This window comes from Puma concolor, chromosome A2 (genome assembly GCF_028749965.1).
Source record: "Puma concolor isolate L17-30 chromosome A2, mPumCon1.1.hap2, whole genome shotgun sequence".
In the NCBI taxonomy this organism is placed as follows: domain Eukaryota; kingdom Metazoa; phylum Chordata; class Mammalia; order Carnivora; family Felidae; genus Puma; species Puma concolor.
This window is the reverse complement of record NC_141668.1, coordinates 52,516,048-52,588,136: the sequence shown is the minus strand read 5'-3', so window position 1 is coordinate 52,588,136 and position 72,089 is coordinate 52,516,048. Positions and strand designations below refer to the sequence as shown.

The window sequence follows — 72,089 nt, the reverse complement described above, 5'->3', positions numbered from 1 at the left end:
GGTGGGATTGCTTTTCTCTTGCTGAGACAGGATGGAGATGGCTCGTAAAACAACTTTACCACACACAGAGCCCTCACTGTAGCCTTGCCCCGAGTTCTTCTTCTAGCTCTTCCAGACGTGGAGGGCTGGGGTGGGCCAGGGATCATTGGGATCAGACATTTGGCATCAGATTTTAAGGCTGGCACCCCAGGTTGAAATCTGACACATGGGCAATAGACTAACTTTGTATGGATTCACTATTTCTAAATGTTAGAGAACAAATAATAACAATAATCATTTAATTTTGGCTTTCATCTTCCTGTTCATATCTTTCTTGTTTACTTAAGCACGTAGCCCGCTGACAGCTGGCAAGCTCACAGATAGAAAATGAAGACAGACTAGCTCTGATTGCCCTAGGGTTACCCCCTTAATGAAGGCCCATAAGGAATTCTTAGCTGTCCCGAGCTGGCCTTTGTTGGAAAGCAGTTAGAAAGCCTTCACATTAGTGAATGCTCAGTATTTACTTTGCTTTCCCCCACCAAATCCTAATTTGCCCCTTTCTCCCCACAACCATTTGAAGTACAGATAAGAGATGACAAACCTAAGCAGTCATCAAACTTTTCTCCATCTGTAGAATGGGTATACTAATTATTCCTATCTCACAGTAATTTTTTGAAGGATTAAATGAGAAGATATCTCTTATGGGCACTTAGTAGAGGGATGGAATGTTTTAAGGACTCAGTAAAGATTAGCTCAGTGGTTCTCAGCTGAGATTGATGTTACTCCTAGGGACATCTGGAAATGTTTAAAGACATTTTAAGTTGTCATACCTTGGGGAGGTGGTGCTGCTGGCATCTAATGGCTAGAGTTCAGGTATGCTACTTAACATTCTAAAATGCACAGGGTAGCACTCTCTCCAAAATAATAATAATAAAAAAAAACTATCCTGCACAAATATCAATAGTGTGAAGATTGAGAAACCGTAGGCTAACTTTGAGTATATTATTCCTGTGGACATAATACTTCTTTAATCTGGATTACCCACACGGAGACATAGAACACTAGAAATGAAAGTAATGTGAGAAGTTATCAAATCCTATCATCAGGTGTGTATGTTACCCAAACAAGTGGATGCTTATGAAAGTGGGGTCAACTGGTATATCTGTTGATCATAATTTCCTTGTTACTCTATAATAGGTACTCAGCTTACCACCTACAAAAGAAGAGTCTAGAACACCATGCATACATTAGCTCCCTTTATTCCTTTCATCTTAGAATATAAACTGCTGAGTCCTGAGGTTTCACCTTTTTTTAACGAATAGTGTTTATTAATTTCTCACTTAGAAAAGCAATGCTATACAAACTTCTTTCTTTTTTTTTTTTTTTTTTAAATTTTTTTTTTCAACGTTTATTTATTTTTGGGACAGAGAGAGACAGAGCATGAACGGGGGAGGAGCAGAGAGAGAGGGAGACACAGAATCGGAAACAGGCTCCAGGCTCTGAGCCATCAGCCCAGAGCCTGACGCGGGGCTCAAACTCACAGACCCGCGAGATCGTGACCTGGCTGAAGTCGGACGCTCAACTGACTGCGCCACCCAGGCGCCCCTACAAACTTCTTTCTTAAAGAATTGCACCTTACCAATTTTCTGTACTCTGCTGAGTCTAATTTCATTCAAAGTTAGATCAGATTCTATATAAGCTCACCTTGGTGAGGCGGCCAACCCCTTGAAAGCTTTTAACCAAGTCAATTTATATTTACTGAACACCATCTATTGACCCAAACCATGCTGGGTGTTGAAGAGATAGTAATGGATATAGTGAATGCATGGCCCCAGGCTAGTGGGGAAGATGGACTGCACAACTAATTATCAGTGTGGTAAGTGCTATGAGAAAGGACAGATAACATGGAGATGTAATGGAGTCCTAGAGGTGCAGGTATACTTGCTGAGGAAATGACATTTAAGCTTGTCACATGAAGGACGTGCCAGGTAAGAGCCTATGGAGACTGAAGTTGAGGAAAGGCAATTTGAAAGACATATTATTAGGGGCTGCACTTGTTCTAAAGGTTCTTGATTTGGAGTTTGCTCCATAGTTGTATAGTTTACAGCACGTAAGAGGAAACTCAGTCATACCCGTGTCAGACTCTGCCCAAGTTGAGATAACATTTTCCATTATATTATTAGCTCCTCCTTGAAAAGCAGAATTTTATAACCTAGCAAAATAAGAACTAATTATGCACCATTCTTCTGCCTTTCAAAGTCCTCAAATGTTAAATGTCTTATATCTTCCTTCTAATGGGTTTCTTGTTTTGCTTATTTTGTTCAGCATAAATCAGTGCTAACACAATCTTATTTTTAATAGCTCTCTTTTGGAGTCTGTTGATATGCCAGTTGTTAGGAATTGTCCTCACTGCCCTCCCTCATGGGCAAGACCCATCTGTCAAGATATACAAAATGATATTTCTTGCTTCTGGGAGACATCTATGTGGAACTGCCAAGGAGAACTCTGCTAAAGCTGCATGCTAATACACCAATGCCCTACAATCTCATATTTCAGAATTTTCAGAAAAACACAGATCCTATAGATCCACAATTAGTAATGAAAAGCAGTTCCTCCAAGTTTGATCTAGAGGTGAGCTTTGCCATGAGTGCAGGGTTGCCAAATTTAACAAATAAAAATATACGACAAATTATTTTTTGGTATAAATATGGTCTATATGTGGGACATATATACACTAAAAACACTATTATTTATCTGACAATCTTTATTTGCAAACCATTATGAAGTGTTAGAAAAGCCTCCATTCATATTCACCTTTGGGTCATTTTCTCAGTGATGCCTGTCCTGAAACCACTCTATGTCAAATTAGGCCACTCTCAATCTCTTTCTTGTCTTTGTTCCATCCATAATACATCAGATTATTTATGTATTTTGTTTACCATCTTCTCATCTAGAACATAAGCTCCTTGAAGGCATGAATTTTGTTCTGTGTACTTTACTACAGTATCAGCACCTACAACAGATCTTGACATATGGTGGTACTTAGTAAATAGATGTTGAATTCATTCATTCATTCATTCAATGATCCATTAATTCATGTGTAAATTATTGTGGTTAGTAGCATAGATTCTAGAAACCCATTGACTTGAGCTTGAATTCTGGCTATACACTCTATCTGTTGTGATGTCAAATAAGTCATAACATTTTCTGTACCTCAGTTCCTCTTCTGTATAGTGGATATTAGAATAGTAACCCTTGGATGGATGTGCTAAAAAAAATAATAATAATGTCCATAAAGTCCCTAGCACAGTGCCTGGAACATTGTAAGCATTTAATAAATGGAACTCATTGTCCAGTTAACAAATACTTGTTGAGCGTCCTTTCTATCTCACAGAATCATCTGTGTGTTGAGAGGACCATAGTAAGCAACGCATGATCCTTGCTCATGAAGAGGTGAGAACCTAGTGAGAAAATAAATAGACAGTTATGATTATAAAATGCTGCAGCAGTGGTAGCCAAATGATCTATGAGAGCATTAGGAGGGCACCTGACCCAGAGTTGGGTGGATGGGGAGAGTCAGGAAAGGTTTCATGGAAGAATTGACATCTCTCTTAAAATAGTATTTGTAGTTAACCAGAAGAAGATGAGACAGAGATGGGCAGGGTAGAGAAAACATTCCAAAAAGACGTATCAGTAGGTATCAGAGACCAGAGGCAAGAACAAGCACATGACTTTTGTTTTGGGGAAAAGCAAGCAGGTCAGAGTGGCTGGATCATGGAGAGAAACATGAAGAAAGGGAGAGACAAGAAATGAACCTAGGGACCAACAGATCAGATCATGAAGAGTCATACAAAAATTTGTCAATGAGTTAAGGCTCTAACCTGGGGAAAAGAGGGCAATTGAGGTCAAGATTTACAATTTCAGAAGATCCATCCATTTATAGTATGGAGATTTGGGGGATTAAAGGTAAAAAGGAAAACAGTAAGGTTTGGGTAGTCATCCAAAACAGGTTGGGGGCCTGAAAGTTCATAAAAGTGGGAAGAAGGGACTTACATGATAATTAGAATGTAGAATAGAGAGAATTTGAGGATTGATTTTCTCATTGGATCTCACAATAACTTTGTAAGGACCTTTGTTTTCTGTGAATGTTTTTTTCTTATAATATCATTGCCCAATTTTGGTATCAGTGTAATGCTGAAATCATAGAATAAGTGGAGAAATATTCCATCATCTTGAATCTATTGGGGAAGTTTCCATAGAATTGGTATTATTTCTCCCTTAAAAGTTTTGTAGAATTTACCAATGACATCATCTGGGCCTGGAGTTCTCTTTGTGAAAACAATTTTAACTACAAACTTAATTTCTTTAATAGATATGGCTCATTCAATTTACCTATTTTTTTTTTCTTGAGTAAGGCTTGATATTTTGTGTCTCTCAAAGAATTTCCCCATTTTAGCTAAGTTCTCAAGTTTATATATGTTTGTTGGTGTTAATTATATTTACTTGTTATCATTTTAATATCTGTAGAGCCTGTAATACTGTCACCTTTCTCATTCCTGATATTGGTAATTTATCAGTCTGGCTAGACTTTTAACAGCTTTATTGATCTTCCCAAAGAACCAGGTTTTTTTTTTTAATTGATTTTCTTTATTATTCTTTATTGATTTCCACTTTGACCTTAATTATTTCCTTTGTTCTGATTACTTTGATTTAATTTGTTCTTCCTTTTTTCGTTTTTTAAAGTAGAAGCTAAGGTAATTGATGGGAGACTTCTCATCTTTGCTACTTTGGCATGTATGTTACACATTTTCCTGTAAGTGCTGCTTCAGCTGCTTCCCACAAATTCTGATATGTTGTATTTTTATTTGCATTCAGTTGAAAAAACTTTGTAAATTCTGTTTTGATTTATTTTATGACTCATGGGTTACTTAGAAGTGTGTTATTTGATTTGCAAATATTTGAGGATGTCTCTGATAGATTTCTCTTATGATTTCTAATGTAATTTTATTGTGCTCAGAGAAAAAAATTTATATAACTAAAAATCTTTAAAATTTATTAAAACCTGTTTTATTGCTTACATTATGGACTATCTTGGTAAATGTTACATGTGCATTTAAAATGAATGCATATTTTGCTGTTGTTGGATGGATTGTTCTATATAATATGTTGGGTCATGTTGGTTACTAGTGTTGTTCTAATCTTTTATTTACTTGCTAATTTTGTCTAGTTGTTTTAGCCATTATTGATTGGGGTATTGACATCTCCTACTATTATTATTGAATTGTTTATTTCTATCTTCAATTCTGCCAGTTTTTGCTTCTCATATTTTCAGGCTTTGGTATTAGGTGAATATATGTATAAATTGTTTCATATTCTGGATAATTGACCCTTTTATCATTATAGAATGCCGCTCTTTGTTTCTAGCAAGTTTTTGTCTTATACTCTATTTATATAGAAGTGGCTAGAAGTATATCCCTTCTAGCCACTGCATTGGAACATCTGAAATACAGTTATTATAACTTTTAATGTCCTTATCTGCTATTTCTAAAATCTTTGCTAGTTCTCTGTCAGTTTCCATTGATTGATTATCCTCTTCATTATGGATAGAGTTTTTCTGCTTTTTGCATACCTGGTAGTTTTTTATTGGATGCCAGACATTATAAATTTTACCTTGTTGGGCAGAGGACATTTTTTATTCTCACAAGTTCTTGAACAGTTCTGGGAATGCAATTAAGTTACTTGGAAAAACTTGATCCTTTTGAGTCTTGCTTTTATGATTTATTGAGTAAATCCAGAGCAATGCTCAATCTAGGTCTAATTATCCGCATTACTGAGGCCAGATCCTCCTGAATGCTCAACCACATGACCCTTGACTTGTAGGTTCTTGTGGCTAGTTGGTGAGAGCAGACCCTTGTGTGAGACCTGGGCACTGTTCCTCTGATCCTTTTGGTAGTTCTTTCTCTGGCCTCAGATACTTTCTTCACATGCATGCACTGACGCACACTCTGTTGAATGTTCATGGGTGACTCTCCACATATCTCTGAGATTTTTTTCTGTGCAGCTCTCTCATTTCCAGTATTCTGCCCCGCCAATAATTCCCTCCTTGGAGTCTCCACTCTATCTCTTCAACTCAGGGAGACCTTTGGATTCTTTTGGGGTTACATCTTTCTTGTGCCATCATCTAGAGACTTTTTCAATTCAGGAAGCCATTGCAATGATAGGACTCACCTATTTTTCCCCTTTCTCTCAGAAAAGACTGTCCTTTGTCCACTGCCTTAAAAACCATTATTTCATGTATTTTGTCTTTTTTGGAGGAGAGGGAGTTTCAGGAAAGGGATAAATCTGGCCCCTATTCCTCCATCTTAGCTAGAAGCAAAACTCCCTTCTGTATTATTTTGAATCTGAAAAATTACAATATTTTACTCAGAAATACTTTAGTGTACACCTGTAAAAGATAAGAACACCTTAAAAAGTATACAACCATAATATCATTATCCCACCTTTTAAAAATTGATAATAACTTGTTAATATACATGGTTCAATTTATCTCACAAATGTCACTTTATTTAACCATTATTTTGCCTGAATCAAGATCCAAACAAGGCTCACACCTTGGGTTGACTTGATGTGCTTCTTATCAATAGATTACCCTTACATCCCCACACCTCATGCTCTCTCTCTTAACTTTTTGAAGGAACTAGTCTTTGCCTTATAGAATTTCCAGCGGTTGTGATTTTGTTGCCTACACCCCCCTCCACATTTCTCTGTCCTCTCTATTTTTCTACAAATCACTAATGGGTGTAGAAGCTTGATCAGGTCCAGGATTCATGTCTCTTTTTAATGTGCTTTATTATATTTGAGCTATTTATGATTAAATTCCTAAGAAAGCCACAGATAGAGACTATTTTAAGTTCTACCACCTGAGGCTCCTTAGTGTGTGTCTTTGTGAATCTACTCTTTTACTTACTACCTCTAACCTTAGATCAACCAGTGATGTCTAAAGGGAAGAATTGATTTGGCAAAAAGGTTAATACAGGGAAAAAGATAACCCAGGAAATTTTAAAATATACTAAACTAAAATTCTGAGCTGAGTGTCCTGGAAAGGACATAGCAAGGAAAACTAGAGATGGCAGAGTTGAAGCTGGTCTGTGAATTTAATTTCAGATTTTATTGTCCTAATTTACACATTCATAAAAATGAAATGGGCCATTACCACATGCTTAATTTTCAATGTAAGTCATAAAAATATGTATACATATAATACAGCCTGTTAGAGGTAGGGCTTTCATTCCAGTCTCAGGTGATCTGGTACCCATAGGATAAGGCTGTGGGGAAAATATGTATTTGTCTTAGTCCTTCCTTCCTTCCTCCCTTTCTTCCTCCCTTCCTTCACTTACCCACTCAACCCTTCATATAATTAGTCAGTAACTTAGTCATACATCCATTTATGAGTGAAGGTGGTGGACAGGCCATCCACTGAGGCATGGAAGGAGGGCCTTCTCCTTGTCTTGGGGAAAATGGGTGAAAAACACATACCATCAAATATTATAAAAGAGAGGCATAAAAAAATGCTATGGGAGTGCAAAGAATGAAACGACTTACTACCAAGGAAACTCAGGAAAGATTATCTTTTCTCTGCTTTCCAAATTTTACTGCCAAGGTCATGTATAACTTTTCATTATCTTCATAAAGGAGAGGAAATTTAAATTTGTTTGCAGTAGATGCTATTTACTTTCTAGTTCTATTCCCTGAGATTCTGAGTGCAGAGATCTCAGAGATGGATTCTGTTGATCAGGATGACAATGTCAGCCTGGAGATATAAATATTTACAGGAATGATTATGATATAGGGTAATTAAGAGACAGGAAAACAAGGGAAAGGTCAAAAAGGGCAGGGACAAGGTGTGAAGACTACATGAGCCACATCTCAAAACCTCACCCAGGAGACACCAAATCCAAAATCATAAATACAAGATTCATCATCTTTGTGTATCCCTGAGATCAAAGGTGACATTTATTGAACACTTACTATATGCCATGCACTCTTTTAAATGTTTTCGTTTATTAAATCCTTAGAAAAACCATATGAGGTGGGTTTTATTATTATCTCCATTTTACAAGTGAGGAAACTGAGGCACATGGAAGTTAAAAATGTCATGACTAATATGTGGCAAATATGTGAACCAGGAATATCTGATACAGGTGCCACTCCCTTATGTATATATGGAGGATGACAAGTCCCAGGAATTTCAGTTGGTAGGCTGGAAAGCTGCTAGTGTAGTCGTGGTCTGAGTTTGAAGGCCTAAGAACCAGAAGATCTAATGATGTAAGTTCCCATCTGAAGGCTGGTAGGCTTGAGACCCAGGAAGAACTGATGTTTCAGTTTGAGTCTGAAAGCAGGAAAAAAAAATTATGTCTCAGCTGTAGGCAGTCAGGCAGGAGGCGTTCCCTCTTACTCAATCTTGTTGTTCTTTTCAGGCCTTCTACTGATTGGATGAGGCCCACCCACATTAGGGAGAGCAATTTGTTCTACCCAGGCTACCAATTCAAATCGCATCCAGAAACACCCTCACAAACACACCCAGAATAATGTTTGACCAAACATAAGGGCGTCTCGTGGCCATAAAGTTAACACATAAAGTTAACCATCACAGTTGGACACAGAATCTTCCACCATCACTGATATCCAACCACATGCCTCTGTAGTCATTAACCCAAAGTCATACCCTCTACAGAATATATAACTCTGGATTTATTGTAGCAGCAAAGGGGGTACAATTTGTGGACCCATGAACCCCACCAGCCACTTCTCAGCTCTCAATGGACCCACATCCTCCAGGTGAGCTGATTATGGTCCTTACCAAAGGAGTCACCATATAAATTACAGCATCACATTATAGATTTTATAATTAACTTTACTAGTGTGGCTTCAGAAATTACGGGAGTCACGATTCCATAATCAGTAATGTGGTAGTGGCAACATATTTCCTCCCAAATTTAATCACATGAAAGACATAAAAGTTTTAACCTGTGTATGAGTTTTTTTTTGTGAGCATGATTAGGCTTTTGGCTAGCATTTTAGTTTCAAAGCATAATTGACCTATGCTGTTCCATAATCTGAAAGGGTAAGGATGGGGAGAAAGAACCTCTATGCACTTGAAATAAACACACTAAGTGACATCAGGTTGCCCCCTGAATAATCTAAGTCCAAATGATGCGACTACAATGCAAATAAATGACAAAACTGCAACTCAAGCAAAGACAGAGGATTTTACCAAGTGGTGACACAGAACTGCATCTTTGGGAGGCCTTTGGCAAAAAAAGGTCTGTAAAGTATTTCTTTTAAGTTAACAATTGTTGAAGAGAACGGGATAGTAGCTCCAACAGAGAATCGTTTTGATATCCAAGAATTAAGAGAGACCTCTGAGAGAACAGACAGTCCCAAATGTTTCTGCAAAAATGACCTGTTAATGATCACACTGGGAAAGCAGAATATAACTCAAGGAGCCATATGGAAAAAGTATACCTCTCTCTCTCTCTCTCTCTCTAAAAAAAAAAAAAAAAAGAAGTTACAATTGACTAATTCATCATCTGTTCTCAAAACTAGTAGTTACAATTGTAAGATAAAATTTGATGCATACAATAAACTTACATTTCACAGTATTTAGTTTTATTTTGAAGACAGGGTCCCAATCAAACCTTGAAGTTTAGATCCGATTTAACTGGAATTTCTTTTCCCTTCACCACCTAATCTTTGCATAACAAAATTCTATCTGCTGTGCCAAAATGGATGCTACATTTGAATGTGTGTTCCTATGCTATGGTGACTGCAGTGGTAAGTTACTAGAAGCTAAGTGTCTGCTCACACCTTCTAGGCCTAAGAGGTAGTGGGTGTGGGTGTCTCTTTTCTCTAAATCCTCTGGTATCCTGTTTTCTTCTTGGTTTATCTTATATATTCTCTGATGTATTATGGACTTTCCTCAAAAGCTTGTATCCTTTGGTTGTGCATTCTTAATTAAGAATAAGTCGAAAGGAAGGCTGCCAAGAGCTATATGTGTAGGGTGACTGACCACTTTAGGGTAAGGTGGTTGGGTTCCTTGTCCTGTGAGTCCTCTCTTCTAGTCTGGAGCCCCTTGGACCCACCCTTAACTCTAATTCCTTCCTACCAGTGCATATCCAGCTGGTAGTTCTACTCTCCTGAGAAAACAAGCCCAACTCTGCAGTAAACACACTGTATGGTTTTATTTGTCTTCTATTCTTGCCTTCCCAGACTATTACCTCCTTCTTACTGACCTCTGTGGCTTCCGAACAATACAAAAAAGCTGACTCCAAAGAGTTCTGGTCTAGGCTCTGCTTCTAAGTGGCTATGTGATCCCAGACAGGTTAGGTTAACCTGTCTGGACCTCAGGTTCCTTATCTGTAAGGAGTGTGGACTGGCCTAGATTTCTAACATCCCTTTCAACTCTAGAAGTCTGTGATCCTGAATGGAATTCATAGGGCATTGGTAAGAGAGATTCTCCATTACAAGGTCCCCTCTTCAGACACTTCAGAGTGGCATTCATTGCATTACCATCCCCAGCCTGCTTCTCCAACCCTCCGAAGCTTTCTGTGAAACTGGAAGTTCCCCTCCCCTTGATGACTGTGCCCTCTTCTTCCTACTTTCCTACTCCTTGCTTTCCATTAGCTCACCCTCTGCTTCTTGGAAATGATTTCATCTTGCCAAGCAAATTCCAAGGTTAAGTCCTCTTAAAGTCTTTTTTAAGCTTCTTACCAAGGATAGATTTTTAGCTTCTCAGAATTTCCATAAAATTTTGTTCATAAACTTTCACTGAACCCAACATCCTTTACATTTCATTTATGGTTATTTTGAACAATAACCATTTCCACTTCTAAATTCTAATGTCTTAGAAGGCAAGAATGTTGCTAATTCACTTTGCTGTGCCTCCATTTTCCCCAAAACCCTAGCGTAGTGTCTAGTTTGGATCTGATTAATGGCCTATTGAAAGAATAAATGAAATAAATGAATGTGCAAATCAATGAAGAAAAATGTGAGGAAGTGCCTTTGAATTTCATCTAGAAGGACTTGGTTAAAAAAATTTTTTTAGGGGCGCCTGTGTGGCTCAGTTGGTTAAGTGTCCAACTTCAGCTCAGGTCATGATCTCATGGTCTGTGAGTCCAAGCCTGGCATTGGGCTCTGTGCTGACAGCTCTGAGTCTGGAGCCTCCTTTGGATTCTCTGCCTCCCTCTCTGTCTTCCCCTCCCCAACTCATGCTCTGCCTGTCTCTCTCTCAAAAATAAATAAACATTTGAAAAATTGTGTTTTAAATCACTACGTACATACAGGATGTGGGGAGCAAGTTTGAAAAAAGCCAGGCAGGAAAAATAAATTTGGATTCCCAAAACTTCTCTTCATCTATTTCTCAGAGATAAAAAAGAAAATGTTAAGACCCACACTAGTGGCCAGATTGAGGCCAGGTGCCAGTTCTAGGGCAGCGTGCAGTGGGTTAAAGCGACATTCAGTTTTGTCAGGAAGTCAACGAAACTGGGGAACAGGTCAGGCTGCACTCTTGTTAAGTCACTAATTCCCTCTTTGCTCTCTCCCTTTCATCTTCATGGGTTTAGTTGTAAATTATTCCTCATTCCTGTGGGCTCTGTTTTCTTTTCTCGAGTTTGTTCCAGTGATTAGAGCCCCAAACAAAAAGTACGAATGCTGAATTTCCCCTTGTGAAGTTAAAAATAAAAAAGGCCAAGATGTCTCACGTAAAATAAACAAGCATTCCCGAGAGCCACCTGGTTATTGCTGTGGTTACTGCTGCTAGATAGCAATTTTATAAATTGCATCTTTGGGCAAACAGGGCAGTACATTAAAAATGCCAATAAATTACTTTCCAAGAGTTTTAATTAAGAGGAGGAATAAAAAGAGTCAGATAAGTACCTGGATCTTGTGTATGCCTGGTGATTCAAAATAGATGCGACCCATGTTTGGGATGGTTTGATTTCCCCTGGAAGTCTTAGAACATATAACTGGTGACAAGGCAGCCTGAGGCTGAGGTCAAAATGATTTTTTTTAGTGCTTGGATGCATATGAGGCAGAGATAGCAAACAATTTCCAGAAGAGAAATCACACAGCATTTGGCTTGGCCATCAGTGGCTCTATATAATAGCAACATCGCTCACTCATAACTTTGTTCCAGTGGCTGATATTAAGAAAAATTGTTGCTTTGCAATATGCTGCACAAGGCTGTCAAAATCACACAAACACGGCCTTGGGTGTGAAAATTATTTTGTTTTGATAGCATCAGTTCAGCAGTGCAAAGTTCAAAAGTTTGCATTAGGAATACGAGGGCCACATTACATCACAAGAAGAAAGCAAAACCCTGTTACTGAGAAAGTGTAGGTCCATCTTCTGAAATTGATGTCTAGGTCCAGCTCATGAGTCCATGGAAATTTTGTAGAAATCAATGTCAGATATAACTCATGTTTTGAAAAGGTGAGATCTTCAGAGAGGATTGATTCAATGTTTCTGATAAAGGTGATTGCTCAAGCCTCTGAAGTGACAGGGAGCCCTAACTGCATCCGTGTAGAAAAGTTTAATGCTCTTAGGAGAAAATCATCATGGGTGGCAGTGGATGAACTCTGAGGTTCAAGATGGAGGGAAAAGCAAGGAATGGAGGGACAAGTTTCTCTCAGGGAAAGAGCAAGGTTATTGCTTAGAAAAGGAAAAGAATGATGGTAGCTTCATCAACCTAATATAATAAGTACTGCTTTAAGGAGAAGTTTGAAAATAAACCAATAAAGGCAAAACTAAAACCAATCATTTCTTGTGGGAGAAAAACAAATAGAACTAAATATCAACACCAATATTGGGAAGGCCCCTGGGGAGAAGGTTTCTGTGTGGATGTAGTTTTGGGGTTCAGCAAGAAATCAGGAGCAGCAAGCAGATGAGCGGTGACAACTTGACACTTTGCTTCTCAATCACGTGCTGGAAAATAGCTATTTCTTTAAAAGGATCCAGCAAGAGAAAAGACACATCCAACTCTCCATGCTCTGCCTCTAAAAGTAGAGATTGGGGAACTTTTTTCCTAGGTGTCCTAGGTTTCTCTTCATTTTCTTCATTGTTGAGTTGAAAAGGCCAATGGATAGGAATAGCTAGTCTTTTTCATGATACTGCTGCAATTAATAAGAGCTGAATTTTGAAACATAAGATGAAAAATGAGTGGAATCTGCAAAGCAATTGCCCTGGAAAAAACAGCAACCACCACCCTCCAGTGCATTGGCATTCTGGTCCCCAAAGCAAGATGAATCCAAAGTTGTTATGACATTTTCTGTCACTCACTTCAGAGCTAAAGGACCAAGTGGGAGCCAGACATCTCACCCTCCACCATAATCACTCCTAGTCCTTCTCTTAAAGGACATAATCCACAGCATCTGCAGATCTGACAGGGTGTGCATTTTTTTGGCCATCCCTGTTGAGTCCTCCTGGGGCACATTCCTAAGCCTAGCCTCCCTTCTCCCCAAAAAAGGAAAGATGAAGGGAACACTGCAGACAGACTTGAAGACTTTGTCAACCTGGGGTCTTCCCTACTGCTCGGCGGGGATCCAGCCCACTTATACTTGGAATCTGTCTTCAACCTGCTAAGCGACGACGTGTCTCATAAAGACAAGGTTCAGCTCTGAAGGCAAAAGCTGAAGTTGCATAGCTGCCTTGCAGCACGCACACAGAGTACCTGAGAGACACGGATATTAGCTGCGATGAGTAGGGGCTATTTTGATTAGGGGACCCTGAAAGCAACATAAGAATCAGGGATCCTTCTAATGCTCTCAAGATGAGTTACACATGTATCAGCAACATGGCCCCAAGTTCTCTTTGTAGGAATCAAAGTGTTCCAAAGTTTTACTCCAACTTGAAAGTGATTGAAAGATATTTATCTGAGCCAGAAAACCTAAAGGCCGTGCTACTTTTATGGTAGAAACCATGAAATTTATCCCCCACGGACGTAAAGCACATAAGAAAGGAATTTGAGAGCCCTCTATTAACCCACTTTCCTTTTTCCTAACAAAAGACCACTGTGCATAAACAAGATATCATGACTGTGGCAGAAAATGCAACTGAAAGAGCAAAAGCCCTCACTGGAAGAAAACAGACGTCTCTGGTTTAATGACGGGGCAAGTGTGTTCAAAGCAGCCTCTTTTGGAGAAAGACCAGACACTTGTTTCTTACGTCCAATATGCAGCATCCCTGAAAACCACAGGCACTTTTGTTTCTTGGCAGATGGGAAAACACACCGACCAGCTTTTATTGTTTTCATTTATGCTACATTCCATTAATGCAACCGGCTTTTTTTCTGGAAATATTAGCAACCCAAAAGTTGAGGAGCTGGAAGGAAGCTGTAACCAGAGAAAACGGGAACATTCCGACTTACACTTGTAATAGTTTCAACAGGAAACAATTCAAGAGGAAATGGTTGCAAGAGGAAGATAAGCAAGGGCGAGAAAGATTCTTTGGTTCCAAAGAGGGTATTGGGTATGACAGAGCCACTCTCCATGTAATGGTCATCCATTACACCTCCACTTTTTCCTACATTTGCACCTTTACCTACACCTTCACCGATGCTCACATGCTTATCTCTCAGACTGAAAGAATGGTGATTACTAAACTGAGAAGCATCTCGGAAATGAATGCAGCTTTGGAGCGGAGGCTGAGGCTGAGAACAAGCCACTGGCTAGGAGAAATGCGCACCGTCGATTCATCATCCCTGATCTTCCTCTGTGTGTCAGATGTACTTGGTCCTCTCGTCTGGGGTGTTTCTCCAAAGTGGTGCCAAATTCACAGTGCCACTTCCACAGAGATTCTAACTCATCTGTGGTTCAGGCTCAGAAGGGAATGCTCACCGTCCTGGGCCACCAAGGGAAGACTGAAAGGAAGGGGTTGGTGATATGCATGGGGAGGGAACAGGAGAACTGGCTGGCCTGTTTGCGTCCTCTGTCTGCTTTCCTGTGCCGCGTGCAATCTCTGAAACCTGATTTTCATTTGATTGAGGCCCTTGTTTTGAAAAAGTCATTCACCCAGAAATCAGTTTCAACCCACACTGCCCTCTCATTTGTGAGTGGGTATGTCTGATCCTTAGAAGGCTTTATGATATAGCAGTTCTTGCTGGCCTCACCTGTTCTTAAAGAGGCATGTCTGTTGTGCTTTCGTTGCAGGGGCGGCATGGTGAATATTAAACAGCGAAAGTGATCAGAAGGTAAAAGTCATTGCCCGGTGGTCTTCAAAAATGGCCGGGTTCCACGGAAATAGGCATCCTCATCGTCACACCTCAGCAGCCACGGCAATTCTGGAACATGCCTGGAGACCATGCGAACTGCATTTCCTCAAAAGGTAAAGATCCTCTGGGATGCGGGAGCAGGAGTCCCCAGGTAAGAATGTAATTCAGGATGCCTGGTAGCAGGGCCCATGCTGGGAATTCTAATGAGACAGACACAGCATTGGTTCACAATCCACTGCCCGTGTCCAGTTCACATTCCAGAAGTAAGGTATTTCCCTTTCTCTCTGTATGTGTCACTTTCTAAGCCAGGATGAAGTATTTCATCTTGATTTCCAAAGTGCACGTTCTCTCCATGGCAGTAAGAGAGGTCCGGAAGGGAGCTCACCTCTCACCCTGACACTGGGCTAACCTTCATATCGTGGGACACACCTCTCTGTTGGCACCTGTTCACCAAGACGGGTTTGGCATCCAGGCCAGTCAGTCCACAAGGGTGAAAGGTCCTTCAACCTCATACAAATTACAAGTTATAATAACCAATAATAAAAACAGCCACAAAGATGCCAAATGTACAAATTGATATCCAGAGACAGCTGTCAAGGTCTAAGAACAGGTGTCAGGGGATTGCCTGGAGAACTTGGAGTCCTGGAGCCAGGTCAGATCAGCCTTGCTGGAAGATAAAGGAAAGCTTTGCTTGCAGGGTGAATGGTGTACATTAGTACGTGAGATTGTTGGTGAGGTTACTGAATGCAGTGAATGGGAATCGAGATTCACTTGAAAGTTAGTATGAGCTAGTCATCCAAGGGGTTAAGAGTACAAGCTGTGGAACCAAAACATGTTCTGTTTGCCACTTAGTGGAGCAATACTTTGATCTTGGGCCAGTTACTTAACTTCTCTAAGATCTGTCTTCTTCATCTGTAAAATATAACTACTAGATATACTACGTGGGGTCTGAGAGCACATACGTATGAATGTGAAATTTTTGGATAATGCCTCTCACAGGGAGGTTCTAAGTGAACACTAGCTGTTAGTGTCAGGACTTAGTATTTTCCAGTGTTTGCCTGGCCTAAGGGTATTTTTCAGGGGACAGAAGCCAACCCACAAAGCCTATGACTTTAGGAGTTCCTTGAGAACCTGGCAAGATAGAAAGAAACTAGAATACCTACATGAGGCTACAAGGGGGCTTCTTAATAACAGTCCTACCCAATGTGCAAAAAGAGAGTCATTTTCTTTCTAAACAATTTTTTAATGTTTTTATGCATTTTTGAGAGAAAGAGACAGAGACAGAGAGAGAAACAGAGTGCGTGTGGGGGAGGAGGAAAGAGAGAGGGAGACACAGAATCTGAAGAAGACTCCAGGCTCTGAGCTGTCAGCACAGAGCCAGATGCTGGGCTCGAATTGGTGAACTGCGAGGTTATGACCTAAGCTGAAGTTGGGTGCTTAACTAACTGACTGAGCCACCCAGGTGCCCCAAGAGAGTCATTTTCTAAGTAAAGATTCAACAACAAAGTTACAAGAAGCCACTAAGTTCTCAGAAATTAAATGATGTGTAAAGTTTTTTTTTTTAAGTTATTTATTTATTTGGAGAGACACAGAGACAGTGTGAGTTGGGGAGGGGCAGAGGGAGAGAAGAGAGAGAGAGAATCCCAAGCAGACTCTGCCAGCACAGAGCCCATCACAGGGCTCAAACCCACAAAGCCGTAAGATCATGACCTAAGTCAAAACCAAGAGTTGGACACTCAACTGACTCAGCCACCCAGGCGTCCCTGTAAAGTTTTAAAAGTTGGTTGATTCCATATAAGATCTTTCTTGGAAGGAAGGAATTACACTGATAAAGCAAGATTATTCACTTTGGCTATTAGGCTTAACACACACAAAAAAATGCATAATCTATATTGAATTTATAATTTGAAAAGCTTTAATATGTGAGTGTCTTAGAGCTAATGAAGAATTTACAGCTTGAGCTGTATCAATATAAAACCAGACAAGAGAACGTGTGAGATAATTCAGCATCATTCAGAAGCCATCCATGGGCTTTAACAACTTCTAGTTTATAGATACACATATATATACAAAATGTGTGTGTGTGTGTGTGTATCATTTTGTTTTGTTTTGTTTTTTTGTATGTGTATAGAATAGTCCTGGAAGGATACACAAGGAGCCAGTAACAGTTGTAACTTCTGGCAAGAGACATGAGGAGCTTGGGGTGGAAGGGAGGTGTACTTTTTTTCTTTGTATACAACTTTGTACTCTTTTTTTTCTTCCATGTATGAGATTCAGTTTTCCATAAAAAAGAATTTACAGAAAGAACTGCACAAGAGACCAGATCACAGGAAAGCAGGAAGGACTTCTAGAACTATCATGCCCAGATCCTGCTACTCCTTGTTGCTTATGGGTTACAGATGTTGAAACCTATACCTAGAAATGGAGAGACTTCAGCCCCTTTTTCCAGGCTCAGGTAGCCTGTAGGTCAGCAGATGTCAACTGCCTTTGGAAACATGAGCCAACAGGTGTGGAAAACACAGAAGCCATGGTGGAGAGGCACATGTGGCTTGTTCCTTTGGCCTTTAGGATTTTCCCGGCTCCTACCATTTGTCAATCAAGCAGTCAGGTCAGAGAAACCTGGATGAGAGATATGTCACTGCCCCCAGTGGCTGCCAAGGAAATTCCAAGTTGCACAAGGTTTGTTGGGAATGTGCACTTGCTTAACCTTAGGCAAGATGGCTCAAGCTGAATGAATATGCATGCTAAGAACACAGAGTCATCTTTCTCTCGAGCACACTGCAGAGGTGGGGCCAAGGACGTGGAAGCAGTTTGTAAGCGCAGAGCACCACACAAATGGAAGGGCTTGCACTTATTATAAAGGTGGGGGTGGGGGGGAGAAATGCGAAGGGAGAGGATCTGGCCCCTACAAAGGATTTTCCCCATGAACATCAAAGAATCAACAAGGGGGGCGGTGGGAGGAGGACAAAGGTAGAGCTTGGAATGTTGGCTCTTCCTCAAAGGCCCTTCCTATGCCTTCTCTTTGCGGAGAATCAAATCCAGAGACTCCGATGATAATGATTCTCATTTTTATTACCATTTTATTATTCGGGGTTGGCTCAGTGTTTCTCCCCCTGCCCCCAGAGGCGTTTGAATGAAGATGAAAAGTGCCAAGTTAATATCTTGATAGAGCCAAGCCCTCTTTCTATAATCAAAGTCTTGGTGGACAGATGTGATGCCAGCCTGCCGTCGTAGCTCTGCCTCCATGTGTCTCTGTAGCGAGGATGAAGGCGTCCCTAACTGGTGGGGCCCGGCATTTCTTAGCGGAAGGACAGTGGAAAGGGGTCTTCTTTCAGCGTTTCCGTCAGCTTCGTTGTGGCTGAGCTCAGAATACATGAGGAGAAAACTCCCGGAGCAGACCTGTGGAGATTTTTACCAAACACACTGGAATGAACAACACTGTGCATGATAAGGTTCATTCCAGGGACACTGGCTGAGTGTTGGTGAGGAGGGTCCACTATGGTTGTGACATAAGATGTCACCACTTGCTGACTGTAAACCCAAACCTGATTCAGCTTGAATAGAGAGAGGGACCATGAAAAATGGGAAAAGCAAATTAAACAGATAACATTAAAAAGAAACCCATAATGTTAAAAAAAAATATCAGCACTTAATGATCAAGAGCTCTCTGTTTGGTGGCTCATAGTAATAATAATAATAATAATAATAATAATAATAATAGCAACGATAAATAGCTGCTACAAAATTTCTCAGAACAAAGGGGAGAAGCCACCATTTACTGAGTGAATAGAGGCATCATTCTGTGATCTGTGAGTCAAACGCTGCTCAAGTGCCTGAGAACTTTAGGAAAAATCTCAACTGTACTTGTAAGGCCTGTAGAACATCTGAGAAGTTTGGTCTGAATGTGGAAAAAAGTAAATTCACTTGCAACATATGGGGTATTTTCTAGTACAAAGGGGAAGAACAGGTTTCAACAGACTTAGTGAAGTCCAAGGAGCAGTTTGTGTACCATCTTTCACTTCTTCACTCAGTAGGAGAATCTCTGCGGTGAACTTTGCAAGCCAGGATAATTCTGTGTTAAGATAGAGAATGTGGTAAAGATTGGTAATCTTCTTCCATTTGGCCCTTCATCATGGCTGATTTATGGGATATTTGTCAGAAATAGAAGCCAAGAGAGTATCACACATACAAAAAATTGTTTTTAAACCTTTATGTAGTAAGGTGGTAGAAATTTGTTGAAAAGTTTTATTTGATACTTTGGATCATGGGAGTTATGAGAATTAAAGAGCTCTGAGACAATTTACTTATTTACCTCCAACGTCGTAAAATTACTTTTCTTGCTGGTGTCGCACAACGTTTGAACTGGGAATTAAAAATATCTTTCCTTCCTCACATCTATCAGCCAAGACCAGTGAATGTGTGGATAAATCAATTAACAACTGACACCTGAATTCATTTCCCTACACCCTCAGCTAAGAATGTCAAAAAACTAGAGAGCTATTTTGTTGTTGCTGTTTATTTGCTTTTGTTCAACAAGTTACAATTTCAGAAGTGATTGACGCATTTATGTGGCTTTGGGATTGGATTTAAATCTCTATAGCTCCTCCTGGAGAACCACCTCAGATTTGTCTGAATCATGGAACAACTGAGAGTGGCAAAGTTTCAGAAAGTACTGATTTAGCCAGAAATTCCCGCAAAGAAGACACAGCCTCCCAGAAATTCCAAGTATCAATCTATGAATCCCAGTACTACTACCAAATGTTTGGCCACACGGTCCATGTGTGGGCAAGAATATTCTCTCCTGAGCCGTTGATAGTCATGTAAATCTAGAGTCAAAATTGAAGTGCTTTCTGCCTGGATCTACAACCGAGATTGGAGACCGGCTCCGTCTGTTAAATACTAAGTTGCATGTTGCCTATTATTGGGAAAGAAAGAGAGAGAGAAGAGAGAAGAAATTGAGAGGGAGGAAAGAAGGCAGGAAGGAAGGGAGGGAAGGACGCATTTGGTTTTATATTCTTGTCCCTATATTGTTTTATTTCACTTATTTATTTATTACATTTATTTGTATTTATATATTAAGCCAATATTTGCTGAGGGTCTTCCAGATGAAGGTTTACCTGGGGTATGGTTGGGGAGTGGAATAGGAGGGTACAAAAATGAATCAAACATCTTGCCCTCAAAATGCTTATGGTCTGAAAGAGGAGTTTGTCAGTCAGTTTTCTATATGTTATGCTATTGTAACAAACAATCCCCAGATCAATGGCTTACAAAGAAGTTTTATTATTCATGCTCACATCACCTGAAGATTGGCTGGTGTATTTACTTCATTCCGGGACTCAGGCTAAAGGAGCAGCCTCTCTCCAGAGCATGACATTTACATGTCAGAGGGAAAAGAAGAACAAAAGCAGGGAAAGAAAAAGGCATGCAATGGCAATTAAAGGTTATGTTTCTGCCTTATTGACCAAAACAAGTCATGTGGCAAAGTCTGATGGGAAATGTGAATGTTCTCCCACAGAGAAAACGCCATCTACCACAGGGAGATACGTATACACACATACACACACACACGTGCACACATACACACACACACAGGGCATATATAGGATACATATGCTATATACAAAATGTCGTGTAAGGGAGTGATAGAATTCCAAGTGCAGGGACATTGCTCTGCCCTGCCATTTAGAAACTATTTGACTTTGCAGAAGACATTTAACCTCTCTGAGCCTTGGTTTCCTCATCTGAGACATTAGGATAATAGTACTTAACTCATAGCTTTGTGGGAAGGATTAAGATAGTCCATCCAATTTAAATACTAAGCAGAAAGTTTGGCAATGATTACCATTAATTTTTTTTTCTCCTCCTGCTCCTTCGTACCCTCTTTCACCCCATTATTCTCGTTATTCCATTTCAGGACAATAGGGAAGGCTTTGTGGATAACGGCGTTTAATCTGAGGCTTAAAATGTGGGTAGTATTTGAGCAGACAGCAGAAAGATTTAGTCTACAATTCAGCTTTCCCATCTTTAAAATGGGGATAATAATAGTAATTACCTCTTACAGTTAGTATGAGGGTTAGATGAGTTAATACGGAGACACTGATGAGAACAGCACAAACGTGGCATATCGCAGGCATTATGTAAGTATTTGTTAGCTACAAATACACATGGGAGTGGCTGAGAGGGAAACAGTATTCGGACTGAGAAGACAAAAAGACCAAAGGCCAGGGCCAAGGAAAGCTTGAGGGGTGCACAGGGAACGGAGAATAGATACGTTTGGTTGTGGCACAGTGTGTACGAAGTTGAGGGTGGTAGAAGACGAGGCTGATAGGTGCACAGATGCCTGAGCATTTGGACTTCATTCTGCTGGCAATAGAAACATGGTCTGGGCCGTGTTTCAGGAAGATCACTATTGTCGGTGTGGAGGGCAAGCAGAAGCAGCAAAGGAAGGAGACCAGAAGGCCTGGAAGAACACTGCAAATCTTGGTGGTGTTGAATGACAGTACCTTAGGGCAGTGACAGAAAGCATAGAAAGAAAGGGCTGTTGCATGAGGGAGCATGGAAGTGAGGCCAACAGGCCTGGAACCTGACTGGATTGGGACTGGGTGGGTGGGCAAGAATGGGGGGCCGACGGAAAGAAGACTGAAATTTCCACTCTAGTTGAATGAGTTAGTTTGTAGACAGATAGGGGCTAAGGACGATGAGTCTAGTTTGTGATATTATATTATTTGAAAGTACATCAATGGAGGATTCTTTGGGGTTAATAAACATCCCTTAACAAGCAACTTGGAGGTCAGTGTTAAGATGCTGTCTGCCAGGGGCACCTGGGTAGCTCGGTCGGTTGAGCATCTGACTTTGGCTCGGGTCATGATGTTGCGGGTTCATGAGTTTGAGCCTCGCTTTGGGCTCTGTGCTGACAGCTCAGAGCCTGGAGCCTGCTTCGGATCCTGTGTCTCCCTCTCTCTCTGCCCCTCCCCCACTTGCTCGTGTGCACTCTCTCTCTCTAAAAATAAATAAACATTAATTTTTTTTATAAAAAAGATGCCATCTGCCATTTACAGTTGATATGAATACTGTCACTCAGATTTTATTTTTTTTATTTTTTTTTCAATGTTTATTTATTTTTGGGACAGAGAGAGACAGAGCATGAACGGGGGAGGGGCAGAGAGAGAGAGGGAGACACAGAATCAGAAACAGTCTCCAGGCTCTGAGCCATCAGCCCAGAGCCCGATGCGGGTCTCGAACTCACAGACCGCGAGATTGTGACCTGGCTGAAGTCGGACGCGTAACCGACTGCGCCACCCAGGCGCCCCAGTGTCACTCAGATTTTAAAACTCAAACTGTTTTTTTTTAAAAAAAGAATACATATTCCTAATCATAGAAAAAAATATTAGGACATACACCTAATTTTAGCAGTGGTGAAATTATAGACAATTAAAATGTTTCCTTTTGTTTCCTGTGTTTTCCCACCTTGAGCATGTACTAGTCTTATAGTATAAACATTAAATAATAAATTCTATGAACAGGGGGAAATAAACTATCCCTGCCATAAAGAACTCAAAATCTTCCCCTCACCACCGACCCCCCCCCCCCCCCCGCCCCCAACAATCTATGCTATTGTTTGGTGACACTTGAAACATATATTCTAATAAAAACAGATGTGAAAACAATCTTTTGGCAAGCAACAGATTTCCAAGATTGGGGACTGCCTGTAGCTGATTACATTGCCAGTGTGTCAGAACTAGGGTTTTAAGTTCAAAATACTTGCTAACAGAAATCATTACAATACACAGGCTAGGTTGGAGAGAAATACCAGCCTAAAATTTGGATACATTTAAAAGAAAATGTTTCAATGTGTTTATATTCAAACTCAGCCTCAAAGAGGTAACCTTTCAACTTAAGAGTCATTTTGGACAACCATTCTTGAAATTGTCTTGTATATAAAACCCAATTGGTCATGACTATTGAAAACTACATTACTTTTTTCTTGTAGCCAGAATATGCAGCAAATGAGAGCTCTCTAAGTGATTTGGCAAAAAAATTAATCTTCAGACTGTTTTAATATGGGAACTGAACTGTTTTTGCTTTTCTTCCTTTCTTTGATTCCTGAGAAAGGTGAGCTGTGAAGGTTTTCTTTGAAGAGGGTTTGAAAATTAAGCCCTCCCTGCTTCTAGAACAGAAGATTTTGGTGTTTGTGGAAGAGTTAAGGGAATTAGGGTTTGTAGGAAAAAGTGGAATGCCTTGTAAATATAGTAGGTAGGTTTGGGCTTCTCCTGAGTCAGAAAGTTATTCCCTAGGGCCACAGAAAGGAAAGATGTCATTGGATATGGGGCAGTGAGGAAGAGGGCTCTTCTTTATGGCAATGTTTGGGGGAGGGAGCAAGTCTCCAGAAGAAATGGCTTAGGAAAGAGGACCATAGGTCTCACAAGCATGGCCTTGAAGGGACCAAGTGAAAGGAGCCCATGGTCTTCTTAGGGACAACCAGATGGGCCTTGTTTTAAATAACCATCTTCCATTTTCCCCCTTCCTCCAAGCCTTGACCCTACTTATGACAATACAACCTGGAAATAGCCCTGACTTGGAAAGGAAGCCCCAAGAATAATTCATGTTACATTTCCAATATATTCTGGCAGGATGGAGGCTGGGAATTGAAATTAGGTAACATCATAGATAATATGGTATTTCTTGCACATCTAACTCTGAGGACTGAGAGTGAAGAACCACTACAATATTGAATAAAGGGATGTCCAGTGATCCCCTCTTTGGAATATGCACATGTATTATAAAGATATAAAAGAACACAAATGTAGCGTACCTGCTCAGATCCCATTCTAGACTAAGATACTTATTGACTCAGCTGCCAGGAGGGTTGGCTTTTGGAGGCTCACAGCTGTGATTATTTCTGGCACTTGCCCTCTGCCAGAGGAAGCTGTGTTTCCCTCTTCCCAGAGGTAGCCGGAGTCTAAAGACTGATTGATGCTGGTGCAAAGACCTAGCCCTTCGCCTTGGATCTGTGACAGTTCTGCAGGGCCATCTCAGCTTCAGAGATCCCAGTGGGATCAGCTGAGGCCTTCTGTTGCAACTGCTTTCAATTCAACCTCTCCCTCTGCTCCATCCAGCTACCTTATATATGTTCTTCTCAAGTTTACTCTGCAGTGAATTTCCTGCCTGCAGATCTCTGCCTCACAGTCTGAAGGTGTCTCCAGGAAACCTGACCCAGGACAATAAACTACCCTAACCTTTCCCATCAAATAAATATAGTAAAATTTAACCCTGAACAAGGATAGATACCTCTTGCATCATTTTTAAAATTTATTTAAAAGAAGTGGATTTGGGGGCACCTGGGTGGCTCAGTTGGTTGAGCATCCAATGTCAGCTCAGGTCATGATCTTGCAGTTTGTGAGTTCAAGTCCTGCATCAGCCTCTGCACTGACTATGCCAAGACTGCTTGGGATTCTCTCTCTTTTCCTGTCTCTTTCTGCCTCTTCCCTGCTTGTTCACTCTCTCTCTCTTAAAATAAATAAAATAAACTTTAAAAAAATGTGATCTTTAAAAAATAAAAAAATAGAGGAAGTGGATTTTGGTAGGACTTTCTCTTCAGTGAGAGGAATTCTTAGATTGTCTTGAGAATTAAGAATTGGGACAAAGTAAAAAAAAAACAGAAAGAAAGAAAGAAAAATGTAAAAATTGCAAGGCCACCGGAGAACTTTCTTTTCTTATGGACACAAGGCAGAGTTGCGTTCCAGAAGTTCGTTTATAACAAGCCGATGACAAAACAAATGCCAAGCATCAAAGACATGTGATATATAAGTGAACCAATAAAATGTTGACTTATAATATTTTAAAATCTCCCTAGAGGGGTGCCTGGGTGGCTCAGTCAGTTGAGCGACCAACTCGATTTTGGCTCCAGTCATGATTTCACGGATCTGTGAGTCTGAATCCCACGTCAGGCCCTGCGCTGCAGGTGTGGAGCCCGCTTGGGATCCCTCTCTCTCTCTCTCTCTCTCTCTCTCTCTCTCTCTCTCTGTCCCTCCCCTGCTTCCTCTATCTCCCTCTCTCTCAAAATAAATAAATAAACATTTTAAAAATCTCCCTAGAGATCAAAAGGGATCATGTTTTCATCAGATGTTCTTTGAGGTCAGTGTGGAATTCTCTCCTGTTACTCAGGCCTCTGTGAAGTTAGTCTTTTCCACTATGGAACCCAGTAAGGGGGAAACAGGAAAGTAGAAGAAGAGAGGAAGTAGTAAGCAATTACTTATTTGTGATTCTATGTAGCTAAGTGCTGATTCTATTCTTGATTTTCCCCAGTATGTTCTTCCTTGGAGAGATGTGGCTGTAGAACTTAGAGCATGGTGGTGGGGGTCTATTTTCTCTGTGGAATTATTTTGGATCATCCCTTCATCACGGCTACCAGTATTCACCAACAGAAGAGACCCAGAGATGGTCTTACCCTTTGAATGAATAGGATTATGATAAGTGCAATGCAGATCTTTAAGAACAATAGTCTGTCATCAGGTTTTAAGTGATGAGCATGAATTAACAGATTTCTAAATTTATGAATAAAATCTTTGAAGCATAAGAAATAGACATTTGATTGAAATTTCCCCAATTTTAAAGATTCTCACTCCCTACAACCTTTCCCATTCCCCCCCTAGGAAGTAAGCCAGGAAGGTATAGCCTACTTGAAATAAGCATGAAAATATTCATTTTTATTGCAGTCAACCTTGACTGGACATGTATTTCCAACAAAAATTCATTTTCAATGGCTTGCACTAACCACCAGTCTAAAGAATGCAGAGCAAGCTGGTCTGGTTTCCATTCTAGGGTTCACATGTTTTATTTCCTTACTTCGAATAAATAGATTCGAGTCCCTGAATCTATAGCTTGAGACCATACTCTGTGTGCTTTCATTTCTGTCACCGGCTATTTATTCACCACTTATAAATAATGAAGGAAATCCCATTTTACCATCACTAGCTGATTTACATCCAGTATCCCCAATATCACTCTTTACTGACTCCACATTATAGTGTTGCATTTGTATGCCTTTTCCCCATGTGTCTCACGGTCTCCTGTTCACAGGAAAACAATGATCTGTGAAAGGGGGTGGAGTGTTGTAGAAGAATTGAAGAGTCAGGAGTCTTTGGTTCTGATGCTGATTTGGAGGTGGCACTGCCCTTGCTCTTAGCTTTGTTTTCTCATCTGTAAAGCAAAAGTATGACACGGTTCTCTTTCCTGGCACTAAAATTTTGTGGGCTCAATATATGTTGGAAAAGCACCATTCTATGGTTTATATACAGCTAAATTATTAAGGCTGAAAATGGGAAGAAAGTGATCTTTTTAGAGCTACATAATAGTGATGATTATGTTGAGAGGTCCCAAGGCCACCACCCCCCCCCCCAGGGTCCATGATTCACTCAGAGGATTCGCAGGACTCAGCATGTAGTCATACTCACAGATATGATTTATTACAGTTAAAAGAAACCAAACACACAATCAACGAAGGGAAAAGGCACATGGGTAAAGTCCAGAGAAATCTGGCATAAGCTTCTAAGGTCCTCCCCCAGAGGAGTCACACAGGATGCATTTAATTTCCCCAGCAATGGGTTATGACAACAAACGTAGAATGCTGTCAATCTGGGAAGCTCGTTGGAGACTCAATACCCAGAGTTTTTACTGGGGCTTGCTCACATAGGGCGCCTCTGCCTGGTCCATACCCAAATTCTACCCTCCCAGAGAGAAAGCAGGTGTTTAACATAAACTGTATGGTTTGTCCAAACAGTTTCAGCATAGCGAGCCACTCTTATTTAATGGTGGTGGGGGATGCTATGGACTTGAATATATCCCTCCCAAATTTACATGTTGAAATCTAATGTCCAATGGGATGGTATTTGGAGGAAGGTACTTTGGGAGGTGCTTAGATTATGAGGGTGGAGCCCTCGTGAATGGAATTAGTCCTCTTATGAAAGTGGCCCAAGAAAGATTCCTTGCCCCTTTGGCCATGTGAGCTATAGTGAAGAGAGGGCCATGTAGGAAGCAGTTTCTCACCAGACGCCCACTCCCCTGCTTCCATGATCTTGGACTTCCAGCCTCCAGAACTGTGAGAAGTAAATGTTTGTTTATAGGCCACCCAGTCTCTGGCCTTTTATTATAGCAGCTCAAATACCCAGGGACCTTTCTAGAATCTAAGTTCCCAGACACCATCCAAGGGGCAACCTTTTAAGCAGATCTATCACAAGGATCACAATGAGACCTGCTGTATTAACACTTTTCTGCACAGTTACATAGTATGTTTGTTTCTTAAATCACTCTTGGATATAGACACTTGTATATTACCTGAATTAAGTAAAAACCAGTATTGAGTAAAATAATATTTCCAAATATGTTTAATTTTTTTCCTTTGGAACACTGATGTATTTATTTAAGAAAACTTGGATAAATAAAAAAAAAAATGTAGGAAGAAGAAAAAACATTACCTATAGTAGCACTTTCTACACATAATTACTTTAGATAATTATGTTCCAAATATTTTGGACAAGATTATCATAATTCTTATTTAAATTATATTCTACTCTCTTCATTTTATCTTATCATATAGAAAAGCTTTCATTTTATTTCAGAATATTTTGCAGACATCATTTGTAATGACTGTATTCCATTGTATCATAATTTACATAATCAATATCCTTTTTGCCATTTTTTTTATATCAGAGGTAACTGTGGTGAATTTCTTCATGTGCAGAGCTCTTTCTGTATTTAGACTTATTCCTTATGATGCCTTCTCAGAACTGGATTTACTAAGTCAAAGGTTATGAATTTTTTAAAACTTTTGTTATCCCTGGCCAAATGGCTCTCCAGGAGTTGTAACATTTGGACATCCACTAACAAAGTATTTCTCTCAAATGAAATGATGCTTTCATATGTTTTTCTCCCAGTGCATATCTGTGGTATTTTCTCCTTTTCCTTTTTCTCTTCATTGACCTCCTATATCATCTAATTATTTCACCACTGGGGAACTCCTTTGGGTAAAGGCACAACATTCATGCATGTCTTCTTTTTAAGAAAGCAAGAATCCTGCCTTGGAGTCTTCATATGCATTATCACAGACTAACTCATTTGTTTTCTGGGCAAATGGAAAACAAGTTCTGTAGGTTTGACTGGGAGGCAGAAGGGGGGAGAGAGGAGGAGGGGAGAGGCTGGGGTCCTAAGATATCACTTGTAGCATGGTTGGATGATGCACATGATGGTACAGTAAGCCCTGGGCAAGTGAGAGAGTGCAAAATAGTTTCTGAAATACAAAATTGGAAAATATATCAAAAGGTCCAGCATAACCTTTCTTATGTCTTGCTCAAGAACAGAGCTGACCCTAAGAAGCACCAAGAGGTGGTGCAGTTCAAGGAAACTGAGTTTCCAGCTGGGTAGCTTAAACTGGAGCTCCCGTGGCATTACCCGCCAGCTGCGAGGCCCTCAGCACATCACTTACCCTTAAGTACGTCTTTGCCCTTCAGTGTCCTCACTGAGGAGAGAGGTAATAGAGCACACCCAGCTCACTTTATAAGGCTGCTAGGACTCGGGTTCAGATTTGGTACTTAACATTCAGGAAATCACTGTGCATAGTGCCTGGTGCATGGCGGTGTATTGAACTGATGATTATTGAAACCAAGAGGGAATGACAGGTGAGAAAGTCCTTTGAGAACTTGCAGAGAGAATGGTGAACAAAATGTAAGACCCTTCATGCCACCCTCAGCACAGTTGTCAACATCAGGCACTTGTAACCACTGAAAATGATAGCCTTCAAGTCATTGCAAATGTTGTTCTGTTTTCTGTTGCTAGGAAGCAAACCAGGAATTCTTCTGTTGGCAATAATCTAGTTTCATTGTGGTGGTATTTTTCTTAAGCTTATTTATTTATTTTGAGAGACAGAGAGAGAGCAAGCACAAGCAGGGGAAGGGCAGAGAGAGGAGAGAAAGAATCCCAAGTAGGTTTCATGCTGTCAGTGCAGAGCCCGACACAGGGCTCGATCCCATGAACCGTGAGCTTGTGACCTGAGCTGAAATCAAGAGTCGGCTGGCCACTTAACCAACTGACCAACCCAGGTGCCCAGGAAATTTTTTTTAATGTTTATTTATTTTTTAAGAGACAGAGAGACAGAGTGTGACTGGGGAAGGGGCAGAGGGAGAGAGAGGGAGATACAGAATCCAAAGCAGGCTCCAGGCTCTGAGCTGTCAGCACAGAGCCTGATGCAGAGCTCGAACCCTTCAGCCGTGAGTGAGATCATGACCTGAGCTGAAGTCAGATGCGTAACTGACTGAGCCACCCAGGTACCCCTCAGGGAATATTTTTAATAGGGAGAAAATCCTACTGTACCTTACTATGTTCAATGTTGTTGTTGTTGTTGTTGTTATTGTTGTATAATCAAAAACACATATATTCAAAGAAATAAAACAAAAATCTCATGATAGATTAATAATAATTAAGTTTATTCAGATAGTGTGTTCCCTGGAGGTGTGTGTGTGTGTGTTTTAGCTTTCCCACAATTATAAGTTTTACAATTTAGAAAATAAAGAAAAGTATAAGGAATCAAAATCCCATCTCCCACAGGCAACCACCATTAATAATTACCATCACTTCCTTCCAGAATTTTTAAAATTCAGTTTTGAAATTATCAGTTTGTTCTTCACGCAACATAGTAAAATAGAAATAGTGTTTTATTTTAGATTCCTCCAGAGCTTCTTAAAATCTTGCCTCTGCTACCTATGCCGTCTTGGGAGAGTCACTCAGTTTCTCTGAGGCTCACTTTCCTCATCCATGAGATGGAGATAGTGGCACCTATTTTCCAAGTCAGGATTCATCAAAAATACCATGCATAAAGAATCAAAATGCACAATGCGCATAGATCAATTCATAGAAACTGTAGTACACACAAAGCTAAAGACCATGCCCAGAAAACAAGCTACAGTTCAAGTTATTTATAAGTAACGTAGCAAATAATTTTTAGACGTAATAGGTACCCATGCTTATATATATCAGCTAACAAATGTGCACACAGGGATGCTTTCTAAGCAATGATAATTCTATTGTAAGTCTTCCATAAAACAGTAAGGTTTGGCAAAGCCATCTCCATGCTGAACTGCTGGAGGTCAGAAGCTCAGTCGCCTGCGTGTCAGGAGGAGGTATGAATGACCATGAAAGACCTCACCTCATCAGTGCTAAGGGCGTATTGGAAACATACATTTTACTTGTGGATGTATTGTCTGCTTCCTCCCAAGAGGATGAAGCTATATGGAAGTTTCAGTACAATTTAAAACAAGATACAGAGGAGTAAAATCAAACAGAACCCTTCCTCTGACTTTACAGCATTTATTGAGCACCTACTATGTGCGAGGATAACTCTGTGGGGTATAGAGGAACAGGTAAATGAGACTGCTCTCTCCCCAGGGAGCTCCTAGGTCATGAACTGTTTTCTCAAAGAGTATCCTGAAGCCATCCTGTATAGAATCAGCTACAGTGCTTCTGAAAAATGAAAACCGGAAGATCCCTTATCCCTTGCCCGGGAGGCTCTCCTTGTGCAGAATGCTGGAGTCTCCACGATTCACCACCTCTCTGGTCAATGGGTGTCACCTGGGGTTTGAGAACTTCCATGGGGGAAACAGGCTTAGCAACAACTCATTCTGAAATGCTGTGCCAATGTCGCTATGGATCAGCAGCAGCTGGGCGGTTAAGTGGGACTTTGGAACCAACAGACCTGGATTCTGTTGCTGACTAGCTGGGGGATTGGTGGAGGCTTCCGATCTCCCCGAGGCTCCATTTCATCGTTGGCACAATGGGTCTAACGTTCCCTACCTGAATGGTGTTGCATTGCATGAGATGACATCCTGTAAGAAAATGCTTAATGCGCTGCCTCATTCATAGGGGGTGCTGGAAACGTGGTGGCCATTGTCGTCACCTGCCACGAAGGCGAATGCAGTCACACCAAAATCTTGTTCCTACTTTGCCACCAGTCAGATCCCAGGGGCACACAACACAGCCATTTCTAGGGCCCAGGTCATCCGAGGCTTTGACAAATCCCTGCCCCTGGAGCCTGGCCATTAACCCACAACAGCTAAGAGGTGAATTCACAGGCACCTGGCTGGGAAGAAAGAAGTCTTGCTCTCTCCCCTTCCCCACTTCCCTCCTTTGCCTCTGCGCCTCCTGGTTCCCTCTCCGTTTCTATTCATTGGAAATGATGCATCACCCCCCCAGGACACAGCAGTGGCAGAAACCTGTTACCAGTTTTGTCAGATCCTGAAATGGCAGATGGATGCAGCCTGCAGCCTCTCGTTTCATCCAAGATGTCTTCATCTGTCCTCCCAGTACCCCAGCAAAATGCTTTTGGCAAAAGCAGGAGAAAAGGATAAAAATTAAGTATAAGGTGCTGCATTCATAGGGGCTTTTATGGGTTTGGATGTGTAATGATGGTTTAATGGCAGTCAAGAGGCAGGTAATTAGGAGCAATCGCCTCTGATCACCCTTGTACACAGCCCCAGATAGCTCCTCAACACTCTCGAACCCTTGTTTGCTTTCTCTGAGGCAGAAATCCCACAAGGTCTGCACATTGCCAGCTGTCGAACTAACGAACTGCCAGCGTGTTCCTGAATGGGAGCACTCAGCCTGGCGAGGCTCCCCTGAGCAGCCCATCGCTGTCTTCGCCAGCGTGATTGCCTTTATCTAGCTGGTGCAGGAGCCTCTCCTAATCACGCTGCTGCTGGCCTCCGAGGGTCAAACACGGGACCATCGCTACCTAAACAAACGAGGAGGATGTCACCTTTGGGGGAGACTGATAAGCAGTTGGCAGGCAGGCCACGGGGAAGAGAAGGCGCCAGCAGCCAGCAATCTGCAAAGGCCGTAAATATGTTACACTCTCAGCAGGGAGACGGGCAATATAGGCACCAAGAGGCCTTTGTTTAATGAGCTGTCAGAAAGCAGGCATGAAATTATGTTTGAAAACATGTGCAAGCTGCAGAGACAGAGCGGGGGCCTATAAATGGCCCTCTTCCTTCGTGCTGGATGTTTAGAGCATCTTATCAGTCTGAGAACTGTCATAGGATGAAAGCTATCATTAGCAAACTAATGGTGTTTGAAAGCTACAAATTTTTCTCTCTCTTCTCCATTTTTGACTTAAATGGATTATAGAAAAAATCTTAATGGTTTTTTTTCTTTCCTTGGGATTTTGGTAAAGATGCAAATTGGAAGAGAACCAAAAACAAACCACACACAAAAAAGCATCTCTGGAAGAGCAAACAGAACGGTTATACTCTGAGTCTCTGCTCAGAACAACCAGCTTATATTCCCCCCAATTCTGTTGAGACTCTGTTCAGAGAACTCTAATGTACCTCCAGCCAGCATTTTATTTCAATCAGACTCATAAAAGAAAGCATAAATATAAAATAAATTGCCCTCCTATACTCTGAGTATTAGAATTAGTGGGTAGGTGTAATATCACTTTCACCACACCAGCTATCGAATAGTAGAGAATAATTTTCCAAAGACTGGAAATTATTCTTTTGGGTCACATGGCCGTGAAGTTTATTTCTATTAAGGGTGAAACTTAAAGACTTTAAAAAATCTGCCAAGACGGAGAGGTATCACTTATTCAGAGCGTGTTTGGGCCTCAGTTCTTAAATTTTGAGATGATGTATGTGGCTTGGTTGCCACATATGGATCTTTTTCCTTCAGTGCACAGCAGACCTCCACTTCCTGCCTGCAATCACACCAGGCAGCCAGAAATGACTTGCACAAAAAGCCCTTTCCCGTTAAAAGGCTCAAGACGGTAACCAAAGCTGCTTCAGGAGAGGTGGCCAAATTAACAGGGAATAGCCTCTTGGGACCATATTGTCCACAGCCTGAAGAGTGGCAAGCTGCTCTCCTCCACTTTGAGAAGACAAGGGGAAGGTCTGAGAAGGAAATAATAAAGTTAGATGGAAAAGGTAAAAGGGGAGTAAGGTTAGAGAAACAAACTAAAAGATAAAAACAGGGCGAAAACTACTTTTTGATTCACATAGAACAACAGTAACTACCATTCACGTGACAGTTTGCTTTCCTGTCCTTTATGCCTATCTCCAACTTGCAGATGAGAAATCTGAGAGCAAAGTGCCTGAAGTCAGTACAAGTAAGAGCCAGCTCCTGCCAGTCCAGGGCCTGTACTCCTCCCCACTCAGAACCATCCTTGAAGGCATTCCTCAGTCCCTCTTGAGCGTCCACGAAGACTGGGCACAGAGCCCGATGTGTACTAGGTTCTCAGTCTGAGTCTCATGGGGGAAGGAGAGCTTCAGTCCACATAGGAGACAAGAGAAAGTCAAGGCAAAAACAAAATTAGAAAGAGAACAGACAGGCCATAGGTATGTTCTCTGTCCAGAATGGGGCCTGTGAGCAAAGGAAACCACCAACAAAATGAAAAGGCAGCCTATGGGATGGGAGAAGATATTTGGGAAGACGAAGTGATATATCCAATAAGAAGTTAATATCCAAAATATATAAAGAACTCTTATAAGTGAACACCAAAACCCCCCAAATAATCTGATTTGAAATGAGCAGAGGACCTGAATAGACATTTTTCCAAAGAAGACATATGGACAGATGGACAGATGGCCAATAGACACATGAAAAAATGCTCAACATCACTCACCATTAGGGAAATGCAAATCAAAACGACAACAAGATATCATCTTACACCTGTCAGAATGGTTAGAATCGAAAAGACAAGAAATAACCAGTGTTGGTGAGGATGTGGAGAAAAGGGAACCATCATGCACTGATGGGGGGAATGCAAACTGATGCAAACAGTATGGAGTTTCCTGTAAACTTTAAAAATAGAAATATATGATTCAGTAATTCCACTACTAGGTATTTACCCAAGGAAATTGAAAATAATATATGGACAAAATAATATGAAAATAATATATGCAATATATGTTTATTGCAGCATTATTTACAATAGCCAAGCTATGGAAGCAAAGTATCCATTCATAGATCAGTAGATAAAAAATCTGAGGCATACACACACACACACACACACACACACACACACACACACATACACAGACTGGAATATTACTCAGCCAATAAACAAGAATGAGATCTTGCCATTTGCAACAACATGGGTGGATCTAGAGGATATAATGCTAACTGAAATACATCAGTCAGAGAAAGACAAATACCATATGATTTCACTTATTTGTGGAGTTTAAGAAATTAAATAAACAAAGAAAAAAGAGGCAAAAGAAAAAAAACCAGCCTGTTAAATATAGAGAACAAACTGGCAGTTGTCAGAATGGAGGTGGGTAGGGGGATGGGTAAAATAGGTGAAGGGGCTTAAGAGTACACTTAGGACCACAAAACAGACACACTGATCAATGGAACAGACTAGAGAACCTAGAACTGGACCCACAAATGTATGGCCAATTAATCTTCAACAAAGGAGGAAAGAATATCCAATGGGAAAAAGACGGTCTCTTCAGGGAGTGGTGTTGAGAAAACTGGACAGCAACATGCAGAAGAATGAAACTGGACCACTTTCTTACACCATACACAAAAAGAAATTCAAAATAAAGACCTACATGTAAAACAGGAAACCATCAAAATCCTAGAGGAGAACACAGGCAGCAACCTCTTTGACCTCGGCCACAGCAGCTTCTTACTAGACTTGTATCCAGAGGCAAGGGAAACAAAAGCAAAAATGAACTACTAGGACTTTATCAAGGTAAAAAGCTTCTGCACAATAAAGGAAACAACAAAACTGAAAGGCAACTGATGGAATGGGAGAAGATATTTGCAAATGACATATTGGATAAAGTGTTAAATCCAAAATATATAAGAATTCATCATACTCACCCCAAAGCCAAATAACCCAGTGAATAAGTGGGCAGAGGGCATGAATAAATAGTTTTCCAAAGAAGACATCCAGATGGCTAACAGATACATGAAAAGATGCTCAACATCACTCATCATCAGGGAAATACAAATCAAAACCACAATGAGATACCACCTCACACCTGTCAGAATGGCTAAAGTGAACAACTCAGGAAACAGCAGATATTGGTGAGGATGCAGAGAAAGGGGAACACTTTTGCACCATTGGTAGGAATGCAAACTGGTGTGACCACTCTGAAAAACACTATAGAGGTTCCTGAAAAATTAAAAATAAAACTACCCTACGATCCAGCAATTGCACCACTAGGTATTTATCCAAAAGATCCAAAAAGGCTGACTTGAAGGGGTACATGCACACCAATGTTTATAGCAGCATTATCAACAATAGCCAAATCATGGAAAGACCCCAAATGTCCACTGACTGATGAATAGATAAAGAATATGTGGTATATATATATATATATATATATATATATATACACAATGGAATATTACTCAGTGATCAAAAAGAATGAAATCTTGCATTTGCAACAATGGATGGAACTAGAGGGTATTAAGCTAAGCGAAATAAATCAGTCGGAGAAAGACAAACATCATATGATTTCACTCATAGGTAGAATTTAAGAAACAAAATAGATGAACATAAGGGAAGGGAAGGAAAAATAAGATAAAAAAAGAAAAAGGCGATAGGGAGGCAAACCATATGAGACTCTTAAATATAGAAAACAAACTGAGGGTTGCTGAAGGGGAGGTGGATGGGAGGATGGGTCAAATGGGTGATGGGCATTAAAGAATGTACTTGTTGGGATGAGCACTGGGTGTTATAGCTAAGTGATGAATCACTAAATTCTCTTCTAAAACCAATTTGACAATAAATTTCATATTAAAAAAATGAAGGAAACCAATACTACACTATATGTTAACTAACTTGAATCAAAATTTAAAAAAAAGAAATACATTTTACACTGTCACCTAATGCACATACATGTGTATGTATCTAAATAATTAAAAGTTTACAAACAGAAAAAAAAAGAGTTCACTTAGGGCAATGAGCACCGAGTCATGTATAGAATTGTATACCTAACACTAATATAATACTGTGTGTTAATTACACTGGAATTAAAAAAATTTAATAAAAATATAAAAGTTTAAAAAAGATAAAGTGACTAAGGGAAATAGGTTCCTTTATGAAACTCTTCCCTAAACTAAAAACAAAAAGGAAAAAAGGGGCACCTGCGTGGCTCAGTTGGTTGAGCATCTGACTCTTGATTTCAACTCACATCATGATCCCAGGGTTGTGGTATCAAGCCCCACGTTGGGCTCCATCCTGCTTAAGATTCTCTCTCTCTCTCTCTCTCTCTCTCTCTCTCTCTCTCCCTGCACCACTGTCCATCGTGTTCTCTCTCTAAAATAAAAAAAAGGGGGGGCAGAGGAACTGAATAAACATTTTTCCCAAGAAGACATACAAATGACCACTGGTATATTAAAAGGTACTCAGTGTCGCTAATCAGTGAAATGCAAATCAGAACTACAATGAGGTATCACTTCAAACCTGTGTGAATGGCTATCATCAAAAAGACAAGAGAGAACAAGTGTTGGGATGGGTGTGGAGAAATGGGAGCCCTGTACACTGTGGGTGGGAATGTAAACTGGCATAGCCACTATGGAAAACGATATGAAGGCACCTTAAAAAATTAAAAATAGAACTACCATATGAGCCAGCAATCCCATTTCCAGGTATATAGCCAAGGAAATAAAAACAGGATATTGAAGAGATATGTGCATTCCCCTGTTCACTGCAGCATACATCACAATATCCAAGATATGGAAACAACCTAAGTGTTTCTCCAGTGGTTGAATGGATACAGAGAACTTGGTACATATGTACATAACAAATATTATTTAGTCACAAGAAAGAAGGAAATCCTGCCATTTGTGGCAACATGGTTAGACTTTGAGGGTATAATGCTAAGTGAAATAAGCCAGATAAAAACAAGTACTACATGGTTATCACTTACATGTGGAATCTATTAAAAAGTCAAACATATAGAAGCAGAGTAGAAAAGTAGCTGTGAGGGGCGAGGGATTGGGGGAAATAGGGAGAGCTTGGTAAAAGAGTACAATCTTTCAGCTATAAAATGAACACGTTCCGAGGATCTGATGTAAAACATCTTGACTATACTTGATAACACCGTATATATAATTGAATGCTATCGGTTTTTTAAGTATCTTTCCAAAGTTTTTTTTAGTGTATATGTAAGCAAATGTTTAGGATTTCCATGTGTTCATCTTTTTTGACATTTAACTCTCTCATTGTCATTTGGAATTTATTCTGGTGTGAGAAGTGAGATGTGGATTGACCTTAATTATTTTCTATAGTATTACCCAGTTATTCAAACATTATTTATTATACAGTCTATCTGTTTCTCAGTGATTTCAAATGCCACCCTAATCATATCATAAATTCCTATTGGTGCCTATGTAGCCTATTATACATGTATTTTAGACTATGTTAGGCTTTCTATTTTTTTACATTAATTATCTATTTGTATGTCAACACTACACTCTATTCTCTTATTATCTAATTATTATAGCTTTATAATATCTTTTAATGTCTCGTGGTATGGCTCTACTATGTTACTATTTTTTTCTCATAAATTTTTTAATAATACGTGTAAATATTATATCATAAACTTTGGAATCAGCTTGTCTTGTCAAAAACTATTATTAATATTTTTATTGTAATCTATTAAATTTATGAACCAACTTAAGAAAATTAATATATTAATGATACTGAGACCCTTGTTGCCTTTCCACTTATTGAAATCTTTTGTCTCACTCAGGAACATTTTAAAGTTATCCTTGTAAGTGTCTTTTAAAGTTTGTTTTAAATATCTTACACTAGTTACTACTATCCATGAGATCTTTTATTACATCTCCTAGCTGTCTGTTGCTTGTTTTTAAAGTTTTGTTTTTTAAATTTCTGCATGTCAACTCTGTACCTAGCCATTTTAATGGTTTCTTTTATTGTTTGCAATAGGTTTTCAATGGGTACATTTAATTTTTCCAGATATGTAATCCTATAATGGTAATTATAATGATAATTTTACTTTCCTTTTATATCTCCAATTTCTTTCTCTCATGTAATTGCATAGGCTAGTATTCCCAGAATAATCTTACATAACAGTAGCAAAATTGAAATGCTTGTATTGAATTTATTAAGAATGAAATTTGAATGGGTGTTTAATTTTATAAAATCAGAGTTTTTTCAACATCTATGGGACTGATCATATGGTTTTCCTCCTGGGATCTATTAATATGGTGAATAAGTCAATAGATACCCAAAAATTGAACCCTCCTTCCAGTTTTAGAATAAATCCCACTTGATCACTGTGGCAGAGACTTTGCAGATAGTGTTTTCATTATTTTTACTTTCATAAAATTTAATAGTTTTAGTTTGGCTTTTCACCTTCACCCAAATGACTTAAGAAAGGACTATTAATATCCAGGGAATAGGAGCTTTTTGTTTTTACTGCTAAATTCCAGTTTTATTGCATTATGACCAGAGACTATTGTTTGTACTATTTCTGATTTTTGAAATTGATTGACATTTCCTTTCCTCATAGATAACCACTTCACAAACTCACAGCCCCTCCAATCTCTAACACCTTTTCCTCTCTCTTCACTCTTAGCTGATGACCTTGCTTTCCACTTCACCGGAGCACAAAATGGAAACATTCAGAAAATAAGTTTCACACCCTCCCACAAGAACATCCTCCCACCTACAAGGGTCTGGACTGTATGCATTGCTGCCCCTCCCCTCCACTTCTAACTCAAAGGCTTTGCTTCAGCAATTCTCACTGCTTTCTCCTACATCAGCAGCTTCCCCCCTCCCATGATTCGTTTCCACCAGCACACAACCACACTGTTATCTCTCTGAGCTTAAAAACAACACACAAACAAAATTATCTTGCATTTTTCTCCTGTAAGCATACTCCTTTTCTTTGCTGCTTCCCCTCTCCCTACCCCTCACACACACACACCTTACAGCAAAACTCTTGAAAGACATCCAATACCAGTGCTTCCTTTTCCTCTCCTCTTCTCACTTAAATCTATCCGTTGGGATTTGAATTCTGCCACCCCACCAAACCTGTGCTTGTCCGTATCAGCAATGACCTCCATGTTGCTAAATCCAAATCTTGGTCCACATTGAACTTGACTATCAGTAATATTTATCACAGTTCATTGCTCCCTCCTCATGGAACTGATTTCTTCCCTTGTTCTCTAAGATACTACACACTTTACTTTCCTTCAATTCTAATGGCTGTTCCAGCTCAGTCTCCTGGTTCTTCTTTTGCACCTTCACTTCATAACATTGAAATATCCCTGGCTTGGTCCATGGATCACTTAATCCCTTCTCCTCTCTCTATACTCACCCCCTTTCTGGTTCTATTCCAGTTCCATGGGCTTAAGTAACATCCATCCTCAAATGATTCTGAAATGTATGCCTCCAGCCTTGACCATTCCATTAAGCATTAGCTCATATACCTAACTCTCCACTCTGTATCTCCACTTGGATGTCTAATGGATGTCTCAAATGTATTCTGCCCCAAACTGAAATCCTGATCTTCTTCACCCCCAGAACCTATTCTACCCACAGCCTTCCTCATATAGATTAATGTTGTCTCTGCCCTGATATCAGACAAGCCCTTAGTAATTAGAAAACATGGATTTTGGGGCCTAGATGAGTGTTTATTGTAGCTATAGCAAAGGCTGACTTGTTTTCAGGAAAGGGTGGGGACTGTGTCTCCATATTATAAATCCTGTAAAGCATGAGCTAACTTTCACATACAGGGCCATTATATTACCTCTTTTCAAGTTCCACTATAATACTTTGACCTGCAAAAGACCTCATCCTTGTACATTTGGGGACCATTCTCTTTCCTAATTAAAGTCAGATGGTAGGCTTGTGAGTTTTTTTTTTTTTTCTTTCCTGAGCTGCCTCTTAACAGCTGTGTATTGCCAATGAGTTATCAGTGGACAGATATGAGATTCCTTTATGATGTTAAATGACATATTACAGTGTTTTTTTCCACAAACTACAAAAGCCGAACATCATGGACAATATTAAATCTTGTGCAAGAGTTATGCTTTTTAAAAAATACATGTTGATTTATAAAATATAGCTGTACAATGTTTTTTTGGCCATTTTCCTAACATGTGCTCTATTTCATGAGAAATATTTTCATAGAGTTGGATGATCTTCTTTGGTCTCAAATTTTTAGAAAACAAACAACAACAGCAAAAAATTATATCTGACTTTAAATGCTGGAATGGAGGAGCTATAATTAATTTAAAACTAAGGCCTACTAATATAATTATTGATAGGCAAGAGTTATCAACAGATGCTTAACCCACTGAATAATATGTTTCATGGTCTCAAATCATTGTCATACAGATTACTTATGAATTACAATGGAGAGAATAGAAGGATATCAACTAACCAAGTGGTCCAAATTAGCATCATTGGTAATAAGCAAAACTGTCATTATGCCTCATGATATGGTGGGGAAGTACAGAACATCACTTTTTTAGTATTCTTACCAAAAATGTTTAACTTGAATATAATCGTGAGAAACAGAAACAAAATCCAACAATAATGATTCTCTGGTTATATAGGGAAAAGTCCTTGCTTTAAGAAGATGCCTTTAGGGTTGAAGTATATTAATAAGTGCAACTCACTTTCAAATGGCTCAGTAATGACAGAGACAGAGAAAAAAAAGAATGTGGCAAAATGTTGACAAATCTAAACAAAGTAGTTGAATCTAAAGAAAGGGTATACAGTTGCTCATTGTACTATCCTTTCAAAAGTGCTATAGCTTTGAAATTTTCCAAAATAAAAAGTTAGTGTAAAAGTCATAAATTAGTGGTTCTATGAAGTGAAGGTATCGGTTGCTATAGTCATATACCTCTATAACTTGGACTCGAGACAATATTTCATGGAGGTTTATTAAAAATAACAGAAGGTATGTCTATGTGAAAGCTCATTTTAAACCACTATTAAAACTGAAGATGTTATTTGCAGTAAGGTAACAATGAACATAGTCACCATCTACCTAGTCTCTCAAACTGGCAGGTTCAGTTGCTCCTAACTCTTACCCTCCTCCATCCCCTTGTGACCACCAGGAAGACTCCGTGTCTGTAAACAGGCTGTTCTGCACAGAACATCTTCCCTCCCTTGTCTCTTAAGCAACTCTCTCTTCCTTGTTCAGGGATCAGTTCAAGGGTCACATCCTCTGTGAACCCTGCAATGGCACATCACGATGCCTTCTACTGACTCCCACTGCATTTTGTTTTCCACAAAGCACATCTTCCACGGAGCTATGCTGGGCTTTGGCTAGATGTTTCTGTTTGTCTTTCCACTGGATTGTAACTTAAGTATCTTTGGATCTTCTGTGCCTGGCAAAGCAACAGACACATAGATGGTGTCTAATAAATGCTTGTAAGTATTAATGAGGGAACAAGTGAAGACATGGTTAGTTAACTGTGAACTAAAATGGACAATCTCATTTTGAACAGGAGACAGTTCCTAAAGTTATGCTGATTCAAGTTGTACATTTAATCTGTTGTAATATTTTTAAAATTTTTAAGGGCATCAAGGCATGGCTAATTCAGTGCACAGTGAGAATGTAGAAGGCAGTCATTTTGAATATTGGGCTGTATGGAAATAATGCAGTGACAGTGGAAAAAATTCTAGTAAGGGATGGGTTGTCAGAGAATGGATCTTAAGGAAAGTAGGGGTGTCTGTCTGGCATGTTGGAATTTGGAGGAATAAAGGGTGGAAAAATAAGTCTAAGAGCAGGAGTGGCGCTAGATATTTTTGGCATCTTTTCCAGCCCAGGCCTCTGAGATCTGCGCCCCACTGCTGGGCAGGAGAGTCTATGACATGATATATGCAGGCATAGTCAATAGTCACAATTGGCTACACTCTGTCCCTTTTAGAAGCCACTTAGGAGTGACAGGAAGCAGAATTCAAGTATTGCCACTCTAGTGGCACTCTAGTTTTCTGTTTTAATGTATCTGGTGAAGACTCAGTTCTGTAATGAAAAATAAAAATTCCAGAGGCCTTCTTCAGCATCTCATGCACCAGCACATAGGGGCATCGAAAAATGTAGGGTTTTTTTTGACAATAATATAGGGGATCAATTGGGGATCAAAACTATATCTAATATGAAGTGTCATTTACAAAAAAAAATACCAAAAGACATCATTTACAATATGAATGGACTTTTTTAAGTTTATTTATTTATTTTGAGAGAGACAGAGACAGGGCAAGTGGGGGAAGGGCAGTCAGAGATGGGGAAAGAATCCCAAGCACACTCCAGGCTGCCAGTGCAGACCCCCTATGTGGGGCTCAAACTCATGAACTGTGAGATCATGACCTGGGCCAAAACCAAGAGTTGGATGCTTAACCTACTGAGCCACCCAGGCGCCCCTACAATATGGATAATTTTTTTTTTTAAATGGGGCGGGGCACGCCTGGGTGCTCAGTCAGTTGGGCGTCTGGCTTCGGCTAGGGTCATGATCTCATGGTTGGTGGGTTGGGGCCCCACGTTGGGCTCTGTCCTTACAGCTCTGGGCCTGGAGCCGGCTTCACATTCTGTGTCTCCCTTTCTCTCTGCCCCTCCCCCGCTCTCTCGCACGCTCTCTCTCTCTCAAAAATTGAATAAACATTAAAAAATTTTTTTCAATTAAAACAAATATTTTTTTTTACATTTATTTAATTTTGAGAGACAGAGCACAAGTGGGGGAGGGGCAGAGAGCTGTCAGAAGCTTAACTGACTGAGCCACCCAGGCGCCCTCTGAATAGAGTTTAGAATGATGGGAGATAGGGAGTTATTATCTAACAGGTACAGAGTTTCAGTTTGAGATTGATAAAAAGTTCTAGAGACAGATGGTGGTGATGGTTGCACAACAGTGTGAAAGTACTTAATGCCACTGAACTGTATAGTTAAAAATGGTTAAAATGGTAAATTTTGTGTTATGTAACAGTCTACCACAATTTTTAAAACGGAAGGAAGAAGCATCTTCAGTGGAAGTAAGAGGTTTTAGATTTGCCAAACTACAGATCTGTGAAAAGCTGCTGGGGAAGCTCTTGACGGGGTGGGGGGCGACCCTGCCTCTCACCACCCAAGTTCGACTGCATTCACTTACCGGTGGCTTCAGCTCGTTTTGTACCAAAGTGGCGCATGAAGTGCTGAGAGATATGGGCGTGGGCTCACATTTTAAACTTTCAGCTCCGTGCCGGTCTGCCTCAACAACAGCAGGTACACGAGAAAATACCGTGTCTCTTTGCGAATATGCCAATTCCACCTAGCTCAAGCTTTCTGGTCTGTGACAGGCAGGGTGTACCTCCCTCCATCTCCTTTTCCTCTCTTCTCTCCTATCTTGTCGATGTAACTACCTGTGAAGCAGTCCTGGTAGATTTGAGATCCAGGAAAGAGGAGGGTGCTGGTTGCACGATGCCTGGCACATCGTGAATCTGATTTTGTCAAGTGTTGAATAAATGTGTGTGTGCTTTTTAAGAGTTTTTGCTTTAGGGCTAGAAATGTAAATCTGACTTCAGGTTCTTTTCCTGTGTGTAAACGATTTGTTGATGTGAAGTCTTTGCTTGTAGCAGAGGTATTGCTATGAGAGAAGCCTAATAAAACTTACTTAAAAATATAGTGCGTACTTGTATCTAGACGATTTAGAAACAGTCTCCTCTCCTCTCCTTTGGATTCGCCCAACATTTTTCTCTGGTTCACAATTGTTTGTTTGGACTCCAAATGTTCTTGGAGAGGGGAACCCTGCCCCTTTAAGATGATCCCCCTGGGGTTACACTTGAGATCACGCACATTAAAATGGAGACCCTATAGACCTCGAGCCATAGGCAGACACTGGGGCTTAATCACTCCTTTGCCATATTACACAATGGATGCAAAGGGAGACACAATGATGCAGGTTCCATTTTTGTTGCAGGAATATGTGGCATGCTCTCCGATTACAGTCTAGTCTTGTAGACATAGTGCGTGGCTTCTCTCAACCAGAGCTCTCCAGTGTTTGCCTGACAATGACTTTGGGCTGATGAAGATAGTGCCAACAGCACTCTGGCCTCTCAAACCGCCCCCCTCTCTTCTCCATATTTTGAGCACATACTACTCTTGACCTTTGATGGCCTCTGAGATCCCCATTTCTTCTGTTGTTCTGACAACAGTCCCTTACATGCTGGTTTTTAATCTGTGGCTTATTGTTCTAACACCACCACTGGTGAGAATAATAGCTTTCTTCTGTGCACATTTCAGTCCTGAAAGGTAGGGCAGATAGCATTGGTTTCATTCCTTAGATGCAAACACTGAAAGACAGGGAAGGTGGCATGACTTGCCCAGGTCTCTCTGAAGCTCTGCGGGGGCTGTGTGCTGCTTGAGACTTGCTGCTTGTAAGTAGTGTGTCCAGTTTTCATTCTGCGAATAGACAGGAGGTACTCTCAGGAGTCAGGATATCCTTCTTCCTCAGAATCCTTTCTTCTTTCTCAGCCTTCTCTAAGATCTCATTATTCTATGAGAGAGAAAAAGAAGTCTAATGCAAATAACATCGTCAAGTACACTCTCCGGACTTACGTCAACCACAAGGAACAAAGGGGACCTAATGCTGAGAGCCACTAACATACCATGAACACATCCTGCACTCTGTAAGAACTGGTCACATGTTGCTTGGTATTCCAAGCACTCTTCACAGAGTTTTCCATTTTGTTCTCCAAAGTAGCCTAGCAACATGGATGGCAATAAATAACATTGCAAGGGAAATGCAATGTCAACTGGAGGGGTTAAAAATGATTTGAAAATAAAAGGACAGGATTCTTGATTTATTAGGAATTAACAACTACTTTTATCTGAATTCCTTGAATGAATCAAAACATACCCATCTGTTTTGTCTCTCTTTTCTCCCCCTGCCTTTGGCAGGAGGAGAGTAGGAGGGGCTTAACCTTATCAGAAAATAGAATATTTAGTTTGTTACAGGGAGTTAAAAAAGGATATAAAATGTTGCAGTGTATAGCAATTCAGCTGTTGGGTGTTGATGCTATATAATGTATTTTAACATACATAATGTAGCAGGACTACATGTACAACTTCAAGAGAATTTTCTCTATACATGAACCCAAATCCTATTATTAGGATCCTAATAATAGACCCTATTATTAAAATAGATCTTATTATTAGGATCCTAATAATAAGATCTATTATTAGGATCCTAATAATAGATCTTGTTATTAGGACCGCGTGTTCTATTAAATGAGCTTCGTATTAACTGAGTTTAACTCAATAGCCATTTGAAAATTGATAATGAAAGAAATTAACTCAGGAGTCAAAGGACCTCCATTCTATCTCTTCTCTGCCTCTCATTCTGTGATCTTAGGTAAGAAACCTAAATTTCCTGTAAAAATAGTGACCAAAAATGCCCATACAGACCTCCCATCTTTAACGGTAATGTTTATACCTTCACATAGACTGAAATTACACGGAAGCAACTTCTAGGGACTCCAACTCCTTTGAGTTGATCTGAGGGTTAGAAAAAGAATATAACTAACTGCTGAGTTTACACAAAGATTCTTTTTTTAAAAAAAAAAAGAACTTATAGGGAAAATGTGAACAGCTTGATTTGGAATTTTGTGCCCAACTTTTTAAATAGTAGCAATTATAATACAGACTAGTACTTACTAAGTACTTGTTATTTGGCTGGCACTCTAACTGCTAATGTTTTACATACACTATTTCATGGATCTTTACAACATATGCATATTTTATGCATATCTCCCTTATTATATAATATACATGTATCTAATATGTAACATATCATATAATCTCCCTTATTAGATGAAAAAAACTGAAGTTTAGAAGTTTCAGTGGCTTTCAGAAGACACACAGCTGTTTAAAATCTAAGTCCATCTGACTTTGGAGCACTCACTAAACAATGAGTATTACATAGGATGTTAGAGCCTTAGTCTTCAAAAAATGTAGAGAGATATTACAATGTGAAAAGTAATCTGGCAAATGTAAGTAAAAAGCTGACTCTCAAACTATCAATTTATTATGCATATACTTTCATCTGCCATTCCTTTCCAATTAATATTTTTTTACAGTAATAAGAAAGGAAACTAAAGTGATATTTTGTGTGCTTTGAGTAGAAAAAAAGGGAGCAATGGTTGAACCCATTTGGATTCCATTCTGCTGCAGCCAATCCTTTAAAGAAATGATTTTGTAATATAAATGAATGTACACTTGTACCAGAGGGAAACATATATAGTCTTTAAAGTTATTCAATTTATATTGCTACTCAGTTGTTAAAGTGTTGGTGAATGTAGCATGTATATAAATATGACACCAGTGACAGCTATAAAGATAAACCTTTTATGTTGTAACTTCTCAATTTAAGCACACAAGACTAAATTTGGGGAATAAATCATGATAACTGGTAGCTACCACATTCATATGAAAATGAATAAATGTCTTATACTATCAGTTTATTAACCTATAATGAGTAGATACTTCATCATCGCTTTGTAGATTTTTTGAAATACCTTGGCACAGTTGTGTTATAGATAATGCAGACTCATCTGGTTGCTAAGAGATTAATTTTATTACCTAAGAAATTGATTCTCTCAGTACTCGATAGTAGAGTGGACTGAAAGAATGTGTGACTGACCCAACACATTAGCCAGCTATGTGACAAATCCAGTGGGGGTATGTTCAGTTATATTCTTCCTTTATCTGGGGGAGATAAGAAGGGATAAGAAGGGAGGAGGATAAAAGTCAGTAACAATCCTCAGGACACAGTGATGAGAAGCCTCCAGGAGCAAGTTCCCAGGATTCTGTCACAGTAATAGATATTATAGGAATGCTTCTTATCTTGGGGGGAGAGCAGGCACCCAAAGGCAGCCCCTCACGTGGTATATTGTGGGCAGCCATTTCTCTAGTGTGATATGAGGGTCAACACAAGATCCTTTGGCCACATGCTTGCTACTATGACATCCACTATTGCTTGATGGTCTCCTTATTTGGGGTTTTCCCAGAGATGAAGGCTTTAATTTCAGGAAGCTCTAAAGTACAAATATGGAGCTTTGGAAACAAGAAGATTGTTCAAAGAATGACCCAAGACATTTTCTAGGGTGCATGGCAACAAGCTAGCTGAGACGGTGAGTCCGCTTCCCTCTAGCTGGAGATGCTCCTCTCCAACTTAGCTATCAAAGAATAAGAGGGCCCAAGATCTCTAAAATCTAGTATGTAAGCACAACCAGCACCTGAGCCTAAAATTTCCTGTGTAAGGACTCTCTCATATTCACCTTAGTAAAAAGAAAAACCACAGAGTGGGAGGTCTCTCTCCTGGAGCACGGCCCCCTGGTGCACCCAGCCCACCTCTGCAGGATACTGAGACAATATGGGATGCTTGCATTGTTGGCTCTTCTGCCCACAGATTCCAGACAGGTTTTCTTCTTTCCTGAAAATCAAGATGCTTAGAGCCAAATCTGTGCTCCCCATACCTACCCTAATCAAATTGACAGGATTTCATGGCACATATTTTGTATATTTCTTCCGACTTGTAGTCTTCCTTATATCCTTTCCACTTTTATCCTACGACCCGTAATATATATATATATATACATACACACACACGTTTTGGAATGTGATGGGATAAAAATTAGCAAAATACATAAGTTTCATTTTCATGGATATGTAAGAAATAAAATTTTCCCATTCCATTTCGGGGGGAAGGAAAAAAACCCCACTCCAACCTTCTAGGCCTGGTGGGCACAGAGGGAGAAGGGCTGCTGTGCTGGATGCCCAGAGAATCAGAAGGACAGAGCATTCTGGGGGAGGGCCTGGTGCCCTTGAGCAACATGTGAGCAGGAATCGTACTGTGTTCTTCCTTGCATTCCCATGCCCAGTGGTCCCGGCACATGGTAGGTGCTCAATAAAAGTTTGATGCCTTGAATGCCTTCTTTAGAAGAAGCCTATGCTGTGAAATGCAAAGGAGTGCGTGTGAGGAGAAGCCTGGCCTCCCCTGGAGCCCCTCCCAGCCCCACCCACACTCAGCAAGCACAAACAGCCACAGGCCTGGCCATCCAGGGAATGACTAACTATAGGAGCAAGTTGTGAGGGCGCAAACTATTAATGAAAAGGACGGCCCATAACGCCTTCAGCCGTCTGAAGACCCACGAGGGTGATTAACTGGAACCAACCAACCACATCTGAACTGTTTTCCATGTTAAATTTGGACGGAGTCCCCGCCTCCTGCCATTGAAAACTATAGCCAAGGAGGCCGCTGTCAGGAGACATCCTGCCTGGGTTTCTGACACCCTGAGGGAAGGCTCAGAAAAAAGCCCTACCTCTCTGCCAGTTTACTTCCAGCACACTCAGTCTCAGCTCACTGGGGTGAGAATTCAGTGGTGGACTTGCAGTCAGGGGTCACCACAGATCAGCCATCTTTGTAGAGACTTCCAGACCAGCTGCTCCAGGCGTCCAAGCACGTGCCTCCAAAGGGATTTGCGGACAGCGTGAGTAACGTCTCCCGCAGCCCTTTAAAGTGCTTCGGTACTGGAGTGCTCACCATCCCCATCCAAAGCCACTCAGGTACACACAGGTCAGTCAGCAGTTCCAATCAGAGGATCAGAAAGGGAACGTACAAGACTCCTCGCGAGTGGCTCTGGCATGAGAAGTGAATGGTGTGGATCCCACTAAGAGATTTTCCCTGATCTCTGGCTCAGCAGCCAGCCAAGCACAAAGTACCCATTAAAGGGCAAGCGGGCCTTCCCACTCCCTGCCTTTTCATCAAGACCACCTGGCCACACATCGGCCCTGAAGCCACTTGGGTTGCTGCACTCTCAGCCCAACCAACAAGGCCCATCATGAGCCAGTGAGATTATCTTCAGCCCTTGATTAGAATTGTGCTGTTCCTTCCCCCTCCCCGCCTCAGGTGAACTTGTTCCTGCTTCTGCAGGGGCTGGGCTGGGGTCACTGGCCTAGAATGGCTTCGGTGGGAATGACTCGGCAGCCTCCCTCTTCAGCTTTCATGTTGCAGAAAGCCAGCCCAGACTTGCCCTTGTGGCAGAGGCTGGGGACCAGCAGGGAACTGAGGGCTAGGCTTGGAACCTGCATACCAGCCCCTCCAGGGCGTTCTATCACTCAAAGCAAGCCAGGGCATGTTCAAGGCGTGGGGAAAACAGATTCCACCTCTTGCTGCCCAGCTTATATGGCAAAGGGCACAGATGCGGAGATGGGTGGAGAACAGGGGCCATCGGTAGAACCCATCTGTCATGATGGGAGAGAGCAATGAAAGAAATAATTTGGGGAGGGGCGTCTGGGTGGCTCAGTTGGTTGAGCGTCTGACTCTTGAGTTCAGCTCAGGTCATATCATGGTTTGTGAGTTCAAGCCCAACATCGGGCTCCATGCTGACAGTAGGGAGCCTGCTTGGGATTCTCTCTCTCCCTCTCTCTGCCCCTCCCCTGCTCACTCTCTATTTCTCTCAAAATAAATAAATAAACATTGAAAAAAAAAAAAGAAATAATTTAGGTAACATGATGAATAGATTAAAGGTATCTAAAAGAATAGGGCTGTGCCTAACTCTGACTGCCCTTCTTTCTCTGCCCATGCCCTCTCTTCAGCCTTCTCTTCTTCCCCAGCCTTTTGCCCACGGGAGGCTTAATGCATGTTGGTCTAAGAAAGATTTGACTAGGTCTGGTGACCTGGGTTATCACCCACCTCCTCTCTGAGGAGCGCTGTTGGCTTTCCTCAGGCACAGGGCTTATATCTCAACAGGCAGCTTTGAGGCCAAAAAGAATAAAGATGGCTGCCAGGGCAAGGAGAAATCTCCGGGCTTCAGAGGATACTCACCCACTTTTATAGAAGAGGGGGAGAAAGAGGAGGAGAAATTTAGCATCACCCCATAAGATGGGGCCCTGCCTGCCGGGTCAGCATCATCATTGGCCATTTCCTCTCACAACCACCTTTCACCTGGCATGCTGAACTACCTTCAGTTCCTGAAATGTGACATGAAAACAGCTCCCCATCTTTGCACACACACACCTGTCTGGAATAACGCTCCTCACCCAGACAATTCCACTTGACCCTCCAAGTTTGATTGTGAAGCTCACACCTATGCGTGCCTCTCTTCTGTGCTTCCAAAACTTACCCCAACCAGAGCACTCACCACTCTATAGCAATCATCCACTTTTCTTTTTTCCCTGTGATTTTGTCAGTTCCCTTAGAGCTGACCGAAAAAAAATAAAAATAAGGAATAAATTCAAAAGTCTTTCGTCTCTGGGATGCCTGGGTGGCTCGGTCGGTGGAGCGTCTGACTTCAGCTTGGGTCATGATTTTGCGGTTTGTAGGTTCGAGCTCCACATCAGGCTTTGTGCTGACAGCTCAGAGCCTGCTTGGATCCTCCCTCTCTCTCTCTCTGTCCCTCCCCTGCTCATGCCCTCTCTTTCTCTAAAATAAATAAATGTTAAAAAAAAAAAAGTTTTTCTTAAAGTCTTTTGTCTTTATATTCCCAGGGCGAACGAAGTCTTTAGTCTACATATTCCCCGAGCTTATTTCAGAGCCTACCACATAGAAGTGCTTAATAAACCCAGCCTCCCTTTCTCCTTTGGGACCATTAGATAGTCCTTATTTATGGAGCAAGTGCAGCCTTGTTTACTTTCCCAAAACCTCTGGAGCAGAACAGAATTTTCTTATTCCAGTTTGTTTAGTTGACTTGGGCACATTTTTAACTACTTTGCCTAAAATCAACTAGCTTCCAAGTGGCAAAGCAAGAAGTGAAATCTCTGTCTTCCAAGTCTTACCCCAGTGCTATTTCTCTTTAACCCCAGGTTTAAGATGTATTTATTTAATTTTCAACACCCTTGCCTCATTCCAACGGGGAATTTATTCAACAGATTAAGCACCAACCATATGTCAGGCACTGTTCTTTAATTTAAGAACATAGTGATGCATAAGACAGATCAAGCGAAGGTTAGATGATAAATAGTAATTATTTAATTGGTCTATTTACAAATGAAATACCTAACAGTTGCTCTATGCCCTATTTTGTATGTTTTTCATTCATAGGTGAAGAGGCTGGAGCACAGAGAGGTGAAATAATTTGGCCAAGGCCACACAACTGGAAAGCGGTAAAGTTGGAATATGAACCCAGTGTGGTTCCCGAGTTCTGTGTTCATAACCACTCTCCCTCAGGCCACCAGTATAAAATGTTCCATAAAGTTAGGTTATGATAAATGTTCTAAAATAAGTAAAGCAGGGTAGGAGGCAAAGGGAATAGAGGACGCTGCTTTAGACATGGTGGCCAGAAGCAGCCTTTCTGAAGAGGTGACACTGGAGCAGAGGGAAAGGAAAGGGTGAAGCTTGGAGGGGAAGAGCATGGCAGGAAGAGGGAACAGAAGGTGAGATAGGAAAGTGCTTGGTGGGTGCAAGGAACAGCAGATAGGCCAGTGTGAACAGGGAGAAGAGTGATGGCAGATGTGTTTAGAGTAATGATCAGGGGCAAAATGAGAGAGAGGTTGCCTTTTTTTGGCCATAAGAAAGAGTTTGGATTTTATTTTAGTATGATTTGTGGTAGCTTATAGAATTATATATGCTATAAACAGTAAAAACAAAATCACATGAAATTAAAAACACCAAGGATAAAATTAGGTATAAAATGTAGACCTTACATTTTGCTAGTGAATGTAGGTTATATGCTTTGCTACCAGCATCAGGCTACAAATTTGAGCTTGAATTTCCTTGTGGCCATTGCAAAAAAGGAAATACGGACAGCTCAATGCTTTATAGTATCAAAAGATTAAAAAAAGAAAGATGTTGTTTAGAAGCACACCTATACTTAGTACTGAGACCTTAGGGGATTCTCCAGCTGGCTGAGAAAATAAGTCGGAATCTTGAACTGATCAAAAGAAACATTAATGCATTTTGTAACTAAACCGGAGGTATTTTGTAATTGCAGGGAGATATGCAAAGTTTTACTGGTTTGCCCATGGTGGGAACATTGAAACCGGATATTAAGATCTTCTTGTGTTTCTCTATATACAGAAATTTCAGTCCACACGATTTGCAAAGACCATATTTTGAGGCTCAGAACATGTCCATAATGCTAAAACATTTGATTCAAGAACTGGTTGATTACATGGTTTTAGGCCAATCCAAGGGGTGGCGATGGGACACAGCATGGTCAGTCTGCTCACACCATTATTATGATGGTTGAGAAAAAGAAATAGACCACATAATGGCCCCCTAGAGGCCAGGCAAGGGCAAGGTTTTTCTCATTTCTGGCATGTAAGAAGAGAAAGTAATTTGCTCTTTTATTGGATTCTTTTGACAATCATCACCGAAAACCAATTTTTGTCCTGCTTACTAAAAAATGGAGAAAACAGGCAGATTGGCTAACGAAGCCAAGAGGGGGAAGTTTCTCCACTAAGCTGTGTGCTCATTAATACTCATAATACCTCCTGTGTTTTGAGCACTTACTCCATTCAGACAAGTTCCATTTTTCCCCCCATGCATTCCTAAGTAAAGCTCTTTACCTTCTGGAAGCAGGCACTCGATAGGCTTTCATGGGATGAGGAGCCTCATAAGCCTTGGGTGGTGTGCCTTAATTAAGTCCCAAAGTTTTGACGACATAATAGAGAGAACATTTGAAAGCCATATAAGTTGTTCAGTCTATTCAGAAACTACATTATGTTGTAACTTCAGAGTTCTAATGGGTCCTAGGGACTAAAGAAAGGCCAGGACTGAAGATGGAGAACACAGGATCATGCACAGGAGGAACCACTGATGACAGCTCCCAGGAAGAGAGAGAGAAAGGAACACAGGGTGAATGAACCTGCACTCTTAATCCGGTCAGTTCCTTTCTGACCCTTTGCATTTCTTGAATCTCTGGTTCCCCCTTCCTACAATCTTGCTCTTCTCATGGAGGGGTATGGGGGACTGACGAAAACACCATTAGGTTTGTTGTTAGAGTCATGGAGCCTTTCCTGAGAGCAATTGCAGGAGCAGGAGAGGCGGGAACAAGGCTGAGAAGGAGCAAGTGGTGAGGAGGTGGTTAGTGTGGAGGACTCACCAAGAAAATGGCAGAGATGGGAGGGAGAGAAATTGTATGGTGGTTTGAAGAGGCAGTGGGTCAGGAGCTAGTCTTCCTCCAAAATAGAGGAGACCAGCTGTGCACGGACTCAAGGGAAAACTCTAGAAGACAAATGAAGAATGAAGGCTGGAGTTGAGCCTTGGATGGGCCTCAGAAATGAAATAAGGCACTTCGGAGACAGGTTTAATAAAAGAGGACCCTGAGCTGTTATTTTGAGGAGGAAGGAACTCCTGCAGTCCATGCAGCATCATTCTTTTTAGGAAAAATAGGATTGCGTGTGTGTGAAGCGGGAGGTCACCTGCCAAGAATAAGGGAGGAAAGATAAGACTAACACTGGGGGGAAATGGGGAAAAGCCAAGATGGCATCTGTTACATTGACACAGAGCTCTTAGGAGAGGGTCTCAGTACAAATATCTGGAGATATCTTGAGCAGTGTTGTAAATTGAGAATAAAACTCAACCCTTACTGAGTATAGAAGCAAGCAGGTGTGAAGGGCGTGAGGGGGAAGGAACATCCTTAGCGGATTTGGAAAAAAAATTTCAACAAGCGATAGCTCTGGTTAAAAGCAAAAACAAACAAAAGGTAAGTTTCTAAACTTTCTAGCTATTCAAGTATATGATGCATTTTCTTCCAAGTAATTGACTTCATCTCCCATAAATATTTCTTACTCTATCCCTCCTTTCTATTGTCTTATGTTTACTAAGTACCATTAGAACATGTGCTGTGCAATAGACTATTTCTAATAATATTTGTACACGTGTAGGGCACTTTCATATTCAGTTTCTAATTTGATCCTCATGAAAGCCCTTAAAAGACAATAAGAAGGACAATTACATCCATCTCCATTTTATGGATGAGGAAGGAGATTAAAGATAGTCTCAAGAAAGTGACTCTGAGCACTCTAGTTTCCTACATGCTTCCCCAGTCCTGACCTTGCCCTTCCTAGATCTATCACAGTTATAATTACTTGTGTGATTATTTACCTAAAATCTGTCTTCCCTCCTAGATTGTAGCTCCATGGGGGCAGACTGGGCATCTCATTCACAGTCATCTTCCTAGTGAGTCCTGTGTATCATGGAATTCTCAATGTCTAGACATGTAGTTGGTAGATTTGCTCACGGAGGTGCCAATTAACTCTCTTGAACAATCCATTTCTTTAAAGAAACTTTACAACTTAAGGGCACTTGTAAAATTGTATGAATTTAGTTGCTTGGATTTGTAACCTCCCCCCCTCAATATTTTACAAACTTAATCAAACAACAAATCTGACATTCTGACATCTAAGTAGTAGATAATCATTAATTATTGTTGTGGTAGACAAGTAGTTATGTATGTGAAAGAGCCAGGACCTGAACCTAGGTGTTCCAAGTCCAAGTTCACGTTCATTCTACTCTTCCCTGCTTCCCCAGTGTAACTAGAACAGTACCTGGAACATAGTAGACAGCTAATAGATAGTCATTGAATGAATCAATGAACTAGTATCACTTGCTATGGGATTAATCTCTGTGCAGTGTAATTGTTTGTTGGTTTGTTGTGCTTTGATATCTATCAATGACACTAGTCATATTTAAAGCTCATTGTCACATAGCCAAGTAGTTTGTAGTAGAAAAATAAGAAAAATAAGATACGGACATAGATAATATAATAATAAAAATGGAGCCATAATGCTGATAAGTCCTCCCTCACCAGGGACATCATTAACTGGAGGAGAAGACTTTTGTTAATTTATTTACATTTTTGACATTACAGAAATAAGAAAACGAACATCTTTTTAAAATGTATATAGCATATGGGGCGCCTGGGTGGCGCAGTCGGTTAAGCGTCCGACTTCAGCCAGGTCACGATCTCGCGGTCCGTGAGTTCGAGCCCCGCGTCGGGCTCTGGGCTGATGGCTCGGAGCCTGGAGCCTGTTTCCGATTCTGTGTCTCCCTCTCTCTCTGCCCCTCCCCCGTTCATGCTCTGTCTCTCTCTATCCCAAAAATAAATAAAACGTTGAAAAAAAAAAATTTTTTTTAAATGTATATAGCATAGAATAGATCATTGTGCAGTTGAAAAAATCACTAAACTTCTAAGGCTTGCCGCACTTTCTCCCGTTAGCCTAACTTTGCCGATACTCACTCCCTGGCCTCAATTTCCTCATCTGCGGAATGGGGATACTGATACTTGCATTGCCTGCCTTTCTGGATCAAATGAGACAAATGTTTATTAGAAGCCATGTTTTATCCAGCGTGGTTGCACCTGAAGGGATGATGTGTTAACTAAAAAGTTCCGTTATATCAAAGAATCATAGAAATAGATAAATATATACTATAGATTTTTTTTTGGTCTAACACATAGACCTGTACATTTACTGACCAAGCTTTGTTCTAGGACATAGGCCTCTTCTTTCAGTGTGGATTTGCTGCTGGGATTTTCCCCCACGGCCTTTCTTGCCCAAATCCATTTCTTGAGAGAAGCTACAACTTAAAGACCCTTGTAAAACTATATGAATTGCGATTCCTGCATTTTTAAAACATTGTCACTGATTTTTTTTTTACACTGGTCTTACCCAAACTTAATTTGATAGCACAATTATTTTTAGCAACTCATTTTATGACATATTTCCAAATCATTCAGCTCTAATTTTTTTAATTTTTTCATTTTTTTCATTTTTTTAAATGTTTATTTTTGAGAGAGAAAGAAAGAGAGAGAGCACAAGCAGGGGAGGGTCAGAGAGAGAGGGAGACAGAGAATCCAAAACAAGCTCCGCACTGTCAGCACAAAATCCAACATGGGGCTGGAGCCCATGAACTGTGAGATCATGACCTGAGCCAAAGTTGGATATTCAACCAACTGAGCCACCCAGGTGCCCCTCTAATTCTTTTAAAGTTTATTTATTTATTTTGAGAGAGAGAGAGAGAGAGAGATTGAGAGAGAGATCATGAGCAGGGAAGGGACAGAGAGAGAGGGAGATTGTGAATCTCAAGCAGGCTCCGGCTTGTCAGAGCAGAGCCTGAGGCTGGGCTCGAACTCACGAACCGTGAGATCATGACCTGAGCCAAAATCAAGAGTCAGAAGCTTAACCGGCTGAGCCAACCAGGCGCCTTATCATTCAGCTTTATTTTTATGGAAACAGCTCTCTGCCTTTTTACATTCATAGCTCATCTGCTTTAAATTAATTAATTTAAATTAGTGTAAGTACTAATATAAATTTATCAAGTACAACAGTAAAAATAAATCTAGAAATAACTACAACTCTTGGAAAGTATGCCACACAACTGGTAGGAACAGATGCTCATGGGCCTGTTAGAGCAGCAGCTTTCAAATTCTGTGAATGTACACTCAGAGAGAAAGGCGTTTGCTAGTGCAGCCCAGTACACACATGCAAACACACACATGCACACACACTTGCACACACACCACCTCATACAAATACAAACACATGCATACCTGTCTAACTAAAATTTCAGAAAACACAGCTAACCCTTACAATGTGTCATGCACTTTGATGTTTTGTTTTGTTTTTTTAATCTATTTTACTCCTCTGTCGTTTTTAAACTCTGGGTGCAAACTACACAGTCATTTTGATAGCACGCTCGTGGAGCTCAGCCTAGAGTTTCAAAGACCCTGTACAAGAGAGTCAGTTTTCAGTCAAGAGTGTTGGGTATGCTATGGTTCTTAGCCAGGGTGTTTTACGGAGGGGATGGAGAGGGTCAGCGGGCCTGGCAAGCCAATTAAGTGGAAGCTGGTTAGAGTTTCCAGTGTTCATGGAAATGCTTTGTAATTGTATAAGGAGCTCTGCCCGTGTAGGGGTTGAAGGCAGGCTTGGATTTCCTCTTGAACAAGGCTCCCTGGTAATTGTTCTTAATCCCTGCGCCAGATCCCCCAGTGGTCCCAGATAACAGGGCATGAGATGGATTTCTTACGCCTCTCTCAGGGTAGTGGAAGCCAATCCAAATAGAAGCACTGTGCTCTCGGCCAGACGCTAGAGAGACCCAGGATGGCAGTGGAGGCAGAGCACCGCCAGCTCTTGGCCCCCAGTGATATAGCCCACTCCTCCTCTTGCACACAGCGGTTTGGCAGAGTCAGACCAGATGATTGTGTGTCCCATGCTGAGAGGACTGTCGGCTCAGCCAGGGCAACTTGCACCCCACTCACCTTTAAGTCTAAGAACTTGTCAACCCTGATGGAAATGATCAGTCAGCTGTTTGTATAGGAAAGCTTGAAAGACTCCTCTGGGGCCGGAGATGAAACCCGAAGACAAATGGAAATACTAGAAAGGAGAAAAGACAAGGAAATGATCCCAGGCTGCATTGCCCACCCAAACCAGACATGAGTCGACCGACTTCCAGGCAGTCTGAAGAGCTCCGAAGCTTTTATCAACTTTGAGGTGCTATACAAACACAAGTGCTTTTCACTCCCGATTTCACTGTTTGGCACTCTGAAAATGCGTGTCCTGGAAATATTCATTCCCATCTCAACAAGGCTTTCGACACCTGACAAAACATGAAACTCATTGTCAGCTGAGGCCTCCTTGCCCCTTAATATCCGGAGACGATGGGCTAGAAACCCCATTCCACACTCCGTGGCCGGTTGAGCAGCTCCTCTTATGTTTCTATGAACTCTTAAGAGTTAGGAGATAGTTGTTTTGGATTTGAGGGCTTCTGCACCTAATTGTTCAGTTATGCACATCCGTATGTTGTGACCATGTTGCCCCAGAGGTACCACCGAGCCTTTCCTTGATCTCCACAAAAATCTACTCACAAGGCATTTGGGTGCAGCAGACACACCAAAAGTGTTGGGGAGATAGAAGGGGGGTTGCCTTGGAGGAGGTAACCATTTCAATGGATTTTTAGGCAGTCTCATTCTTTCCATTTTCGCCCTCTTTCCCCGCTCCTTGTCTTCTACCCACCCCTACGCACTTTTTCAGGACTTCTTTATTCCATACACTGCCCACACCCTCACATTATCTTGCCAGCCTCTCCGTGCCTTTCCATTCCCAGGAAACCTGCCTATTTTTCTCTCCCTCTATTAATCAAAGCAGTTCCATTCACTTTGACCCTTATCACCAAACTCAGCTCTGGTCCTCACCTTGGTGAATCCAAATCACATCCAATATTCAATGGTGGAAGAAAAACAGGGTAACTGCAATAAAAATATTTCATCTAGGAAAGGAAAAAACAAAACAACATACAGTGGCCACTATTTAAAACCAGCGATATTTCATGCTGGACAAGAATAGCCTGTCCTAGCTGCCCCACCAGTGGAGTGAGCTGTATGATCAGTCGGTTTGGCTATCCCAGTTCTGTTCTCTAAAAGGCCCTCTTCTGTACACTGTCCATTGTGGCCCCATGTGAGATGATCTTAGGGAAGAGGTTCCCCTCCAGAGGCTGCATTCATTCCTATGGCAGCCCACCTCCTGTTTGTGTGTGTTTGGGACCTCTCATCTTAGGGCTTGAGCAATTGCAAGGCCAATTACAAAGCATTTGAAGGCCCAGCTTATGTTCCTTTGGCAATTCCAGTTGCTTCAAGTTATTTGTCCATTATCTTGGCTAATAGTAATTAGAGCACCTAACATGGTTGCTGAGTGCCTCTCATGTTCAGGCACTCTTCTGAGCTCTTTATGTATATTATTTTAACTAAATCTTCAAAAGAACCACATGAAGTAAATACTGTTATCATCCTTCTGTTGTAGGGAAGGAGATAGAGGCAGAAAGAAGTTAAATAGCTTGCCCAAAGTCACATAGCTAGTGACATGATCGAATTCAGCCAAACTGATTCCAGAATGTAGATGTGTGTGTGTGTGTGTGTGTGTGTGTGTGTGTGTGTGTTTTAAATTGAGTATAGGTAACACACAATGCTACATTAGTTTCAGGTGTACGATGAGGTGACTGGACAAGTCTACATGTTATGCTCTGCTCACAAGTGTAGCTACCGTCTGTCACCATACAATGCTATCACAATACTGCTGATTGTATTCCCATGATGTACCTTTCATCCCTGTGACTCATTCATTCATGGAAGGCTGTGTCTCCCACTCCCCTTCACCCATTTTGCCCATCCCTCTACCCACCTGCTTTGGCAACCACCAGTTTGTTCTCTGTATTTATGGGTCTGTTTATGCTTTTTGTTTGTTTGTTCATTTAAATGTTTTTTAGGGGCACCTGGGTGGCTCAGTCAGTTAAGTGTCTGACTTTGGCTCAAGTCATGATCTCACAGTTCATGAGTTCAAGCTCCGCGTCGGGCTCTGTGCTGACATCTCAGAGCCTGGAGCCTGATTCAGATTCTGTGTCTCCTTCTCTCTCTGCCCCTTCCCTGCTCATGCTCCATCTCTCTCTCTCTCTCTCTCTCTCTCTCTCTCTCTCTCTCTCTCAAAAATAAACATTAAAAATTTTTTTTAATGTTTTTTAAATTCCACATGTGAGTGAAATCATATGGTGTTTGTCTTTATTTGTCTGACTTATTTCACTTGGTACAATAGCCTTTAGATTTATCCACATTGTCTCAAATGGCAGGATTTCATTCTTTTTTATGGCCAAGGAGTATTCCCTCACATATGTATGTATATATTGCATCTTCTTTATCCAATCATAGAACCCAAGCTTTTTAACATCCATGTCATGTTGTTTGAACAAACCTTGGTGGAGTTATGGTACCTTCAATACAGACCAGGCTTCCAAGCTTCTATTCCTTAGCAGCAGCTCTCTTTTCTCATTTTGGTCTTTGTCCTGGGTAAAGCTAAATAATAGACTAGGTGAGTAGGCACAGCCAGTTTGCCCCTTGTTCCCAGAAGCTGGTCCAGTGGATTACTCAGCACAGTGAAATCTGATAGTCACTCTCTGTTAGGTGGGAGCTCTCAACCAACCAGGGATCAGGCTTTTCCAAGATCCTAATCTTGTCTCCCCCTGAGTTGCTAGCTTTTTCCCTACCTTTGCTTGCGTTGACTGTAACTTCAGAAAGAGAATTTAATTTTGTCAAGCCTTCAAAACTGATGAATACCTGACTGGCTGCCATCTAGCACTGCTGACCACAGGCTAACAAGGTCTCTTACAAAGTTGTGTTTTCCCCATCATGCTTTCAGATGGGTCACCTTGTAGAAAGCTTTTTCTTTCTTGTAGGGCCATACTGAAACCTGCAAGATATAATCCTGATATTTTCTACCAAGTCACTTAAGGCTTGAGCTTTGATAGGAATATGGTTTAAATCCTAAGATATAGTAGGCACATCGGCCGTGAACAACTAAATTACACTGCATTAACCAACACCTCTAAAATCTCTGTGGTTGATAACTGCTTAGGTTTATTTCTTCCTCATGTTGCATGGTCTTTGGTGGTCACCAATGGTGGGTGGAGGGTCCATACATCATCCATGCTCAGGAATCCAGGCTGAAAAGAAGCCAGCATCTTGAACATTGTTGGTTGCCATGTGAGTGCAGGAGTGTTCTGGAAAATCTCACACCAGCATTAAGTGCTCAATACCACTCAAAATTTATTGGCCAGAACAGGCAGGTCACATGGCTCCACCCAATCACAGGGGCCATAAAATTCAATTCTAACATATGTCTGGAAGGCAAAGGGCTGCAAATTTTGGGTGAGGTACCAATGTCTACAAGACTAAACTTTGTCACCACATGGCAGGGATTACCAACATTCTGGACAGGAGATTAGGAAGACTCGCATTCCATCTTCCATCCTGACATAGCCAGTTTCATATTTTAGGTTTAATCCCTTGTGACTCCCCACCTCTAGGTGCCAATATCTGCTGTATTCAGGATTATTTTTGTTGCCAGTAACAGAAAAGTACTGCAAGTTGGCTTTTGAAAATATGGGATTTTTTTGTGTACACTATTAAGAAATGTAAAGTTGTATTGCACTTTGGACATAGCTGGAGCCAGAAGTTCAAATGATATCTCTAGGATGCTGTCTTTCTCCATTAAAAAAAAAATTTTTTTTGGCTTTGGTTTTCTTTATGTTGATTTCATTCTCAAGAAGGATTTTTTTATAGGGTGGCAAAAATAGACAACCACAGCCGTAGGCTTACATCCTATCAGTTGAGCAGTCTTCTTGGAGAATGTGCACTGATTTTCCAGTAGCATTGGCAGGAGTCACTGGTCCAGCTTAGGACACATACATATCACCCATCTGTGGCCATGGAAATATGGTGCTCTGATTGGCAGTTGTGAGTCTCATGCCCAACCCCAAGCCTAGAGGGAGGCAAGTTCTACCCGGACCTCACTGGCCAAGAACAGACTAAGAACAGTTGCTGAGAAAAAAAGAAATGCGTGGTAGGCAAAAGCAATAGATATTCACTATAATTATTTGCCCCCTGTATCCCCATTTTCTGGTTGAAGAAACTGAGACTTGCTACAATTAGATGTATTTTGCATCCCTATTTTATGGTTGAGGACATTGAGACTTTACGAGATTAAGTCGCAAGTCTTAGATCATTCAGTGGTAGGCTTGAAATTCAAAGTTGTCTGATTACAAATGACGTTTGATTATTTGCTGTGCTCAGTTGCCTGCTCTGCATTCCTATTACTAATCTAATAGCTGAAATGTATGACAAAAATGTAGCATGAGCCTTTGAATGTTTAAAGAAAAAAATTAGATCTACAGTATTTCTTAATATCATTTGGAAAATGTTGATGAAAAACATGACTATAATATGATATGAACCCCCAAGCTATCTAAATCTTGCTACAAACATAAAAAAAAAAAAAACAGTGACTTTTTTTTAAGTTCATGATCTCCTTTAGAAAAATTAAATGGTGAAAATGAGTTAATTGATAAATACAAATTCCTTTTTAGAAAAGACACAGATTTAATATAAAATAATTGCCTCTTTATGACTGATTTATCTTAAGCCTGACTGCATTTAAATTATATCTTGCCCTTATTCAGACCTTATCTAGGGAAATAAATGAACCTTTCATTCTGGAAGGAGATAGAATGGAGAATGCCCCATGAGGAGACAAAGAAGAAATAGTCTGAGTTCTTAAAAGATGGATTGAGATCCTTTTCTCTCCTCCTGGTTGGTGAGGAAGACATACATATCCCACTGCAATAAATCGTGAGTCACTTATAAAGCAGTCACTTGTAATGTAGATCTATTAGGAATGCCTCTCCTCCATCCCCCAGAGCTCACCACCACTGTCTTGTCCATTCTGAGCCTCCTCTGGGAGGCTAATGAGCAGTTATCTCTCCCAGGGCCCATGGAGACACCATTGTGGTTGCTGTATGTTGAGACAGGGTGCAGCTTGCTCTGCTCCTAAGACTCCATTCTCATGCTGAGGGTTTTCCTTTGAAGTAAAATATGTGACATTCTAGACTTTGAGCTCCTCTCCCCAGGAAAATGGAAAGCAAACGCAGAGATAATCACTCAAATCCTTCAAGGCCAAATAGCTCCAACTGAGGCAGAAAGGATGGGGAGGGATGAGGGGGAGGTGCAGAATGTCTCAGTTATTCTACCTCTTTGCCTAAGCAATCCAAAGTTACTGGATAATTGTCGATACACCACTTTGTATGGGTTGACCCAGACAAGTTTACATTTTCAATCAAATGGACTCAATTATCTCATATAATTGCATTGTATAAAATAGGGGCTAGAGAGCTAGACATGCAGCATTATCAAATTTGGGGACCACTTAGGTAAAATCTCTTTCTTTCCCTTTGTGATAACCTGGGTGTTTACAAATATGCAGTGCGGAGATAGGTCTCAGAAGGGCAAAAGATAGCACACCTGAGGCTGGGCAAGTCCTTGTTGTAACCAACATGGCATTCACTGGTGACCTTGATGAGAGCCTTTTCCACAGGATGGTGGGGGTGAGATCCTGGTTGGAGTGGATTCAAAAGACAATGAGAAGAGCTGGAATGAACACTGAGAGTAGAGACATCTCTTTCAAGGACTTTTCCTGTAACTGGGTGGAGAGTAATCTGACCATAGCTAAAGGGTATATGAGATCAAGAGAGTTCTTTGTTTTACAGTGAATGAGATTGCCGTAGAGTTGTATGCTGATGCGAACAATCCAGTATGAAAAGAAAAGCTGGAGTTTGCTGGGCTGCATCCTTAAGTAGAGAGAAGGATTAAGAGTGCACAAGCGAAGAGATTGACCTTGGCAGTTCGCTCATCCTAACCGTGGTGATAGTAACTAGTGAATGTTCTCTTCAGATTACTTCAATTTATTGGTGAAATAGAAAATAAGGTATTCGCCAAGATGAGGACGGGAGGAGGGATATTGGAATTTGAGGAAGGAGGACAAAATATGAAATAGTCATCTAGTTGAATGTCAGAATGAATGACCTAGATGAACAACCCGAAGAAGTCTATTTCTGGATTAAGTGGCAAACTTAAACATGACCCCACAACTGAGGCTGTCAGTGCAGACTTTGAGTTCTGATTTGATTGTCATGTGGTGATGATATAATGCCTGACGCACAGTAGGGAGAGGGCCACAGGTGGTGGATTTAACCTTACAATCTTTCAAATATTACATAATCTATAAAACAAAAATATTCTCAATCCAATAAAATAAAGACAGTTTCCCTAGACAAAGATAGACCTGAAATAGAACTCTTTGGGATATGGATTAAAAAAAAAATTTCAAGGGCTTGAGGAAAAATCATTGCAAGTTGAGAAGCCAAAAGATAACAAATTTTCCAAAGGAAGAAGCATAATCTAAATCAGAACATTGCTTAAATGCTGGGAGACAAAGCCCATCAAGAATATTTTTACAGTATAATTTTGGAAGTGCAGAAGGCATTAATATTTAAAGCAACATTTATAAATAAACTTTTAAACAGAGTTTTTTTGACCTGACTTGCCCACTCCCATAGGATGTCATTCAGGTGGTACATACTCCCTGAATTTATACACCAAATGTTGTGTGTGTATGAGTACATGCATGTTTCTGGAAGTGAACCAGTAACTGTCACCGAATTCTCAAAATAGATTCTGATTCCAAAATAATTACTAATGACTTCCTAAAAAAAGACACTGATCTACATCAGAAAACTTGAGGGGCGCCTGCATGGCTCAGTGGGTTAACTGTCTGACCTCGGCTCAGGTCATGAACTTGTGGTTTATGAGTTTGAGCCCCGCATGAGGCTCTGCACTGACAGCTCAGAGCCTGGAACCTGCTTCAGATTCTGTGTCTCCCTCTCTCTCTGCCCCTCCTCCACTCACACTCTGTCTCTCTCACTCAAAAATAAACAAAAACATCAAAAAAGTTTTTTAAAGAAAAAGTAAACTTGCAATACAGGCAGAATATTTTACCTCAGAAAATTGCTGAAAAGAAGATTTAGAAACAGCATGGAATGCTATGAAATACAATGGACCAGGAATCAAGACTTTGGATTCTAGGTTTACACTTAATGAGCTGTCTGATGGATGAATGGACAAATCTCTTCATTGCTTAGGACATCGGCTTCCTCCTCCATAAGAGAATGGAGCTAGAATGCATTACCGCTAAGATCTTTTCCAGTTATAACATGGGATGATTACATGGACATGATTACGTGCATGATTTTTGTGAACAAAAACGAGGACTGTCTTTATCTAAAATAAAGACTTTGGAAGGGCTTTGTGGCTCCTCCTGAATCTTCCTTTTCTTCTCTCAGTAAGTCAAAATGACAAACTATCTACTAACTAAAGAAAACTAACAAGACAATATCTAGAGGATATCTTGGCTGAGGTGGTAGTGACAGCTAAGACACATCACCCTCTCAGATGCTTACCAAGAATGGATTTCTAAATATTTACACCTGACCTAACAAAGTGACAGCGGGGGCTTACTTTTCCAAGATTAAGGAAAGGTGAATAGGCTGTGAATAAGAGTGTTTCCAGTTGCGAAACATTTGAGTTCCTCCTCGTCTTAAGGTTTCTCCACAGAGTATATATTATAGCAAATTTCACTGCCAGAGCAGTGAATTTGATGATGGTGCATGGGTCGCTGTAAATCATCTACTGGGTCATCTGTTCGTACCATCTTAAAGCAAACCTCAGTTGTTAGGAAGCCAGGTGGCTCCCAGTGATCCTTGCCTCCTCACATTTGCACTGTTATGTAAGCCCCTCCCACAATGCATCAGGGTTTAACTGTGTGACCAGTGGAATATAGCAGAAGTGAGGCTGGATGACTTCCAAGGCTAGTTCATAAATGCATTGCAGTGTTTGCTTTGGTCTTTTGGATCACTCACACTGAAGGGAGCCACCTGCCCAAGTCGGGCAGCTCTATGGAGACACCCATGTGAGGAGGAAGCGAGATCTCCTGCTAACAGCCAGCGCCAATTTACTAGTAATGTGAATGAGCCACTAAAGAAACAGATCGTCCAGTCCCAGTCAAGCCTTCAGATGGCTGCAGCCCCAGCTGACATCTTCACCGTCTCATGTCTCTCGTGAGAGTCTCCAAGTCAAACCCTCCCAGCTAAACTCCTACCAAATTCTTGACCCAGAAAGACTATGTGTGTAATAAACGTTTATTGTATGTTAAGGCCAGTAATTTTAGGAGTAATTTGTTACACAGCAATAGATAACTAATATATTTGCTTTACTTTTTTTAGCGTCTACAGCAAATAACACATATGCTGAACAGATCAATTGAAACGGGCAACACTTTTTGGTAGAGAAATTGGTCAGTATCATAAGTAACAATTATTATAGCTCAAGCTATAGCCCTGTGTGTTCCTATGCTTCTGATGAATAATGCTGCTCCAGGCCATCCAGAAACTTCCCAAAATGTGTGGCGAGAATAATATTTCTGCCATATTAAACTAATGTATATGGCTCCTGATAATCCCTAATTCCTAGCGGCCCCAATACCTCCTCCCACTCCAGTTAAAACAGAAGAATTAATCACTTCATGGAAAAAGTAGAATCAGTAAGAAGTAGGCAAGTTATTGCTCTATTTGGAATTTTCAAAAGCAATTTTTTTTAGTTTATAGTCACATCATAATCTGAAAGCATGTGCTAAAATGGCATGTTGTTGCAGACAACAGAAACTGAATCTAACTAAGTAAAAAATACTTAGAGGAGGGATATTTGGGAGCTCATAACAGATTCATAAATTAGGCAAGAATCAGAGTTTGCCAGGAGCTTCACATTTTTCCATGATCTGGGAGCCAAGAGTCTGTAAGATCAAATTGGATATCTGATCTTTCAGCTGTAATCAAACTCACACCATGGCAGAACCTTGTGTCTGGTTGCACAGAGCCCCTGTCAAGAAAGGGGAAGGAGACACTGATGCTAAGCAGCAAGGCAAAAAAAAAAAAAAAAAAGAAAGAAAGAAAGAAAAGAAAAGTCAATGGATGCCCCTTTTATTTTTTTCAGGAGCCAGACTTTGTCATGAGAAGGAGCAAAGAATGTTGTCTTAACTCCCAAAGCTGGGTCTTTGCATATCAGGGGCCAAGCATGGTGGCATCTGATCATCAAGTTTGCTTATCTAAATCATGGACTGTGAAAGGAGAATCATACCTGTCAGGTAAGGAGAAAGGGAAGGGGTCATAGCATTGCCAGAGTTGGGGAAGGGCAGCCTCTGAGAAAAGAAGACAGCCAGGAGGTCAGATTGGTGTCCTCCCTTCTCTCTTCCCGTGTCTGGAGGACCAGAACTTCAGCAGGGGACAGACACTAGGGTAGGCTTAAGGTCCTTCTAGAGTAGGAAGCTATTTTCTTACTTTTCTTCCAGAATAGACCTTGCCAGCTGGATTCTAAGTAGGAATCACCAGCAGGCCTCAGGGAACCAGGAGAGGTAGATGAGGGAACCATCAGGCTCTGAAGGACACCTGGTCGCAGGTAGACGCACCAGTCTCAGTCATCAGTGACAGATTCAGCAAGTCCAAGAGAATACCCCAATGCCAGGAGGATGCATGGGTTTCCCCTGTAACTCTCCAAGATCACTCTTAGTGTGAGGAAAGGTAAGGAAAGCCCTTGAGAGGAGAGAAGGCATCCCAAAGAGGCCATGATTATTATCAGAAGAGAATGATATAGATTGAATTGAGAAGATTGAATATTTTCCACCACCAGCAGGAATGGAGCCTCATAAACAAATATGTCTCTCCATTGAAGGTACCTCCATGTCACAACTCTTGGTCTTATCTCTGAGATGCACTGAGCTTCTGGTCTTTTGGCCCAATCTCCCCCAGTTCTTGATGCGCCAAGTCTTTCCTGCGGGAGCTGGAGAAGAAAAGGACTGTAAAAGGATCTTACTTTGAAAGTTACTGCAGTGGTCCAGGTATGATATGGCACTGCCCTCATTCATGACCTCATCCAAGGTCATAGCCAAAGAGGAACCAAACAGGTTCACAACAGGCCAAACAAAGCTTCTCAACAGCCATTGGAGGGTCCTTTGCACCAATCTCCCAAGTCAAGCCTCGAGCTCTGCCATTCACATACTGGGTAACCCTGGGTAAGCCCCCTCACAAACTTGGCCTGGGCCTCCTCATTTTAAAAATAGGATGGAGGTAATAATGGTGGGGGGGGGGGGGCGGAATGGAGGATTTTTTTTTCTTTTCACGTGTTTGTTTTGTTTGCCTTGTTTTTTGATCTGGGCCTGGGGGGAGGATGGGACCAGATTAGATTTCCTCAACTGATTATCCAGCCACAGGATTCTAAGGCCTTACATCACAGCATTTTTCTCATGGGAATGCTGTAAGACCCAGAGACCACTGTATAATCTATACTTCAACTGATTTGTAAACATAACCTGAAAAATGTGCAGCAAATAGGCCCAAGGGAAGAAAGCAACTCCTTAAACTCCAACCGCTGATGACCTTCACCAGTGGACCAATGAGGGCATGCTTTGGTTCTAAGCATAGTTAACAAAAGCTGTTACCTATAGACATGAGCACTTATTTCTTCCTAATAACTGGAGCCCCAGTAGCTGGTCTAATGTAACTTCACAGACCAAAAAAGCCAACAAATCGATCCCTAATTGAGTACACCAGCAGGTGACCCACCCTGTCAGCTGCACCTTACAATCCAGCAGCTGTAACAATGGCCAACCAAGCTTGGCACTCAGGTCGCAGCCCAAAGCTCACAGACTGTCAAAACATTCTAAAGAAATAAAGAGGAATGAACGTAAGCTGATGTTCAAACTGAAAAAAAAAAAAGCAGTAAGTAGGAGAAAGAGCAAGATAAAATATTTTGTTCCTTCTGACTAAACACAACCATGTAGGAAAATATTTTTGCTATATCGATGGCTAGAGTTAGTAGTGTGGTGTCTGCTTTAACTTTTTTTTGCCAGTTCTCCCAAAGGTAGTTTTATTTTGCTGAAAAGGCAAAGAAAGGGGTTAGAAAAATTAGCATTAATTAAACTTTATTTCCTTTGGCCACGGGCCACACAGTTCAAATAAAGTGCAGCCTCTAGCCAAGTTCCTTCACAAGCAAAATTCAGAATGCATGGTTAAATTCACGTATAGTTTTGTTTTCCTGACAAGAAAACAGAGAAGAGAGGGGGTAAGGATAGAAAAAGTAAGCAGATGAACAGGAAGAATGTCTTCTGTTTGGTTTCCTTTAATTTTCTGCTTTTAGAGGAAATAAGTGGGAGAGGAGGGCAGAGCAGATTGCAAAATTATGTTTCAACCATATAAAAACATATGCAAGTATATAAATAAACAAAGACGATACCTGTCAATGAACAAAAGCTCCATTCTTCCAGTGCAGGTCAAAACCCTTGGCATTATCTTTGACCCCTGGGTCACACATCCCCCTAGACTGCTTTCAAAATGGATCCAGATTCGGGCTGCCTGGGTGGCTCAGTCGGTTAAGTGTCTGACTCTTGATTGCAGCTCAGGTCACGATCTCATGGTTCATGAGTTCGAGCCCCATGTGTCGGGCTCTGTGCTGATAGTACAGAGCCTGCGTGAGATTCTCTCTTGCCCTCTTTCTCTGCCCCTTCCTCTTGTGTCTCTGTCTGTCTCAAAATAAATAAACTTAAAAAATGGATCCAGATCCAATTGCCTCTCACCATCTCGCTGTTACCCTACCAGTCCAAGCCACTATCATCTCCTCTGCAGAATATATAAATAGCCTCCTAAACTGGTCTCTCTGTTGCTTTCTGAGAATTTCTTCCCTATTAAGTCTGATCTGGCTTCCCACTATCTCCGTGACTTCACCTACTGTTCTCCGCTTCACCCATCTAGCCATGAGCTAGTCCTGAAACATTCCCTCACCTTCAGGATCTTGACACTTCATGCTCCCTGTGTCCAGAACATTCTTTCTCTGGATTTTCTTTCAAGGCTCCATTGAAGGCCTCAAGTCATCAGAGAAGTCTCTCCAGGCCACTTTGCATAAAATGGCAAATCTCTGTCCAGTACTCCGTAGCTCTCTTGCCCAGTTTCTTTATTTTTGTCCACAGCATGTATAGCACACAACACACCTTTATTTGCTTATTTCTTATCAAAAGTTTCTCCCATTAAAACTTACACTCCTTAAGGTCCTGTTTTGTTTATTGCTGTATCCTCAATGCCCACAATTATGCCTAGCATATAGCTGATGTTCAGTAAATATCAGTTGAATACACGGATGAATGAATGAATAAATAACTAAATCAAATGAATACATAGGAAAGAAAGTACAGGAAGCTATAGGAGAGTGCAGAGAAAGAGAGAATACACAACCTCCAAATACATCTCTCTAACGTAATAGTACGGGTGACCATTTGATACTTTTCTCAGTTTTCCTGAATGCATAAAATATAGATGTATTATTTCTGTAATAAAAATAGTTAAAGTTTATCTCAAAACAACTTTGTCAACTTTAAAATGCAGCTAAGATTTGAGACTAGAAAACAGATATGAATGGGGCTTCTTTAAAAATTAACGTCTCACAGCTTAGGAGAATGGACAAGTCAGAGAAGGAAGGGTTCTTGAGAGGAAGGCCCAAATTGTGTCAATGGCACGGTCACCCACAGAGCTGCCAAAGCCAAGTGGACTCCTTGCCACCAGCTGTGTCTCGCCCTGGGCTCCCAGTCACCAGCACTGACCGTCCCCTAGAGCTGTCCTCCCTGCTTTCCATTCCCGCCACCACAGTCACCACAAACATCCAGGAGTCCTTGTTATTCCTCCCTCACCTCCCACATCCAAAAGTCAATCAGATCCTCTCAGTTTCTCCTCCTGCATCTTTCTGATCTATCTCTTCTGGTCCATCCGCATTCTCATTGCCTCAGGGCAGTGCTGTATTCAACTCCCTACACCTCATCCCTCCTCCTCAGGCAGCCTCCCCACTGCTGCTGGAGGGGCTTTTCTAAAACACAAACCTAATCATCCCATTCTCCATATGTCTAAAACCCCCCAGCTTAGCACACAAGGCCCCTTCTGGACCTGACCCTGCCTGTCTCTCTAGCCTTCCTCCTTCAGGGGCCCATTGCCCTTCATTCCAGCCCAACCCAACTCCAGCACTAGTGGCTTTCCGGACTCCTGGGCTGCCTCTTGCCTCCTTGCCTTGAACATGCCCATCTGTGTTCTTGGAATGTCAATCCTTGGCCTACTTAATGGGCACCTACTCTTGAAAACTCACCTCTCTTGCCACCTTCTCTGGAAAGTTCTCACTGGCTCCCAGTGATCTAGGTGCTATTCCTCTGAGTTCTTAGAGCAACATTAGTTTTGTTTGAGCCAGTGGTTTACTCATTGGGATCTTATATTACACTGTTAACCTCCTAAGAAATAGCCCATGTCTTAGACTGAATATTCACTTTAACATTTGACTCAGTGTTTCACATCTAGTAGACATTTAATAAATAATTGCAAGAGGAGAGGAACAGGGGATAGAGGGAAGTCAGGTGGGTAATTAGATTGATTAAGGCTATACATATGTTGAGAGAAAAGTACGTAAGATCTTAAGATTGTGCACACTAAGCCTCTGTCTGTGGATGTTTGCAAACCTTGGAGCTGAGATATTTGAAGCAAATAGCATCAGATGGTTAACAACAGATAGGCCATGTGTATTTCAATCCCAGTGGAACCACTTAAAAGCACATTACTTAACCAATTTGAACCTCAGTTTCCTTATCTAGTAAATGAGAAGAAGAATATTGTTTCCCTGATAAAGCTGGTATGAGGTTAAATAGGATAATTACAAAAAGGGCTCAGCACAGTGCCTGGAAGCAGTAAATGTTCAATAAATGTCGTTAGTGATAACGATGATGATAATCATTAGGAAACAAGACACCAAATGTTTTTAACGGAACAGTAAGAGGAGGCCGAAAAATAAAACTATCTGATGTATCAGACTGGAATTGCAATCAATGGTATTTCAAAAGCCAGCCCCAAATCGAAAGCATCACGTGAGGGCTTGGGGGTGCCAACCAGCTGCTCTTTACAGTATATGAGCCAGCAGCAAGAAAAGACAGCAGGCTGTTCAAATATCTCATGATTGAACAGCAATCTCAAAACCATGTATTCAGAATGGTTCCATAGCACGGCAATGTATGTTACATGGAATAAATTGTTCTGGAATCAAATAGGATCATGAGATTTTTGTAAACCAAGCCCAACAATGGTATTTTCTGCAAGGCTTCTCTGGGCATCTCTGAGAAGGGGATAGTAGGGTTTGCCCAACATTTTTAACCCTAACATCCTATTTTTCAGGTCATCTCTTGAGACTTTTCAAAAATGCCCCAATTTTTATTTTTATTTAAAATTTTTTTTTAATGTTTATTTATTTTTGAGACAGAGAGAGAGACAGAGTGCGAGTGGGGAGGGGCAGAGAGAGAGGGACACAGAATCTGAAGCAGGCTCCAGGCTCCAAGCTGTCAGTACAGAGCCTGATGCAGGGCTCGAACTCACGGACTGCAAGATCATGACTGGA

General features: G+C 40.9%; 1 long non-coding RNA gene across 2 annotated transcripts; it reads left to right on the top strand.

Annotated features, from left to right (window-relative positions):
• Positions 1-15,186: 15,186 nt before the first annotated feature.
• Positions 15,187-53,310, top strand: LOC147583200 (uncharacterized). Of its 2 annotated transcripts, none has more exons than XR_015242932.1 (3): positions 15,187-15,395; positions 51,293-51,354; positions 52,946-53,310. It is a non-coding gene; the product is annotated as an uncharacterized LOC147583200 (long non-coding RNA). The 2 variants fall into 2 exon arrangements; XR_015242927.1 differs by lacking the exon at positions 15,187-15,395 and adding an exon at positions 17,325-17,751.
• The last annotated feature ends 18,779 nt before the right edge of the window (positions 53,311-72,089 follow it).